This window comes from Bicyclus anynana, chromosome 8 (genome assembly GCF_947172395.1).
Source record: "Bicyclus anynana chromosome 8, ilBicAnyn1.1, whole genome shotgun sequence".
Taxonomy (NCBI): Eukaryota; Metazoa; Arthropoda; class Insecta; order Lepidoptera; family Nymphalidae; genus Bicyclus; species Bicyclus anynana.
In genome coordinates, this window is record NC_069090.1 from 12,602,510 (window position 1) to 12,674,598 (window position 72,089).

Here is a 72,089-nt window from a genome sequence, read left to right on the forward strand (position 1 = left end):
GGTCCGACAAAATACTCTCTACGTACGTTTCACCCCGAAACCGGAGCATCCTCAGGAGATGTTGACTCTACAACGTGCAATTGCAAAGTGTCGTTTTCGACCTTTGCTTCGTCTTTTATAGACCAAAAAGTAGGTGGGGCAAGAGGTGGACGTTGCCAAGATACTCATAATATAAGCGATTTATCTCGCATCGCATTCAAACATTTTTATTAGTGGTGACTTCGATAACTCTATTTGTTCATTTAATAAGGTAATTCCTGACTTATTATCTTTTATTATTTCTAATTGTTCCAAAACGCATAGTCGTAGGCTTTTATTGCAAGTGTGTAAAATGTCATACATATGATTATCTGCCAGCTTATGACCAGTATCTAGGAGATGCTTTGCAAAGTGCGACCTTTGTGGACGGTCATTTCGAACAGCGGATATGTGCTCCTTGTAACGTGTATCAAAATTCCGACCGGTTTGACCAATATATGTTGCATTACATTCAGAACATTGCAATTTATAGACTCCCGATTTATGTTGCTTCTCTAGTTTATCTTTACCATTGCAAATATTTTTAAGAGAGTTATTTGTTCTGAAAGCCACATTTATATCATGCGTTCTAAGTGTTTTTGCAATACGTTCCGACACTGGACCAAAGTATGTTAGACTAGCTTTAAATTTTTTAGGTTTTTGTAATGGAATTCCATAAAGTTCTTTTCTAATCAACACCAATTGTTTCTTATTGATTATTCTATTCACAATATTCGGGTTGTATCCATTTGAAATGGCCATGCGATATATTATATTTAATTCCTTGTTATACTGATCCCTAGTTAGAGGAATGGACATCAGTCTATGAACATAACTATGGAAAGCTGCTAATTTATGTTGCCATGGATGACAAGATGAAGCTGGTATGGTTATATCTGTATAAGTTGGCTTACGATAAATCCCAAAGTGATGTCTATTATTAACTCTAGTGATTGTTACATCAAGGAAATTTAAGGAATTATTCTGTTCTATTTCTAATTTAAACTTAATTTTTGGGTGCAAATTGTTTATTTTATCTACGAAGACATCCAATTGTCTGTCCGTTCCAGTCCAGCATATAATTATATCGTCTACATATCGATAGTAATATAAAATGTGATTATTTTTAACAATATTTTTATGAGACGACGATGAGATATGCTATTTAGCATAAAAACATTTAAACAGACTCGAATCATATCAATAATAAGATTGTTACGGTTGCTTGGGCACTCAAATGTCCCGCAGCGGGAGGGTTGATTTTTTTTTATAAATTTTTAATAGTGTTTTGTATTTTATATTTATATTAACATTGTTAAAAATTAAAAAAAAAACCATTATATAAGTGAGAGGAAAAATAGATTGTTATATAAACAAGGGGCTAAAAAGGGGTCTTTTTAGCCCCTTGTATAACAACTACAATAGTAAGTTTAAGCAAGTAGACAGATATTGTAGGACATTTTGGGGGTAAAATTTTGAATGAGCACACTTTAAAAAAAAATCTTGTATTGAAAATTCAGCACCTTCCATACAATAACCAACTTTGTAAATACAAAAAGTAAACACAAGTTTTATACCAATTTACAGTTTTACACCTTGTTATGTGCACAAATTTTTAAAATGATGGTACACTTCAGCTACATACATTTTTATACAGGACAATTTTTTTTAATCGGGTCATCTTATTGAATGAAAAATAATCATAGCATTCAAAGCTTCTTGTACAAAAGAAATAAATTTTAGTATGAATATTTTTTTGCCTTATAGTATAGGCTAGTACTCGTAACTGACAAAAATTAAAAAAAGCAAAATTACTTTAGCCCCTAGAGGCTGAAATGCTTCTTTAGCCCTGCTGGGGAGTGGTAATATTATGACAGTGTTTTTGAGCAAGAGTAGTGAAAAATACATTTATTATAAGTTGTTAACAAGGACTTTTAGAACGCCAAGTTTATTTATTTGTAGAGACTCTACTACCGGTTCGAAAAGCATTCTCTGCTGAGAAGAGCCGGCAAGAAACTCAGCAGTTAAAGAAACTCAGCACTAATCTACGACTAACTGACTAAAAGATCCCGGCATCCCTAAATATTCCGCATTAAAACTGTAACTACTCCGCTTTGACTCTTCTGCTGCCAGCTTGTTAGCGTTGTCGATTACGTTTCTTGATTCTTCTGACTTGAGAGTTTTCTTCCATTTATCTGCAAAATAATTTTTTATAGTTTTTTAGCCACTTATTTATATTTTCATACCAAAGTGGTAATAAAATGTTTAGTTTTTGAATGATATGTGTTTAAAATTATGATGATGATGATGATGATGATTATGATTATGATGATGATTATGAAGATGATGATGATGATGGTTATGGATATTTTTATTTTCAATGATCCAATGATGTGACAACAATGAAAGATAATATTGCATAGAAAATCACCTTCAAACCTAATAGTTAAATATTTTACTCGTATAATAAAGCAAATTAAATATTGTATGATACATTAAGATAAGATGTACCTACACAAATAAATTTTAAGTCATTTATTAATTTAGTTTAAAATAATGCAAAATGTATCATTATTACCGTATAATACAGAACAGTTCTCCAAATCTCCGTCATATTCTTCTGGCAGTACTTCTTTTGAGATTTCCTTTTGAAGATCCTCAAAAGTGTTGTGAACATGGATTCTTTTAGAAATCTTTTCTTTCACTGTACTTTTCAGTATCATTACTAACTTGTCAACAAAATATGGCGCGTTGATAATATGAACCCCTTTTATTCTGAATCCATAACCTTCCTAAAAACCACACACAATTGATAAATATTATAAATGGGAAAGTAAATCCGTATGTTTAATTCAGATTTGATGATTTTTGATATAGAGATGAGATAAGATAAAACTACTTTTTGCTGCGAAAATTAAAATTGAACAAAATAAAAGTAGGAAATCTGTAAAAGTTTTTATTGTTATTCGTTATCTTAATAAACAAATAAATTATTTATTTTATACTAATGCTATATGCGTATTGCTAATTGGGTCGTCGTTATCAACCCATATTTGGCTTTCACTGCTGAGCTCGAGTCTCCTCCCAGATTGAGAGGGGTTAGGCCAATAGTCCACCACGCTGGCCCAATGCGGATTGGCAGACTTCACACACGCAGAGAATTAAGAAAATTCTCTGGTATGCACGTTTCCTCACGATATTTTCCTTCACCGCTTGAGACACGTGATATTTAATTTCTTAAAATGCACAGAACTGAAAAGTTGGATGTGCATGCCCCGGACTGGATTCGAACTCACACCCTCCAGAATCGTAATTATTTTGATTAATTAGGTAAATTCATTTTTAATATTTACCGTACATAAAACTTCTCCTTTTTTCAACACGAATGGGTTAATCTGTGATATACCTGTCATATTTACTTGGTTAAGGTCAATTATATATCTCTCTCCTAAGGTGTAATCAATTTTCATGCAGTAGTCGACGATCTAAAAATACAAAGCAGATGTAACTTACAGCTGTTACAGCCTTCAATTTGCAGTAACCTATTCCTAACCCTAAAGTAGTCACACATCTGAAAGTAATGGGAGTAGTTGTGCGGACTATAGACTAATAGACTAAATAACAATGTATGGATATAAATTCAGCACACTTTGCGGAGGTCCTATGACAATTTGTTCACGACCTATGCTTGTGCAACTCTGAGCGTATCTCCCAAACGATCACTCAAAAGTACCTCTTCATCATTCAGCCGATGGACGTCCACTGCTGGACATAGGCCTCTTGCATGGACTTCCAAACAATCTGGTCTCAAGCCACCAACATAAAGCAGCTCTCTGCAACCTGCTTGTTAGTAGTACCTAGCCATTAAAAAATTTGGGCTTTAAAGAAATTTTTCGTGTGGATGATGGGGAAATTAGTTTTTAGGAAATGAATTGAGAATAAGGCCAAGACAGCAGCTAAAAAAATATACATCCTAAATAAGATAAACCGGTTATTTACACCAAAACAACTTCACATCCTATATCAGGCGCAAGTTCGAACGTGCATGGAGTACTGCAGTCACCTATCAGATGGATCTGCTAAATACCAACTAGCTGCATAAGACTCGGTTGATCATTGCGCTAGACCAGAGGTTTCCAAACAAGCTTACAGCTCCCAAAATTACCATTTCCCAAAATTCGACAAAAAATATATAAATCTAAGTATAAAAAAAAAATGAAAAAGTGATTCCATCCAACTTTATTTTTAATCATTTAACACCTACTCACAGCACAAGGATCCAATAAATTCTCACTTGTTTTATTTAGAAAGCACCCCATTCAGTATGAAACTAGATAAAATTTCATCTGTCTGTTGGACGCAACGTCGTCTGTCTGTTAGTCTTTTACCGGATATATTTTGGATAGTGTGCACAGGAACTTTATAATCTAGTTCCTCTATCCCCATTCTACCACAGAGTAGTGAGACGTCGTGAAATATTTATTCGTCGATGTCCAGTCAACCTAAACAAAACGTTTTGCATCTGCTTAGATGTGGAATGCCCTTCCGGCCTCTGTATATCCTGACACGTAGAATTTGTGGGCCTTTAAGGCAAGAGTGAATAGGCATCTTCTACGCAAGCATGCTTCTTCTTAGACCTCAGCATTGCTTTTTATCAGGCATGATTGTAGTCAAGGCCAAGTCTATCCAGAATTTAGAACAGATTACAAAATACGTAATTCAAGCGACCACTGCAGGGCTAAAAAAGCAATCCTAATTTTTGTTTTCTTATATCAGTGTGCTGTTTAGGAAAATATCGTTACTTACTAGAAAAACATATCTTAAATAGTGTAAAAATTTGGTATTGTTTCCTTTTTCATTTATTAACTGTACAACAGTAACTCTCGATAAATCGGAAGGGTTGAGTTTTGGTAATGGTACGTAAATCCTAAAAATAAAATTGTTTTTTAGTAGTATCTTGATGCTTACGACCAGTTTCTTCATCGCAAGTAACAGTCAAAGTAACGTCATAAATCAAAAGTGACGGTCTTATTCACTGAAAAATAAAGTCTTCTTTACTACTTACTACTTTTACTGTTACTTTAGCTTTACATGAAGAAACTGGCTGTAATATGTGAAATAAACGAACGCGAGGTTGTTAATGCTATAAGAATTGTTAATCATAATTAACCTTTTTTATGGCATTATAACTTAATCATAGTTAATGGTTCCATTATGAACTCGCATTTAGTTGCTGTGACTTACAGATGACATCATACAAAGATGGTTGTAACTCAATTCGTGAAAGACTAGCAACTACTTTCATGAAAATATTTTTGATCTCATTATTAGTTAAATAAATAATTAAAAAGTTTCCTTCTTAGATAAGATTTTAAACTTGATGGAAATTAATGATGATACAACGCGGATACAAAAAGTTTATTTTTAACTTAAATGTTATATATACTCGTACCTTTGATAAATTTAGGTAATATAACAATGATAATCATTAAAATGATAACATTAATAAAAACAAAAAAGAATTATTCTAGTGCTCTTTTGCTAAATCTTTAAGTTGAATTGAAAGTGTATAAAAATATACTCAAGATAAAGATATACTCAAGTAACAACTAAACCTAAATATTTTTGTTACAATCAAATACATTAGAACCCGTTTAATACGATTTCGCAGGGACCCAACTAAAACCGCGTTTTAGACGGGAAAGCGTATTATACGGGATATGTGTGGGGTCTTGTGAGAAATATAATGACTAATGTACACCGACATAGTTATAAAAAAAATTGTGTCTTTGGTGTAAAGATATTTTGTTTGTAAGATTATGATGTCCTGAATTAAACGCGTGTGACAAGTAGGCGTATTAAACGGGATGACGAATCGTATTAAGCGTTAGGAAATGTATGAAACCATGTCTCAATTTGTAGGTAATGGCGTAAAATGACATTTTATGCGGGAAATTGTATTAAGCGTGATCGTCTTATGCGAGTTCTACTGTATATACATTTTGACGAAAATATTTCGTGTCACGCTATTGTTCTTCTCCCTGCTTCTGTGTATCAGATTTTCTGACACCAAATAAGTGCAATATTCAGATGTCAATATTCAAAAGGCAATGTGATAAATAAGGAAGTTCAGATACTTTTCGTATTTAGGGAAATTGCCAAATTTATTACGTAGTCCGTTATTATACTTTTAGTCTTTGCTGCAAAATCACATTATTAAAAAGGACAAGGTTAATCATGTTAATTGTTATTGATGTTGGGAAAAAAACAACATCATATGAAAAATATACGACGACCTCCGTGGCGCAGTGGTGTGCGCGGTGGATTTACAAAACGGAGGTCCTGGATTCGATCCCCGGCTGGGCAGACTGAGATTTTTTTTAATTTGTCCAGGTGGGAGGCTTCGGCCGTGGCTAGTTACCACCCTACCGGCAAAGACGTACCACCAAGTGATTTAGCGTTCCGGTACGATGCCGTGTAGAAACCGTAAGGGGTGTGGATTTTCATCCTCCACCCAACAAGTTAGCCCGCTTCCATCTTAGACTGCATCATCACTTAACATCAGGTGAGATTGTAGTCAAGGGCTAACTTGTAAAGAATAAAAAAAAAAAAAAAAAAAAAAAAAAAAAAAAAAAAAAAAAAAAAAAAATAACATATCACAATCAATAAAATCAAGTTTATGACTGTGTGCGTATGTGACGCAAAACGTGAACGGTGGAAGGTCGTTCAGTAAACTATTAAAAATCGCTGAATTTTAAGTATGCTCGTTTACCTAGTTTCAAATTATTATCTATTTATATCACTATCATCATTGTCAGCCAATAGATGTCTACTTCTGGACATAGGCCACTTGCATGGACTTCCTGACAAAACGATCTCGAGCTACCAGCATCCAGCGGCTCTCTGCAACCCGCTTGATGTTCCCGGGCCACATTATAAAGGGTTACCAACACTACGCTTTCCAGTGCGGTTTGCCGAACGATATGCCTTGCTCATTACTACTTCGGCATTGCGACTCATTGAGCTATGTCAGTGACAGTTTTTCTGCGGATCTCCTCATTTCTGATTCGATCACGTTGAGTAATTTAGTAGTTAGTCTCAGAATACAGAAAAGTTAGTTTTAGTGTGGCCCGCGTGGTTCCCGTTCCCGTAAGAATGCGGGGATAATATAAAGCCTTCCTCGATAAATGGGCTATCTAACACAGAAATAACTTTTCAAATTTTCGAATCAGTACTTCCTGAGATTAGCGCGTTCAAACTCGCTGATTATAATATTAATATAGATACGTACACGTTTTGTGAAAATTCATCAAATTCATCAATAGATTTATTTAGACTTATCTCAGCAATCATCCCTCTGGTTGTTAGTAATCTATCAATTCTCGATTTAGTTCTCTCCACTGATCCCTTCTCAATGATATACAATCGTTCAATATAATTTAAATCTGAAAAAACACCAATAAATTTTCATAGAAAGGCCAAAGATTATGTAAAGCTTTAAATAAACCGTTTTCTTTGAGTTTTTAATAAGTTTGATGAATGAATTATAACAGTTTAATTGAGTACGTCTATAGTTTAACAACTATATTTTTATTAAGTAGTTCCTAAAGGTTAAAGGTTATAAAAAGACAGAGCGACGTAATAAGTCGAAGGTGGAACTAATTTTCAATACATACAGAGTGATTCGGTCTTTAGAGCGGATTTTTTTTTCGTAGTTCTGTATCATTAATAGAACATAAATCTACAAACAATTCGGTACATTTCATGTTATTATAGGACTCAAAAGGTGATTACAAATATAAGAAAACTAATGTCGAACAAAGGTTATGATTCACAACACTTGTCAGGATAACTTAATTAACAAATCAAACTGTAACCAAAATAAGACCCAAGAAACAAGCTTTTTTTCAAATTTTCGTCAGTCTGTCTGTCTGGGCTCATGTTTGGGACTGTTTTATCTTTTGGACCAATTTTAGTGGCACTTTCAGATAACGATAAAAAAGGGAATTGAGCAACATAGCACTTGGAGTATTTTTGCAAAAATAAAAGAGAAGAGGTCATATGGTTATGACAGTTTGTCCTTCATTTTTAAAGTTAGATATTTTATGAAAATTGGTATATACATAAGTGTTACAAAAACTATAACTTAATTCAATATCTATAGAAAGGATTAAAAAGGGGTTGAAAATATAAATCTTTCATGTTCTCCCATATTGACATGTAGACGAATTCGCGGGCGTCCGCTAGTCATATTCAATATACTATTCAAAAAACTCATTAAACGCTTTCTAATTAACCCTTAACCGGAATCGCTGGGTCCATTTGCACCCATAAAAAACAAAAATCGTTTCATTTCAAAACGCGCGCAGTAAGGTACAGTTTTTTGCATCGATCTAGTCTCGTCTTATATATGCAATATGCAGAACTTGGAGTTTGCTGGAAGCAAAGAAAACGAGCCATCTTGGCTCCAATCGAACCCAGGATTCCATTTACGCAAGTTTTTTTCAAGCGAGTACTTATTTAATTTATGTTGATAAAGATACTTTATTTTTGAAAAAAAGGCTCGTTAAGTTACGGAAATATATATCCAGGAACTACTTCTAGTTGAAAAATTTGAATCACATTACATATCGTATATTTTTATTATTTATGGATAACTGTAACTAAATGAAGGACTTTCTATACAAACTTTCAACCCCTTTCTTTCTGATTTAATTGTTGCAACTAAAAGTATCCTATAACCTTATCTCCGTACTATGATCTCAAATCGTGCCAAGTTTCATTTGAATTCATTCAGTAGTTTCAGCGTGATGTCCGGCCAACAAAAACACGAATAGACAGACAGACAGACAACTCTGTGACGACTAAATTCTAATTATTTTTTTAATATCATCATAATTTACAATGATTTTATATTTATTAAAAATAAATCATTCTACTTCTTGTATTGCTTACCTAAATACTCAGCAGCCTTTGCTAAATGTTCTTCTTTCTTGACCCATTCTTCAATTATATCCAAGTCCTTACTTATTTTGGCCCTGTCTAAATTAAGATGTTTTCGAACTCTTTCCATTTCTTCTAGTGTCACCTCTATCAAAGGATGTTGTGTTGGGGCCTGCATTTTGAACTAGAATATAAAAAATCTCTAATTATTATTTTCGGAAATTTGCATACGTTTGACTTTTTTTTATTAAAATCAAACTTCATATACCTACTGAACTAAATCAACTGTATCGATTTTTATGTATATTTCAGAATACAACAGTTTTTATATAAACAAGGCTTAAATTATAGGTATTTTCTTTAAGACTAACGATACTTTACTAAAAACGTAAAGCATAAAACTGTATTTTATGACACATTTTTAGGGTTCCGCTGCAAAGTAATCAAAAAAATTAGTCGTAAAATCTACTGTGTAAAAATTATGTACTATTATTATTTTACTTAAACCTAACCTAACTTCAGCTCTCTTTAGTAGCATTCTAATGTTAGGTACCCTGAATTTAGTTCTAGTTATAGCTAAAATTCTTTTTGCCAATTTTAGTTCAATTGATAATATAATAATTATGTTACTTAACCCGTGAATATGTTTTATATAACAGAAAATTTTAAAAAAGAGAGGAGGAAAAAAACGTACGCGTCGAATTGAGAGCCTCCTCCTTTTTTTTAAGTTGGTTAGAAAGAAGAAAGAAATTGAAAAAATGTTTAAAAGAATAAAAAGAGTAAGAAATATAACAGAAAGAAAGAATGCCGCATCATTGTCTTATAGAGGATGTAAATAAGATTCTTCTTTTCTCTTCTTCATATCTTTCTGATTCTTAATAGGACCTCAGCAACGTCACTAAACTTATTAAGGATCTTTCAATTGAGTATTAAATTAACCTTAGGGTTAATAATAATTTAGATTATTGATTTAGGATTAGGATGATAGGAGGTTGAGATCTTTGTATTGATACAGTTAAACTATGCTAATGATACGGAACCATATCAGAAAAATGTTGTTATGCATGTACGAGTTTAGTGGTGTTTATGTCAGAGTTATCTCTATATACTTAGTAATATTGGTTTAAGATCCGGCATCAGAAATATATACCCTCATCTGTTATTTATTAGGGATAAGAAATAAATGATAGATAATATTCACAGTGAAACATTGCAAATAATTTGCTTAGTTAAATTACCGGCATTTTTCATACAAAATTTTGGAAATCACTAACTAGATCAAAAACAGAATAGACATAGCTAAAAGCTAACGCATTTAAAGCAACTTAATACAGTTAAATTAATTATAAAATAAGCTTTTATTTGACATGTAAGTGTAAGAGGCTAAATATCTGATAGTGATATAAAAAATAACTAACTTTTTTAACTCTTTGTTATCTGGCAACCTCAGAGTTGCAGTGTGAAAGCAAACAATTTTTACGTTTTCAATTCTGTTGGGTATATTCTTTTAGCTAATGTTTTTTTAAGTTACCAACAAGGGAAGTAGATTAAATAAATTTAATAATTTAACTTGGCAGTCTGCTCGTAGTTGCAGTGTATCAATATGAATATTTTTTATAATTAGTTTCTTATCCTAAATAAATGATAAACAGATGAGGGTATATATTTCATATGCCGGCTCACGTACTATAAGTTATGCAATTTGTTTAATAACATCAAAGTGCATTTGAGTTGCACTTTGAACATTATTATTATATATTGTAACTACTACACAACTATATTTATAAAGTCATATTCTTCTTACACATTTTATATTGTTTTAGCAGATTCTAATTTATAAGGTAAACTGGTGTTTTTTTTATTCTTAACAAGTTAGTCATCATAATTACCATCAGGTGAGATTATAGTCAAGGGGACTACAATCTCACCTGATGGTAGTTATGATGCAAAATAATGCAATCTAAGATGGAAGCGGAACGACTAACTCGTAAGGAGGGTATGGGTTGATGACGACGATTAGCCATTTATATTTTGATAGACGTATAGATGTTATTGAAATTACTTATATATTATTGTCCAAGTTATCGAAATATTTGGGTACGAAATCATCTAACGCGGGCCTTGTTGAAAACCTTCAGTGGTATAATCGTGAAGCTATTATAGGCCTTAACATCCGATATTTAGGCCTCAATAGCTTCACGATTCACTACACAATAATTTCTACTTTTTGTTACAAAAATAACACAGAATATTTTTTAACCGACTTCCAAAAAGGAGGAGGTTCTACGTTCGGCTGTATGTATGTTTTTTTTTTTTTTTTTTTTTTTTTATGTATGTCCAGCGATAATTCCGTCATTTGTGGACCGATTTTGAAAATTCTTTTTTTGTTTTGAAGGGTTTGATTCCAGGGTGGTCCCATTTTTTTCATGTCAGGATCTGATGATGACATCCTGGAGAAATTGAGGGGAACTTTCGAAAATCGTAGAGACGGCTAGTGCGTTTGTTAGTGTTTCCATAAGGTATTTTAAACCACTACAATTTTATGAAGGTCTGATGATGGTCTGATGATGGAGCCGATACACAGACGATGGAACTCGTCAACGATTTACAGCAGGTACCTTTTGTTTGGGCTTAATTTATTTGTATTGATGAGAACTTTCCACCTAGATGGGTTGTGACTGTATTAAGGGTCTGATGATGAAGACGAAGGACAGTGAAGAGAACTCCTCGACGGTTCACAGTAGCTACCTTGTGTTTGGACTTGATAAATTTGTATTGATGAGAACTTTCCACCTAGATGGGTTGTGACTGTATTAGGTGTCTGGTGATGAAGACGAAGGATAGTTAAGGGAACTCCTCGACGGTTCACAGTAGCTATCTTGTGTTTTGACTTGATAATTTTGTGTTGATGAGAACTTTCCACCAGGATAGGTTGTGACTGTATTAGAGATCTGGTGATGAAGATGAAGGAGAGTTAAGGGAACTCTTCGATGGTTCACAGTAGCTACCTTGTGTTTGGAATTGATAAATTTTATATTGATGAGAACTTTCCACCCATATGGATAGTGACTGCATAGGGGGTCTGGTGATGAAGACGGAGGACAGTCAGTTCACACTCAGTAGGTGTGCTAACACTAAAAATTAAAAAATAAAAATTTTAATAAAAAAAATTCAACCGACTTCCAACTCAAAAATTAACCTAAACTAAAAAGTAAAAAATAACATCTTACCTATGTGCTACCTTCTGATCAGTTTGAAGGCGGTGCCAATCCAGTGTCATGTTTTAATTAAAGCCGTTTCTGAAAGAACCACAGAAATTGTGTAATTTAAACGGCTTGAATTAAAACATCACTGGCTTGGCACCGCCTTCAAACTGATCAGAAGGTAGCACATAGGTAAGATGTTATTTTTTACTTTTTAGTTTAGGTTAATTTTTGAGTTGGAAGTCGGTTGAATTTTTTTTATTAAAATTTTTTAATATAAAAGTTAATATCCAGACAAGCGAGCGGAAAATGCTTTATCTTCGTACCAATAAATAAACTGAATATGTAACACAAGAAAGGTCTTCATTTTCAATCTATACGAGGTACAGGGTTATTGTTTACTTTTGTGTAATCAAACCTCCCTTATTCGATGCGCATCCAATCAGCTCCCGATGAAAATAAGAATACGATTGAATACAAAGTCAATTCGTAATGAAGATACGAATTGGTCTCAGTTTAAATAACATACAGTTCTGAAACTAACGTTGTTGAACTTGAACAGTAATATCTATCTGAATATTTAAAAGTGAATAGTCACGAAACGTAAACCATTCGATTGACCATCGAAAACATATTTCACATAGAAATATAAAATTTTGATATGGAGGTAATTTATAGATAATAAACAGATCCGGTCCCCTAAGAATGGATTTTGCGACAGGGCCAGATTAAGATGGTCTAAGGGTTGATGAAGTTGTGGGCGTTTGCTGGTAAGTAATATAACCATCGAAAGAGGTAGTCGCTGATAGAAAATCTGCAGTGAAATGTAACTCTGGAAGAAATCAATGATACTAAACTTTAGTATCATTGATTTTAAATATTACTATTTAAACTGAGTTCAGTATTTCTTATTTATTAAAACAAACTTTACCTTTCTATTAATATTAATGCAGATTTATTTCAGTATGTATCTTTATTTATGTTACATTTCAAATTGTGACGTCTTTGGCAAATTCTTGCAGACCCCTATGTGATCGTGCATTTTAATCAAGCTTCTTAAACAGAAAGAAATATTTATTTTGCGAAGAAGCTCAGTTAGAGCAACTGTTTACTGGAATCAAACTCATGAATTTCAATGAGTCTGCATTCAGAATCCGTACATACTCGCTACTCGTATATTTTCCTTTGTCAGTGACTTTACTCACCGATGCGGACCCTATGCTTGTCTGTGCCTAGGCAATTTATTTAGTACTAATATAGTACTAAATAGTAAAGGAAAAACATCGTGTGGAAACCTGCATAACAGAGAATTTTCTTAATTATCTGTGTGTATGAAGTCTGCCAATCCGCATTGGGCCAGCGTGGTGGACTATTGGCCTAACCCTTCTCATTCTAAGAGGAGACTCGATCTCAGCAGTAAGCCGAGTATGGGTTGATAATGATGATACTTAGTACTAAATAAATTGCCTAGGCACTAAAGTTACATGGTCTAAAATGAAGAGTTATATATAATGCACTAGTGTGGCAATCTATTTAACTCTTCATTTGAATATCGTAAATATTCGGCTGACATATTATATTTCGTTAATTTAGTAGGCCTTGATGTCAATTCAATTCAATTCAATTCATTTATTTTGCTGAGAACACATACATTCTAATGTATTCAGCCATTTCTTGGATACAACAATTTATATTACAAATACTATTAACAAAATATAAAAAAATAAATTCAATAGCAGATGATTAATCAAAAAATAAAAATTAGAACAAGTAAAAATTACCATCTGTGCAGGTACGAGTACTTATGTCAAATAAGAATAATTAATAATATAATAATAATCTTTACAATGTCATAGGATAAACATAATTAATAAATACAAACAAAAAAAAAAAATATTAAAATCAGCTAAGAAACTATAGATTATGTCGTATTATTTACGGGACACCCTGTAAATTTTTCGGGCTGGGAGGAGAAGTCCCTCGGGAACCACTTTTAGCGTATCTATGTAGCAATAGATAAACATAAAACATAGCGTTCCGGTACGATGCCGCGTAGAAACCGTCAGAGGTATGTGTAGACTACTAGTATCTCTATAAAACTGTAGAAAATAATTATTTTAAGTCAGTAACTTGCAAAAAACTTCCGAAACAAATCCTAAATGAAGAGAAACTGACAGAATATGAAGGAAAAGTAACAAAATGGTTAATTGGAAAATGCATCTATAAAGTATGAAATTAAAAATTTCAAACTAGTTCTAGGGTAATATTTTTAGCTTCAGTATCGATTATATAAAGCCCCTTAACAAAAATTGTCAAAATATCTTCAATTTACAGAATGTACAGAATTCTTATTATGAGTATAGATTCTAGATGGCGCTGGCGTCCGTTATGCCACGGTAACGTTTGGTGTACATTTGGTGAACATTTGTAACAACAAATGGACTAAGTAAAATCTCAAATTGCGAATCTTCTTCTTCTTAAGGTGCCTCTCCGACTAGCGAAGGTTGGCAGTCAATTTCTTGAACTCGTCTCTATCCTTCGCGAGGGGAAATAATTGTGCGGCGCTCGCGATCCCGGTCCACTCTCTGATGTTTCTCAGCCAAGACTTCTTCCTGCGACCAACGCCTCTTCTACCAGCAACCTTTCCCATCAAGATGAGCTGTAGAAGCTCGTATCTCTCGTGTCGTAGCATGTGCCCTAGATGTCTTGACGGTCTGCAAAAGTTCACGCTTCTGATTGACGCGTCGCAGAACTTCGGCATTCGTCACTTTGTGAGTCCAACTGATAGCCAGCATGCGTCTAAAAGCCCACATTTCGAACGCTTCTATACGTTTTCTGATGTACTCTTTTACTGCCAAGGCTTCACAACCGTATAGAATCCGTATCCGTATATAAATTGCGAATAATTGTATAGAATTTGACCAGTTTTATTATAAGTATAGATAATAGATAAAAATAAATATATTGTCTGGTTAACACAGACTCGTTATACATTTGACTTGTCAGGTAAAATGTAAATACAGCGGCTGCTTGTGATAGTTCAATATGGCCACTCGTCAGGTGATGGCGCCGAATTGAATATTATGCACAAATTGAATCCACCCTACTTGGGCACCTGTCAAGCGAATTCACCGCTCGCCGCTGAAATATTGGTTTGCTTTGTACGGCGTAAATCGTGTTACCAAATACTACTTTGTATGTGAAACTGTATGATTGATCTGGAAGATATTGGAACTAAGTGTAAATTCCTTGGAAACTGAAATATCATTAATTTTACTAATTGAAAGAGGCATTGTAAGGGGATTACTTTTTGACGTGACAACGTCTTATAATTCGATGGAGCCGACCGATCCGAAAAAAAATGACGTCATGCGACGTTCCCTCGCTCTAGGGTTGCCAACTTTTTTTACAAGAAATAAAGTATATTCTGGTCTATGAAGATTATTAGACAGTATTTAAAAAAAACTAACATTTTCTTTTGAATAATGCAAATATTCTTCAATATTTTCTTTTGACGTGGTCACGTTCTACTATCGTTAGTAAGCCAATTTTACATACAGCCGACTTTTTTTGATTCTATTACAAGCGATCTCACCTGATGTTAATAATTGATAATGCAGTCTAAGATAGAAGTGTCCTAACTTGAAAATTTTTTTTAAGCTTTAATGGTAGTAATGAATTTCAGAAATAAATAGGACGTCAGGTTATTGAAGTATATTAACGCCCGAAATTAATAATGTATTCCAACCAATCCAATCTAAGATTAAAATTAATCTTAGGTTGTTGCCAATCACCCGATCGATCTGTAATCTTCGTGCCATTATTAATACCAATTAATACTGACCCATAAAAAATATTTTTCTTTTTTTTCTTAAATATATCGTTAACAGTTTTCCAAACGTCAAAAACGTTGTCCATTTTGTGACGTCGCGGTGTTACTTGATGTCTCTGGAGGTAAATTAATTAACTAATAATTTTTCCTATTGTTTGCGCTAAAACTTGGTGTTAAAAATATCACACTATCACACTAATATTATAAAGGCGAAAGTTTGTGTGTAAATGTGTAAGTATGTTTGTTCCTCTGTTACGCTGCGACTACTGAAGCGATTTGGCTGAAATTTGGAATGGAAATAGATTTTACTCTGGATTAACACATAGGCTATCACGGAAAAATTCATGGTTCCCGCGGGATTTGTGAAAAACTGAATTCCACGCGGACGAAGTCGCGGGAGTCCGCTAGTATAATATAATTGTTTAGTTTTCCTACCATAGATACTCTAGATAATACTTTTATAGATACACTGGTAAAGGTAAAACTTACTTAAATAACGATAATTATAATTGAAAGATAATTGGCAAGGGGTGAAAACCAACCAAATAGAAGGGATCATTATTAATAGTCTAATTATGTAAATAATGGATAAGTAAAATTAATTTATGATGAGGAAATCTATCTCTATTATCAGTACAGCCTCCGACCTTATATTTTAATTAAAGCAGGTCGTTAAGTTTGGGCGATGTTTTGACGTTACAAAAGCTTATAGGAAATTAATTTACTTGGCAGTGTTCACTTCATTATACCGAAAATGGAATTTTGAACTGCACTGGCGGAGTTGTATGATTATGTATTTATAGGCCTCAGAGTTTCAATCCTGTTTGGAATTGTAGATCAAAAATGCACAGAGTAGGTACCTCTATTTTTTTTAATTTTTTTTAAAATTCTAAATAGACTTGCGCTTGGTGTCATGCCTGGTGGAAAGCAATTATGAGGTCTAGGTTTGAGCGCGCTTGCCTAGAAAATTCCTATTCACTCTTGTCTTGAAGTGCACTAAATATAAGTGTTAGGAAACACAGAAGCTGGTAGGGTATTCCACATTATCGCTTTTCTTACCAGGAACGTCGATACGAAACGTTTTGTGCGAGTCGACTGGACATCGACAACAAAAGGATGCTAATTTTCTGATTAGTCAATGTCCCGCGGTTTTATCTGCGTAGTTCCCGTTTCCGTGAGAATACGGGGATAAAATTTAGCCCACGATACTCTCAAATTAAGTGGCATTCCAGTCGTAAAAGAATTTTTAAAATCGGTTTAGTAAGTCCAGAGATTACCCCCTACAAACTTTAAGTACTCGACCCCAACGTCCATCGTCTCTTCGAACTATGTGCCCCGCCCATTGCCACTTCAGCTTCGCGACTCGTTGAGCTATGTCGGTGACTTTGCAGATCTCCTCATTTCTGATTCGATCACGCAGAGATACTCCTAGCATAGCTCGTTCCATCGCCCGCTGTGTGAATCTGAGCATTTTTCTGAGGCACATGGTTAGCGACCAAGTCTCGGAACCATAGGTCATATGAATATGGTCATATAATAGGAAGTATCAAAATTTTAAAACAAATGACAAATAACAAGTTCACTTACTGGTAAGTGATCCGCCTGTGCAGTTGTGCATCGGGCTGTGTCGATCACAGTATTTAAGAAAGACTGCATGCATCATAAAAATGCTTGGTGCAATTAACGCATCTTTATTCTTCTTACTAATTAGCTATCTCACATAATAAACATAATTATCGACATATAAAATAAATTAAATTGTTTTTTTCATTGTTTTCATTTTAATACTAAAAGCGCGGAACTTCCTGACGCCAATGGCATGCACTTCATAGATGCGATTGGGCACTGCCTACCCTGAGGACTGGTTACAAATTACGAACCTGTGTGCCTAGTGGGAGTTTTCAATATTTTCATACTGTTACTATCACGTTGACGTTTCAGCTGCAACCAGATTATCGTCATCTGGAACTCTCCGTACCGATCGACTAGCACAGATCATTTCAGGTTTGTTCTTTTATAAATGATTAACAGCGTTTTGTATTATATCTTAATAACATTGTTAAAACTTTAAACAAAGGAAAAGTAAATAAATGAGATAAAAAATCCAAGTAAACTAACGTTTTCAAAAATGTTGTCTGTAAAGTCGGTTTACTGACGATAGTTGAACGTGACAACGTCAGAAAATACTGATGGAATAGTTGCATTTTTCAAAAGTAAGAGCAAGATATACTTTATTTCTTGTAAAAAAGTTGGCAACCCTAGAGCGAGGGAACTATGCATGACGTCATTTTTTTTCGAGTTCGCATCTGGCTTCATCGAATTATAAGACGTTGTCACGTCAAAATGACGTGTCCTTTTTTTTGGGGCTCCATCCAATGAATTCGCCACTTCAGATGGTAGGTACAGTTTTTTTTTATTGCGCCGCTGGTCATTGGTCGACCCCCCACTAGGTGGACCGAAGACATCAAGCGGGTTGCAGGGAGCCGCTGGATGCTGGCGGCTCGAGACCGTTTTGTTTGAAAGTCCATGCAAGAGGCCTATGTCCAGCTGTGGACGTCCATCGGCTGATAATGATAATTCATTGGGGTATTGAGATGGCAGGCTGTAGTTCTACTAACCAGCCCCTAAAACCACTACTGAACTGATCGAACAGTGCAGTTTTTTAACAATTAGAATCAGTACTTGGATTGTTGAGTCATTTACCCTACCAGTTATAACTTCAAATTAGTATGTTTTGGTAATTGCTCTGAAGAAAATTTAAGGCGTTGAAATAAAATGGTTGTTCTTCTTCCGAGTTACGAAAATGTAGCATCAAAACCGGGCTGAGAATTTCACTGACAATTTCTTAAAATAAAATAAAATAGCTAAGTATTTTACAGCCTGACCAAGTATTTGAACCCAGGACCTTGTTATCTGAAGCCACCAGCGGTGATGAGTCCATTTCTGATGGGTAACCTTTTAAAAATTACTAACTGACGCCACACGGTTTCACTCACGTAGTTCCCGTTCCCGTAGGACTACGTTGATAATATATAGTCTGAAATAATTTTAAAATTCGGGTCAGTAGTTCCTCAGTTTAGCGCGTTCAATCAAACAAACAAACTCTTCATGTATGAATTTCTATATGAAAAATATGGCTGATATGATGATGATGATGTTGTTAGTAAGTATACGAATAGGTAATATGTTAGTGCTAAACGAATCGTTATTGGGTCTTCAATCAACGTACATGATGATTTTATTAAAATGACGCACAATTGAATCGGGATCGGGTTTATTTCCTCCACAGGTGAGACGGCGGAAAAAGGGCCTTTTAAAATTCATGAGGGAAAATTGTCGACGGCACGACTTTCGATATTTTCTGTAATCGAATAATGAGGTCGGCGGGAGTTTCTTTAAAGAATCGGGATTATATAACAGAATATACCTGCGAGTAATATACTCAGATATGCTATGTATTCTAAGAGTCATATATATTGAAGTACCAAATCTTCTTCTTCAAATCTTGACGACCTCCGTGGCGCAGTGGAAATGACGGAAGTCTTGGGTTCGCTCCCCGGCTGGGGCAGCTAGACCTGGAGCAATTAAGAAAATTGCGCCACGGAGGTCGTCATTAAGTATGAAAGCAAAAAATAGTAAAAAGTAATACATAAGCCCACTTAGTCTGGTGCTTCTAGAAAAAACAAAACAACCAACATCTAAACCTTACCTATGTAAAATGAGTACCAAAATATTTGTATAACATACTACACAAGATGTAATATTATTTTTTGGTATGAGTAAGGGAATTGGGAGTTTTTTTCTGACCGCTTGTCTATTAAGCCCCCTAACTAATTTTGATATAAGGCCCCTACGGAACGCTTCGCTACTGCATGAATTACTGGCTGCATTTCCGCATTGGATATCTAGGCAGAACCTTGCACATTTTTTTTTATTCTTTACAAGTTAGCTCTTACTACAATCTCACCTGATGGTAAGTGATAATGCAATCTAAGATGGAAGCGAGCTAACTTGTTAGGAGCACAATGAAAAATCCACACTCCTTTTGGTTTCTACATGACATTGTACCGGAACGGGAAATCGCTTGGCGGTACGCCTTTACCGGCAGGGTGGTAGCGGCCGAAGCCTCCCACCAGCCAGACCTAGATCAATCAGCCGGGAATTGAACCCATCTTGTAAATCTACCGGGCATACCATTGCACCACGGAGACCGTCAAAACATAGGTACATACCTAACAAAATGCTCGTTGGTTAAGTGGGTAGCCTATGTGGCTTTGGATCACGAGGTACCGGGTTCGAGTCCTGGGTCGGACTAGGAAACTTTGACCTTTTATTTCTTTCAAGAATTTTTCAGAAACTATCAGGGAGTTGAGAAGTTGTTACACTCCCGTGCGCCAGAGAGAATGATAAGGGATGATTTACATTAAGCCTGGCTTTATCTGGGCAGACTGAAGCCGGGAACGACCGAGGTCACGCCACGGATATTTGTGTTTGTGAAGTTAGATTAGATATCATTAAAAATAATCCTATACCCGCCCACTCGTATTGGAGCAGCATGATGGGTTTAAGCTCCATGCATTAATATCAATTAATCCATGCTTTAATATCATTGCTTCTATATCAAGAGAAACTGAGCCCTGTAGAAAGATAATTAAAACCCGACAATCAAAAAATTTTTGCACACATACAAAGAGAAAAATAATAGACTATATTTTTTTTAATTAATTTATAAATCCGGTATTTATTGGTATTAAACTATTTTACGTCTAACTCTTTTAACTTATCTAGTTACGAGTAGTTAACGAACAAAAATGTTCACCAAGTTTCCTCACAGGAAGTGGATTGAAAACATTACTATCGCAAAATTCAGAATACCAAAGTTTGGGGTTAATTAAAATTTCTACGTAAGACATAGGATATGTTAACATTACTATTGTCTCATTTATTTATTAGTCTTTTTTTTAATTTTTAACAATGTTAAAATAAAAATACAATAGAAAACACTATTAAAAATTTATAAGTGCCGTATAATTTTGAGTGCCCAAGCAACCGGTGGTCAGGGCTCCAGAGTGAGGAACCTTCTCACAATACGCGCCGTCTCAAGAATCACTGCCTTTTGTATCCGACTCTTGATCCAACAGTTAAGTGAAGGCTTCAAGCTGCCAGCTTCAAGTGTTGGTCGAAGCTTTTCGCTATTGACGACGAGACCATAGACTGAAACAACTATCGGAACAATAATAGCTGTTAACATAATTATTACGAATTATTATTAATATTAAATAGCTGCACCTGCCTAGTGAGTAGGTTTGTTGAAATTATAACCACTTCTTAACCGATTTTGACAATTTTTTCACAACTAGAAAGCCACGTTATTTGTGAGTGTCAGAAGCTATATTTTATCCCTGTATTCTCAAGTTTATATTATTTAAAAACAGGACAAAATATTTCTTATGGTTTGCAAAAAGTGATTGAGGCATTCGAGGATTTGTTTTTTCTGTATGTATGTTCAAGTAATTCTCTGGATGCATCTACTGAATAGATTTTGGTACGGTTTTCACTGATAAGTCTAGGAGAAATTGTGTACCTATATCGACATAGTTCAACGTATCGCGAAGCTAAAGTGGCAAGGGGCGAGGCACATAGTTCAAAGAGCTGGTGGCCGTTGGGCCGTACCAAGGTGCTGGAATGGCGGCCCCGCACCAGAAAGCGCAGTGTCGGTCGACCCCCCACCAGATGGACTGACGACATCAAGCGAGTCGCAGGTATTCGCTGGATGTAGGCACCTAAGTATCGTGATATTTGGAAGTCCCTGCAGAAGACGTCCATTGCCTGACATGATGATGATGATGAGACTGCTACTGAAAACATCTCGACCTAGAACTTCAAACATGGGCTTCATAATTCAAAGACGCAAAGCCTAACCCAAATTGGTCTAGTAAGCAAATCAATAGCTTCTGCAAACCAATAACTTGAGATCTATAAAGCGAAGATAGAATTTGATTTCCAAATTAGCAGCGATTCAATAAAACAATTGAATTAAGAAACAGAATATTATAAATTAAGCAAATTCCTGAAACACGCCAAAAGCCTTATTGTAAGCCGCTACCTCTCGTGAATAAACACAAGGCCTTAAATATCTCGTTTCTGAGAACCTCGATAAGTTACAAAGTTAATAAGTTTCATAACATTTCTGAAATCGTGTAACTACAAGTAGCAGCGCTACTTATCACTGAAAGTAATCAATCTTCGAAAAGGAAATTAATTTGTAGGTAGCACTTAATAAAAATATTGTCATTTTCTATACTTTTTTTAATTATGTGTACAATTGTACATTCGTTGATGACAAGGTACGATACGATTCAAAATAATATGATAACTAATAGGTAAGTAAGTACATCGTTTTTATCGAATATTAATTTTCAGACGACATCGCTTTTATCTATACCATCGTTTCCCAACCTGTGGTCCGTGGACCCCTGGGGGTCCGCTAGTATGTGTATGGGGGTCCGCAGCGTCATCTCTGGATAAATGCTAATATCTCGTAATCACTAATCTTACTTAAAGCGAGTAAATTTTATTATTTTTAGATGAGACCATGTATTCGCTACGAACACAATAACAGTATAAGTGAGGATTTTCACGTGACTACGTCTTATAAATTGGTTTGCCGGGTGACACTTCAAGAAACTGCGTTACGCTCCGCTCACGTTATGCGCTCACAATGAGAGCGAGTGAATAAAATTTTGTTAATATGAAATTCAGTGCGAGATTCTTTGTTTTATTTTTGTTAATTAATCAAATTAATGTTTTAAATATAATTCTTTGTATAAATAAATGTTTTAAATTGTTACTATTATTTCATCCTTCTTCCTATTATACGAATGAATATTCACATTAAAATTATTTTACCACTCAAAGTCGTTGTCACGTAAAACTTTCGCCCGTATACCGACTTTACAGGCAACCAATTTTTTTTATTTTGAATACCTCTGCCTTCGCACACTACAGGTGAAAGGCTTCAGGCGCGTGAAGAAGATGAATCCAGCTATTATCTGGCTTGGTTGCCGCATTCATAGGGATTTTTTTACTGTTTATTTTATTAAGGGAGTCCGTGAAAACTGTGCTTGATTCCCTAGGAGTCCGTTGGCTGAAAAAGGTTGGGAAACGCTGATCTATACTAATATCTTAAAGAGGAAAGATTTAATAGTCTGGTTATTTATTTGCATTGAATACTGAACTGATTCGAACATTTCTTTGACTGTTTGGAAGCTACACTAGTAGTTCTACGGGAACGGGAACCACGCGGATGAAATTGCTGGGTGTCTGCCAGTAGTATTAAAGAGTATTAATAATAATAAATAGATTTTATGCCCTTTATTCATAGTCTTGGAAGATTAGAAATTTTGAGAAAACCCTACAATGTCTTATCTTTACATTGATAAAAAGAAGGATTCAAAATTTAAAAAAAATCAAAATTTCTTTTTTTTTAATTAAGCTTAGTTTACAAGCACTTTTGAAAAGTCAAATAATTTAATTTAAATTAATGGTGGTAATTATAGTCGAAAACCTAAAATTAAAGTTACAAGGGTTCCAAGCGCCTAGGTTCGAGAAGAGCCCACAACAAACTCAGCCAAGTTTTATTTTTTTTTACCACCATTTTACAAACTTGTCTAAAACTAAGTGCGTACCTACCTACACAGTCGTGCAGTGCAGTTTAACACCAAGCTTTTTATCATTTAGATAATCATTAACATAAGACTTTCCTAGAAGCTTGCGTTTAATAAACACTTTGATTACCTGGATAAGCGGACAAGACGAGTTGTTAGTATAAAACTTATAAAAACTTATCAACCCGAAGCAAAATTGTTATTTACGAGTATGCTGTAATTAAATTATTTTGTATTGTGATTGATTGATTGATTGATTGATTGATTGATTTATTGAAGTTGATTGATTGATGTAAATACTGATTTTGTGATACTTTACCGTAAATCACGTCTGAAATAAAGGTATCTAATAAAGTGTTTTTTAGATAGCATGGGTACGGTGACAGTCGCCTGGACGACGTTCATAATACGTACCTTACTTACCTTACCATTATCATGAATTGCGGCAAACTTTCAAGAGTAAAACGAACTATCACCCGCACCACCCTACATGAAATGAAACGAAACTTTAGTGCCTAAGTAGTAAGCATAGCTGTGCATTAACTCGTTAATCCGTTAATCGTTAATTAACGAAGTTAACATTTTGATTAACGGATTAACTTTTAAGTTAACTTTCAAAAATGTTAACGGACCCGTTAACTTCCGTTAATATGCAGAAGTCCGTTAATCGTTAATCCAATGCCTACTATTTACCGCGCGACGCGATTAACAGATTTAGACAAGTAAGAAATGATGAAAGATTTTTTTCATAATGAAATCAACAAATTACTATATTTATGTTAAAATTATAGACAAAATCAACTATAATCAAATTATGGCACTTTTCCCCAGTGCTCACCCTTATTTTCCAATGGGGATCTCACACAATGATATAAAAATGCAATATTAACCAGTCATATTAACGGATTAACGATTAACGTTAACTTGCGTTAATTCTTCCGGAATGTAACGCTTTAACGTTTAACGAAGCTAACTTTTTTTGTAGCGGATTAACGATTAACGAAGCTAACTATTTGATTAACGGTGCCCAGCTATGGTAGTAAGTAGTATGTAATTTGTATCCAACTCCCGAGTCCCGAGTAATTTGATTGTGACCTACATTAGTACGTGCAAGAGCGTGATAGCATGAAACTATTTATCTTTTATCTCCCTCTGTACCGGGAAATCGTACGGTGACGCTGTTATCGCACACTCGTATCGTATCGCACATTCATTCGTTTCGTTCTAAATTCAAAACGTGTTCGGACTTTATGACGCGCAATCTCACTTTCTTCAGTCGCCAGTACGCATGCGTAAACAGTGTCGGATGGTTGTGTACTCTCTCCAAACATAACCTCAAATTTCACGTTCAACATTCACTACCTAATTATTTAATTTACAATGGCTTATTTTAGCAATTTAGAAAAATGCGGCATAGTATTTCTCTTATTTATTGTGGTATTTTTGTTGAAGTGTGTTATTAAATTGGTGTACACTTATGTCATTGGACCGGCGGTGAATAAAGTGGATTTCAAATCTAAGGGAAAGTGGGCCTGTGAGTACTTGTTGACTTTCTTTTATCTTATGAATTTTTATATTACGATTATCATCTATCTACCCGAATGATTTTTATGTAAATATTTAAATTGGTGTATGCAGAGGTCGAGTGTTATTGACCTTTCATGCGACGCCATGTTGGTAAAACTGAAACATTCAGTTGTCATTTTACTTAGATAGGCACTTTGGGTGACAAACTTAAAATTCTAGTAGGTAATTTGCAAAAAAATTAAAAAAAAAATTTATTAACCTACCTAACTACCTACTTTCTTTAAAAATAAATAATAAAATTATATTTTACTAGCAGACGCCTGCGACTCCGTTCGCGTATGTTTTTGTAAACGTAAAAAAAAACCTGCGGGAACTATGGGCTTATTTTGAGCTAAAAAGTACCTATGCTACAGCCTTTCTTGATGAGTACTGTTTACCAACAAATAAATTAGAAATGAAGGTAGAAAACGCATGTCATTTTATAACTTATTTATTTTATATGATGTAGCATGGTTTGTTTATAAAATGTTATTTAAAATATTTTAACCATATTTTAACCATATTATTAATCTTTTCATTATTTAAGAACAAGTTAATAATTTAATTCAGTTATTATAGTTAATCACTTAATATAGTTATTATCGGGTGTGAAACGACTGGTGATTTATACCCTCATTTTAAATTTGTTTGTTGGTAAACAATACTCAAGAAAGGCTGTAGTATAGTGTCTATGTTCTGCTCCAAGGTCCTATTTATCTACACTAAATTACATCAAAATCGATTCAGTAGCTTAGCCCTGAAAAGGTGACAAACAGACAGACCAAACATGTGCATTTTTATAATAGCATTAGCTGACGTTGAGCGGTTTCACCCGCGTGGTTCCCGTTTCCGTAGGAAAATGGGGATAATAAGTATATATCCTATAGCCTTCCTCGGTAAATGGGCTATCTAACACTGAAAGAATTTTTTAAATCAGACCAGTAGTTCCTGAGATTAGCGCGTTCAATGAAACAAACAAACAAACTCTTCAGCTTTAAAATATTGGTATAGATGAATTTAACGGCCCGTGGCGCAATGAGTAGGTACCTACCTAGTGATCCCTGTTTTCTGCATCCACAGTTGTGGGTTCGATTTCAACAACTGGAAAATATAAGTACCTAGGTACCTACTTACTATGATGATTGACGAATTAAGTAGACATTTGATTTTCGTTCTTCTGATTCATATTTTCAAGGTTAGTAGGTACGTGTTGAAAGTCTTTTATGTGCATTTCCTGTATTTCTTTTGAAAAAAATATTGTAGATTAATACTAATATCACAAGACAGATAATAATAATCTATGGTTCGTGCACTGTAGCTTGGTGCGGGTGACTGTTAATTAGTAAAATGAACTGTCACCCGCTGTATGTACTGTAACGCTGATTCAGTTTTACACACACATTCATCTTGTACACCATCATCATCATCATCATCATTATTAACTCGTATACGGCTCACTGCTGAGCCCGAGTCTCCTCTGAGAATGAGAGGGGTTAGGCCAATAGTCCACCACGCTGGCCCATTGTGGTTTGGCAGACTTCACACTCTCTGGCATGCAGGTTTCCTTACGATGTTTTTCCTTCACCGTTTGACACATGATATTTAAATTCTGAAAATGCACACACCCGCCAGAATCGGAGGCAGAGGTCATATCCACTAGGCTATCACGGCTTGTACACCATACTAAAAGTAAACAGTCTTCGGAGAACAGAATATCTACAAGTTACGTCAATATTATGTACACTTAGCTTGAGGATTAATAAGCACCTTTTCTACTAAAATGTTTAACTAATTATGTAGATCTTACATATCGTAGCTTGTAAGTAAGTAAATAACGACTTTCTCTACACACTACTATCTAGCAGCAGCTACTTAGGTGGTTATTAGTATGTCATTAAAATAATTATATGACAAATTTACAACCTCATTGTTTAATGACCACATTTTAAATCTATAATTGGTAATGTAACTAGATATTTTAATAAAGAGAGAATAAAATAAAAGAAAATAGAAATGTAGACGAGTTAAAGATGGACTAACGTCAGCCTCTGACGATCAAGTAAGTTCACATGCCTGCAGCGCTAACGGCTTGACATCCGATAAAACTGATCGTGTGTTGATCGCGATGTGCAGGACATCACACTGATCGCGTGTCAAACCGTTAGCGCTGCAGACATGTGAGCTTACTTTTTTTTTATTCTTTACAAGTTAGCCCTTGACTACAATCACTCCTGATGGTAAGATATGATGCAGTCTAAGATGGAAGCGGGCTAACTTGTTATGAGGAGGATGAAAATCCACACCCCTTTCGGTTTCTACACGACATCGTACCGGAACGCTAAATCGCTTGGCGGTACGTCTTTGTCGGTAGGGTAGTAACTAGCCACGGCCGAAGCCTCCCACCAGCCAGACCTGGACCAATTAAGAAAACCTTAATCGGCCCAGCCGGGCATCGAACCCAGGACCTCCGTCTTATAAATTCACCGCGCATACCACTGCGCCACGGAGGCCGTCAAAACTTGATCGTCAGTGGCTGACATTATAGTCTGTAATAGCCAGACATACCTCATTATATGAAGGCACAAAGTTTGTCAGCCTATTGCTTCTATTATAGGTAGGGTTGAGGTATTTCCCCACGTTAAAAAAGGGGGTTCTTACCCCACGGTAGCAAACTAGGTATGGAATTTGGATTGAAAAGATTTTTAAAGATTTATCTTTATCCTTTGTATGATATATTTTTCTAACTACGTAGTTATATAACCACCTGTCAGTTTTTACGGGTACATTAAAATTTAATTTATTCATCTAATCTAACGCTAAGAGTTGTTTTTTTTATGTGTTATAATTTATTTTCTTGTTCTCGTGGTTTTGTGCTATTTTTTGTTGTTCGCCCCACAAGTAATGAGGAAGATTAATACGAAATCTATTCGTAGCCACATTTCCTGTTTAAGGCTGAGGTTACATACCTAATGCTGGAATATCTCCTTATAGAATATTATAAAAAGATTGTGTGTCTTCTCAACTGTAGAACCGATTTGGCTGGAATTGAATGAATCTAATCTGGATTAACACATAGGAAAATTTCTAAGTCTGCTAGTTACCTATAATACATATAAACTTTACGTTGTCAATATCTAAGTACGTGTTGTAAGGCAAAAGCTTTTGAAAAGCCTAATTTAAATAAGTAAGTAACTACCTATCTGTGCCAATTTTTCTAATAATCCCTACAGGGTTGATATCCGACTGTTATTAATTATTAATTTGAAGTTTGTTGATTTAGAAAACGTTTCTAAAGGGGATCAGACTGCAACGAGCACTAGTCGTTACACTTCGAACTAAAATGCTAATGTCTATGAAAAACAATTAACAGGTCTCTCCGTTCTTCAGTTTTTTTTTTTAATTTAAGCTAAATCTAGAAATGTACGTTTATCATAATTAGATATGTAAGTAGGTTAAGTAGTATTGCACATTAAGTAATTAGACAAGAAAAATCCTTTTACTGTTCAGTAAGTATATAGATATATCATGTGGCTGAAGCAAAAATCAAAATCTAATTCTGGAAAAAACAGTAATGGGATATTTAAATTTAATTCTTCTTGAAATCCTCGAATTCCTCCTTATGGAATAAAAAATCTTAACAAAAAGGTGATACGTATGTACATGTATGATTTCAACGCAAAAAACATAGGCATCCTGTTTTAGTAAGACATTTTATTTTTTAAATTATGTAGGTATGTAAGATATGTAAGGTGTGATTCTTTACCTACATAGGTATACCAGAAAAAAACAGGGCTGTATCATTTCACTCTGGTTTAGATACTTAATTATGCAGGTTACATACATTTTACAAATAATAATATTATTTACTAAGTAATATAATATTTTAATTACTTTAAGTATAATATAATTTAAAATAATAATTATTTACACTTTTAAGCATGATTTTTTACCTTGGATACAGCTAGTAATATTAAGTCATCTATTGACGGTCAATTATTCTCACGTTTCTGCAGCGCAAACGGCAGCGAAAACGTTTTATAATATAAGTCGAGCCGTCATGCACGCAGCGACCAATACACCATCAGTTATAGTCGTGAGAATAATTGCTGCAGAAACGTGAGAATAATTGATCGACAATGGCGTGCAAAGATTTAGTAGTTTAACGGTGCGCTTAATATGTATTAAAATAAAAATTTATTATTTAGTTAGACGAGCGACATATTTACATAATAATGTAGGCATGTAGTTTATGTTTTATATCGCAAGTACCTACTTTATCATTTTATATAATAAACCCGACGCTCGGTCAATATAAAAGATAAACTTGATCGATAAGATATCAAAAGGGTATTTTCAGTTAGGCTGGAAACTGAGGGATATAATGTATACTTATTCAAAAGTATTGAGCACATCTATACTAATATTATAAAACTGAAGAGTTCAAAAGTATTGAGCACATCTATACTAATATTATAAAACTGAAGAGTTCAAAAGTATTGAGCACATCTATACTAATATTATAAAACTGAAGAGTTCAAAAGTATTGAGCACATCTATACTAATATTATAAAACTGAAGAGTTCAAAAGTATTGAGCACGTCTATACTAATATTATAAAACTGAAGAGTTCAAAAGTATTGAGCACATCTATACTAATATTATAAAACTGAAGAGTTGAAAAGTATTGAGCACATCTATACTAATATTATAAAACTGAAGAGTTCAAAAGTATTGAGCACATCTATACTAATATTATAAAAGAGAAGAGATGTTGTTTGGTTAAACGCGGTAATCTCAGAAACTACTATAGCCCATTTATCGAGGAAGGAGAGGAAGATATATTTTATCCCCGTATTCCGTAGGTACTAGTCACACTATCACATCACACTTCACACTAATAAGTGTAAGTGTGTAAGTGTGTAAGTGTGTAAGTATGTTTGTTCCTCTTTTACGCTGCAGCTACTAAAGCGATTTTGAACTAACCCGGTTTAGTTATCGAATTATTTTACCAATTCGGAGATTCCTAAAATAATCCAGTGAAGACTTGTGATTCCATCACGCAAACATACCATGAGAACTATTCTAAGCTCTGTTACAGATCAATAAGAAAATGACATAATATTATTAGTCTTCACCTCGGCCGATTATATCCTATTATGTATATTGAACTAGTTTGCAACGGATACCAAGGCAAAAACTCGTATGTCCTGGCAAGGTAAAATGATCCAGTAAAGGTCGTAAAAATCTAAATAGCGATACTATGTAGATATACTATTTATCTCGATATTGACCAAGGTCACCAGACAGTAGGAAGTGCTGTTTTATGAAGGTTTGAAAAACCAAATTCGATCTTTGTTATTGTCAATTCGACCTCATTGACTCATGAATGTGCTATAATTTAAATCAGTTCAAATAGGTGCCAAATAAGGATTGTCTACGTGAAAGTCTATTCTACCTACCCTATCCCTATCATACCCCTACCCTAAGTATCCTTTGTCCGTCTCCCGGGTCTAAGCTAACCTACACTCTCTACCAATTTACAGCCAAATCGATCTAGCTGTTCTTGAGGCTGCATTCGGGAAACTTCGCGACATCTTTTCGTCCGAAATTTCTCAGTGCCTGAAGACAAAAGTCGAACAGTGCGTGTTGCCAGGGATGACCTATGGTTCCGAGACTTGGCCGCTCTCTTTGACCGAGACTTGACTTGGCTATGGGCCTCGCCTCATAAGAAGGCTCAGAATCACACGAGTAGGAGTATCTCTGCGTGATCGAATCAGGAATGAGGAGATCCGCAGAAGAACCAAAGTCACTGACATAGCTCAACGAGTTGCGAAGCTGAAGTGGCAATGGGCGGGGCACATAGTTCGAAGAGCCGATGGACGATGAGACGACGAGACAAGATGGATGGGTCCCAAAAATGGCGACCCCGCACCAGTAAGCGAATTTTGGCCGACCCCCCACCAGGTGGACTGGCGACATGAAGCGAGTCGCAGGGATTAGCTGGATGCAGGTGGCTCAGTATCGTGATGTTTGGAAGTCTCTACAAAAGGCCTATGTCCTGCAGTGGACGTCCATTGGCTGATGTGATGATGATGATGATGATGATGATGATGATGATGATGATGATGATGATGATGATGATGATGATGATGATGATGATGATGATGATGATATATGTAGCTATTTTTTTGTGTCTTGCTGATTTTCTTTTAATGACATTCGTTTTCCACTCTCTTATTTTATCTATTAGCAAAAAAATTACTGCCTATTAGTAAGCATTGAATGAAGCGTTATTCGAAAATTATTTTGCGTAAGTTTTAGTTTCATGGTAGTTGCAACCCCTTTGTTATGCCTCTATTGGGATGTTCTTTGAGTTTAATTTGTTCTTTACAAGCGTTTCGAGGACGTCAAAAGTTGAAAAGTTTTCATAAAACTATTAACAACTTACAAGTTTACACTTGGCTCTCTCGCTGGCCAGGCTTCTTGTGAAAACAATTTACTTGTGAAGTATAAAGTAGCGTTATTGTTTACATTTTTGTAGCCCGCGGGATTTAACTTTGTTTTACAGAGCTCGTGCTAATATTATCTCTTTGAGTTTACGCTCCGTTGCGAATAGTTATTTTGTTACAATTTAACATTCTATTGGCATGTACGTTTTTGTTTTTTGTTCTGATTATGTATTTGCTTTACGAGCCTTCTTATATGGATCGCTATCTATCGATCGTGTAAAAAAAGAAAAACCTAAGAAATATTTTAAATTCAGAAATACTCAATACTTTTACAAAAACAACTTAAACCAGTATCTTAAGAGCCAATGATATGCATTGTTTTTTGACGGCCTTCGTGGCGCAGTGGTATGCGCGGTGGATTTACAAGACGGAGGTCCTGGGTTTGATCCCCGGCTGGGCCGATTGAGATTTTCTTAATTGGTCTAGGTCTGGCTGGTGGGAGGCTTCCGCCGTGGCTAGTTACCACCCTACCGGCAAAGACGTACCGCCAAGCGATTTAGCGTTCCGGTACGATGCCGTGTAGAAACCGAAAGGGGTATAGATTTTCATCCTCCTCCTAACAAGTTAGCCCGCTTCCATCTTAGATTGCATCATCACTTACCATCAGGTGAGATTGTAGTCAAGGGCTAACTTGTGAAGGTAAAAAAAAAAGTCTTCCTTTACAGTTTTTTGAAATAAAAGAAATATTTCGAAACGCTAAATATAAAAAAGAAACTTGTGCGTCTCGGGATGCTCGAAGTTATAACTTAAACCTGCTGCCGGTATGCGTGAGAGAAAGGGAAGCCAGACAGAGTGGTGCTGTAACGCATTACGTTACGCAGCTGTTTACTCGTCCTTATGACGTCATCACTTTAAAAATTAAAAACAAACCGTGGTGTTCTGTTAAGAATAGAGTCCTGACTTTATTCTTAACATAACAGGTTCAACTAACGCCTCTCCGATGAGACCTGCATCTTGGGCCTCAATCTCTAAAGTTTAAACCAGCTTTTGACTTAGAGATTTGGACTTGAAGCGATCGGTCTGTGGGCTGAGTGACATCAGTTCTGTCGCCCCTATAACCGTGACTCGAATCCACCTTCGGTTGACGTAAGAAATCATTGAGTTGTGTCGATGTCGATGAGTTCTCTTTTCAGTGTGTATAATAAAAATCAGGAGCCAGGTCAAAAGAATTTAGATATATCATTATCAACCCATATTCGGCTCACTGCTGAGCTTGAGTCTCCTCTCAGAATGAGGGAGATTAAGCCTGACCCAATGCGGATTGGCGAACATCACACTCGCAGATAATTGAGAAAATTCTCTGGTATGCAGGTTTCCTCAAGATGTTTTCCTTTACTTTTTGAGACACGTGAAATTTAATTTTATAAAATGCACACAACGGAAAAGTTGGAGGTGCATACCCCGGATTCGAACCCACACTCTCCAGAATCTGAGACAGAGGTCATATTCACTGGGCTATCACAGCTCATTTAGATATAGCTAGTATGATTTGAATAAATATCACTTGTCTTAAACGGTGAAGGAATAACATCGTGAGGAAACCTGCACATCTGTGAATTTTCTTAATTCTCTAGATGTGTTCAGTCTGCCAATTGGACTATTGGCCTAATCCCTCTCATTCTGAGAGGAGTTTCGTGCTCAACGGTGAGTTGAATATGGGTTGGATGGATGGATGGATAGTATGATTAGAATTATTAACACTCATGTTATATGGCGTACGGATGTTAAATGCTCTGTTACAAGCGTACCCCTACCATAAAGGGATAATTATTCACTTCCAACAGTTCAAGTGCTTTTAGTGCCATTAAAATTCCACTAAATTACTTAGAAGGGGGAGGTATTTGAGAAATTTTCATTATGCTAGCATACTTTAATTTTTGTTTTAATAGAGCGAACCGACTAAAATTCACTTAACTGAGTTATTAACATGCTTTTTCATAAAAACTTTCTACAATTTTATTTAATCTCGGCAGATGTTTTTACTGCATGATGAGCTTTCAAATGAGGCTTTGAAGGAAAGCTTTGAAAGCCAGAAATATCTTCAGCCACCAGATACCTTGACAACCTTTGAAAAACATAAATAAACATGCTTCAATCAACTATATAGGTAACAATAAACTATAGGTTGCCACGAAGTTAATGTCTGGTATGATTTTCATATGTAAAATGACGTCATTTCAGCCGATGGACGTCCACTGCAGGGCATAGGCCTTCCAAGGAATCCTTTTTGTAGTGACTTCTAAAACATCATGATACTGAGCAGCGAAACCCTGCGACTCACTTGATGTCGTCAGTCCACCTGGTGGGGGGTCGACCAACACTGCGCTTTCTAGTGCGGGGTCGCCAATCCAGCACTTTGGGACCCCAGCCAACCCCCCAAATTCGTTGCTGAATGAAAAGCCCAGCTTGGATTACAGTAAAGTTTCATCAAAATCAGTTGTTTTTGCATGAAAGAGTAATCGAACATCAAACCACCCTGACAAACTTTCTAGTTTAATTTAAGCACAAGAAGCTTCCTGTTTTATTTATTTTACCTTGACGTACAATTTAGTAAATAAACATTTTTATTTTGTTTTTGGCATTGAAATAATATATCTTATATAATTTACTAAACAAAAGTATTTTTATATAAATCATTAGTCCTAAGTATTTTGGAGTATTGCAGTACTGTTTGGCGTCCACATTATTCTACACATATGCTTAGGATTGAGCGGGTACAAAAGCGATTCCTTGGACATCTTTCGTTTTCAGTCGGTAAAGCTAAAATGTTAAGAAGCTATGATGACCGTCTCAACTTTTTTAACATGGATTCTTTAGAAACTCGAAGGAAAAAGCTTGACCTTGTATTTCTGTATAAAATATTAAATCATAAAATAGACTGTTCCTCTCTCTTAAATTCTTTTAACTTAAAAATTCCTAAAAAACGAAGACGAAATGTTTTTCTGGCTTTTCCACATCGATCTACAGTTATTGGGGCTAACTCACCAATCCCAAGGTTGTGCAAATTATATAATCAGCTGAGTGCCACTGATATTTATATTGGCTCTTTAGCCAAATTCCGTAAATCGGTAAATTTAGAATTAAGTAATAAGTAATCTGATTTCTGTTGTATAGTTCAAATAATTTATATATATATTGTTTTTTTAACCATTCTGTATTTTCGATTAAGTATCCTAATAGTTTAGTATAGTTGTTTTAGGTATAGAAATTAAATTGTATTAAATTAGTAAATTGTGTATTTCCGCACCAGTCATGATTTAAAATATTAATATTGTAAATAAATTTTAAATTTTAGTTTTAGACAGTTGCATGCGGTGTTTACCTATAAATAGATTTGCATTTTAACTTTCTGCTCCTTGCATTTATGTTTAATAATTGTATTATTTGTATGTCTGTTGGTAGACCAAATAAAGAGAAAAAAAAAATAATAATAATTTAGCGTCATTTTAATACGATATTGATTGTTAAGTTCAATAACAATATTCTGTCATTCAAACATATATTTTAGTTGTATTGAAATAAAGTTGAATTTAGTTTCCGTTGCCACCACAACTTTGTACTGAAAAGGCAAGTTCAAGGGGAACAAGTCTTTAACCCATGCGTTCACAAGGTTTGCGATGACGTCAGCGACTAGTAGAAAGGTTAAGTAGAAAGTTCAATCAGTGTTATACTATGGGTTGTGTATATAATGTGATTTACGATCATTTTAATGAGATGTTTATGCATTATTACTTACTAGCGGACGCCCGCGACTTCGCGTGAAAATCGATGTAAACTTTCAACCTCTATTTCACACCCTTTAGAACCGATTTTGAAAAATCTTTCGCCGATAGAAAGCTAAGTTATTTGCAAGTGTCATAGGCAATTTTTTTTCTCCGTGTTCTTTCGGGAACAGGAACTATGTGGGTGAAACCGCGGGGCGTCTGTTAGCGGCATTTTTTCGTCTTTTAGAAATTTTGTATTATCTCCGAAACTATACGACTTATTGACATACTGTAAAAGGCAAATCTTATATCTATAATATAATTTATATTTCTTGGTTATTAAGTAGCAAATTTTGATAAGGATTTAAGTTTAGTTGTATAAATATTGACGTAAACCTTAGTACATGATTAAAAAAAATATTAAAGGACAAAAAGTACTATATCTGCTAAAACATAGAAGATACATATATGCTGTCGCAACACTTTTTGTAGAAAATGATGTGTTCTGCAAAGTTATAGTACATTATTTTATTCTAACATCAATAGTTTTTGCAGCGCACGCCATGTAAACATAATTTTTGTACACCTTGGGTTACATTATTGGAGTTTCAGGAAGAATCCCTAATTTTTTTGAAAATATAATATAGCCTATATAGCCTTCCTCGATAAATGGGCTATCAATATAGCCCATTTATTGAGGAAGGCTATACTAACTACTAACACTAATACTCCCATCCGCTCGTGTTGTCTCCTGCTTAGCCAAATTTGGTAAGATCCTACTAGAACAACTTTGGATACCCGTTCTAATACATATAGAACTTGCTAGCGAGGCCAAGGTCTTAAAGCAAGTTATAGAGAGATTATGAATCACCGAGAACTCACGTAATTCTCAAACCACATTCTCATGTTATAACATGAAGACTGCGTCTAGTCGCATCTGCAGTGGAGATACCCGCGTTATCAATTGAGAATTATGCAAATTCCAGTTGTAACGTAAATTGTTGATTCTGCTCTATCCGGCAAATATACGATTATTCTCGGCGTTGAATTTGTAACAGGAATTGCATAAGATGTTGGAAATTCTACTAATATTATACACGCGAAAGAGTTTTTTTTAACCTAATGAATTATTGCCATAATTATGTTTTTTTACACGCTTATTAGCTTCACTATGTATGTAAGAAAAACTTGGAATCTCAATTTGACCCACTTCCCAGTCTTCGATTAGGATGAAATTTTGCACACGCTCTGAGTTCTGATGACAATATATGACTAGCTAAGAAACGTCATTACAAATCCAATATGGCGGTCTCGCCAATATGGCGGACTGGCTGTTTGAAATCCACCCCATGATATGGGTATGAAATTAAAGGATTTGCTGTCAGGAATACGAAAAAAATAGTCACGTGACTTAAATCCAAGATGGAGGACAGGGTGTTTGAAATCCACCCCCGTGATATGGGTATCAAACGTGCTTTTTTAGTTTTTTAAACTATTCGTGTTATTTATTGTAATATGAACAATACTCCCAGTACCCTCCAATTACTTAGTTGGAAAGTTGGAGTTCTAACAAATTAGATTGAATCATCACTTACCATCAGCTGATATTGTAGTCAAGGACAAGGGTTAACTTGTAAAGAATAAAATTACAAAAAAAAAAAAAGAATAAAATAAGACATCTTATTCTACAGCCTGTGCCCTCATACGTGAACATAATAACAAAGTCACCAGCTTTTGACACCATAATAACACTTACATACACGTATGTGTCGCTAAGTCACACGACTGTGTTAATTTTTGCTATTTATTTTGCACTTACACATCTTTCGTATTATCTCAAATTGTTTACACATATCGGAAGGTGCAAATAGATGTTATAGCATATTATTTTTGTCTTTATAAAAAAGTAGCAGACGCCGCACGGTTTCTCCCTCGTGGTTCCTGTTCCCGTAGGAATACGGGGATAATTATAGCCTACTAGCGGACGCCCGCGACTTCGTTCGCGTGGAATTTAGTTTTTCACAAATCCTTCGGGAACCATGGATTTTTCCGGGATAAAAAGTAGTCTATTTTATTAGTTAATCCAGGCTATAATATATCTTAATACCAAATTTCAGCTAATTCGGTTTAGTAGTTGAGACGTGAAAGAGTAACAAACATTCATATCATCAAAATCATCAGTTTTCGCAAATCTCGGGAAACCATGTATTTTTTCGGGATAAAAAGTAGCCTATGTGTTAATCCAGAGTCTATTTCCAAAAATCTATTTCCATTCCAAATTTCAGTAATAGCGGCGTTATAGAATAACAAACATACATACAAACTTTCGCGTTTATAATATTAGTAGGATAATATTGAACTATAGTAGATTGTTAACCGAGGGTGGAAAGAATCAATTTCCGAGGTATTTAGAAGCACCGTCTATTAAGACTCTTTACAGCTGACGGCAGTTCTATTTTTAATGTTCCTTCCGGCCCTATGGTGGGAAGTAATTTATATGAGATTTTCCCTCTATGGAGGGAAGCAGCTTCCACCCAATAGTCATATAAAGCAACACTACTTTCCCAGTATGTGAAATGAAAAATACATTTTACTTTCGTCTTTCTTACCTACTTTATTACATACGGGAATCGTACGGATTTTTCCGGGATGAAAAGTAGCCTCTGTTTTAATCCAGAGTAAAATCTATTTCCATTACAAGCCAAATCGCTTCAGTCGCAACGCAAAGGAGGAACAAACATACACACTTACACACACACACACACACACAAACTTTCGCCTTTATAATGTGACTAGCAGACGTTCGCATGAAATTCAGTTTTTTCACATGTTGGACTAGAACCATGGATTTTTCAATAAAAAAGTAAAATATTGTATTCTGTTTGTTTCAGTGGTCACTGGGAGTACTGATGGCATAGGAAAAGCATACGCGAGAGAGGTAAAAAATGAATTACCTACTTATTTCATTATAATTTGTGTGTATTTATAGCGGACTTATTTAGCTAGACACTGTGTGTTGTCCCTCGAATCTATATTATGCATCTATTTATTTATTTTGTATATTTAATCATTATGCACCTCACCCCCCACTGTATTTTGTCCAATAATAATCATAGTTAAGTCCAATAATTCAAAAACAAATAAAACGAAGGGCTCTTTTTAACGCAGCTCACGCAGTTGCATTATGCTAACCTTGATACAGGTCAATGAAGTTCATTGATTTCGGGTTTAAGGAAAAAACATCCAAAAAAGCACACTGAATTCCACGCACACGAAATCGAAAACAAATACCAACTTATAAGTACTTAATTGATTGAGTGTATTTTTTTTTTTTGGTTTTGTTGTATTACTTGTATGTTAGTTGTAAAGATTTTTAGTGACAGAACTCGGCCGTGGAATTACTACCGCCATGTTTCTCTCTCCCGCCAAGCAGGTTGATAAGCGTATTGGATAAAAGAAACTACATGGTTAATTGTATCTGAAGAATGAAGCGACGAACATATTTCCGGTTAAAATACAGGCATATGGGGCTTAGCATATTCTATACACATCTAACTTACATACATATAACAGTCATTGGTTAACGCATTGTAATGGTACATTGAAGAGGGTTTTCCACTTAAAATAAGGTGTGCCTTGTGTTTTTTCTATAACCGTTAATATAAAAAGAAAATACCCATGTTTGCTTATTTAAAAGACTTCTCAAGATCGTTTACTTTAAATAGCAAACAAAGTCAACGGAGCGTAACTTCTAAAACTTCTGTGCTTGTTTTATATAAAAGTGGATTCTGCATTTATTACCTACTCGTGAAAAGACTGCGTGGTTCGGTATTTTTGTTTTGTTTGATTAAACGCGCTAATCTCGGGAACTACTGGTCCGATCTGAAAAATTATTTCAGTGTTAGATAGCCAATTTTTCGAGGAAGGCTATAGGTTATATATTATCCAGGTATCCCTATGGGAACGGGACCCACGCGGGTGAAACCGCGCGTGGGTCCCGTTCCCATAGGGATAGGGGAACCGTCAGCTAGTATTTTTATAAGCATCATTTACTTTTTCTATATAAATATTTATTAGTACAGGTTTGACTGCCTTACGACTTCATTATTGATGAGGGTTTTATAGCAATTATAGCCTTGGCTAAAAGCCTTACACAGTAGAAATCTATCTAAACGCGATTGTATGGAATATAGAAACTATCTTCGATGAAATAGTGTTTTGCGTTATTCAATAAAATATGAAAATTTTACTCGAGTCTCTTTCTGCATTTCCTTCTATAATTCTTGAAGAATCTACAAAAGATATCTCAAAAGCGGTGTTTATAATATATGCGATTGTTCTTCAAAAGATTTATTAGATTAAATAATGTTTTAAAAACTTTGAAATGATCGATCGTCTGTACAGCGCGTGACAACTGAAATGATTTGTTTACGTTTGGATTTCATATTAATTAATGGGACAGCGGTGTCTAGATAAAACTAAGTCCATGATATTATACACTTGAGGCACCTGGCACGTGTATATGCCAGGAATGGGACCGGAAGCATATCCGTAAGTAGTTCCGCAATTTAGCGATACGTATCGCAGCTTTATTCGTAGGCACGTTGATAAAAATAATAAATTCATTACTTTAATTACGAAATTATTTAACCAGTTAGTTAATATTTAAATTAATCGACGCATTTGTGTTGGTCCAGTGGGTAGCCTACGCGGCTTCGTATCTCAAGGTATTGGATTTGAATCCTGTGTTGGGCAAATAATGAGCTTTTCTTTCTTCCACGAAGTTTTAATCTATTGCATAGCTTTTATCGCGGGCTTTGAGCGCAGCGACAGAATCAAAAAATTTCGTTACGAAAATAAACCTAACACCCAAGCCGTGCATCAAGTTAACACATTTAGACGTTTATTATATCGACTCAACTGGACAAGTGGTGTGAAACTAATTATATAGCTCCAGCTCAACGTTAAGAGATTTTTATTTTTATTTATTTATTTATTCTTTTTTTAAAGAAAAAAAAATCTGCATGAATAAAATAAATAAATAATTATAATTGCATATTAAAAATATAATGCAATAGCTTTACCATCGGCAATCCCCGATTACCACACGTATTATTTAAGTTTCAAAAAATTGCGTGTGGTTTAATTTGGTATTCTGGTTTTGGTTTTAACCTATCTATATTGAACTTGGAATTGAACCTCCCTGACCTCTCAAAAGATTGAAGAATGTATCAACACTGTATTTTTTGTATGTATCAACACAGGTTACTGCTTACTTAATATAATATTTCTTTGAGAATTTTATTTAAATAATTTTTTTGTTGCAGTTAGCATCTCGAGGCTGTGATATTGTTCTAGTCAGTCGATCGTTAGACAAATTGAAATCTACTGCGGTTGAAATTGGTAAGCACCTAAACACCTTTAGGGTTAGATACATTATTTATAAAATTTAATTAAGTACTTTTAGAGAGCCGTGATAGTCAAGTGGATATGACCTCTGCCTCTGATTTCCGTTGGGTGTGAGTTTGAGTCCCGTCCGGAGCATGCACCTCCAACTTTCATTAAAAAAATACACAGAAATTAAATATCACGTGTCTCAAACGGTGAATGAAAAACGTCGTGAGGCCTGCATACCAGAGATGTTTCTTAATTCTCTGCGTGTGTGAAGTCTGCCAATCCGCATTGGGCCAGCGTGGTAGACTATTGGCATAACCCCTCTCATTCTGAGAGGAGACTCGAGCTCAGCACTAAACCAAATATGGGTTGATAATGATGAAGTACCTTTAGAGTTATTGGTAAACACTTTTAGGGTTAACCACTAGTCCGATCCGAATCCTTGAACAAATTCTACTATACCAATAAAGCCATACGACTATGTCGTCTAGAAATCAATTAGTATGCTACTTTAAAATTAGCACCCAACCATTTTAGATTTAGTTTTTTTTAAGATCTTGTATGTTCAATAGGTATCACTTCATACTAGGTTTTATCACAGTCAAGTGCTAATTTGACATTGAAAAAAAATTTAAAATAATCTTGTATGTAGCTTGGTAAGTTCGTTCGTAACACTCCCGATGATCCGCGAGGGCCGGGAACGGAGTAGCGATGCCCCGCGCGCACGACGTCTTACCCGCGCAGTCCTTTCTCCCCCGTCACCCGCATATCATGGAAGTGTCATCAACGAACTTGCCAGCTACAGCTATAGCTCAATTTTCCTTTTCTGATAATGAAATTATTTCTCAGAGAACGAATTCAAAGTGAACACAAAGATTGTTCAAGCGGACTTTTGCGAAGGCGAAAGCGTTTACGATAATATATCGAAGGAAATAGCCGATATAGAAATCGGGACGATCGTGAACAATGTCGGTGTTTCCTACACCTACCCTGAGTACTTCCTGGATATACCTGATTGGTGAGTACACGAGTTATTAGCGCATACGATAATATATCGAAGGAAATCGCTGACATAGAAATCGGGACGATCGTCAACAATGTCGGTGTTTTCTACACCTACCCTGAGTACTTCTTGGATATACCTGATTGGTGAGTACACGAGTTATTAGCGCATACGATAATACATCGAAGGAAATCGCTGATATAGAAATCGGGACGATCGTCAACAATGTCGGTGTTTCCTACACCTACCCTGAGTACTTCCTGGTGAGTCACACGACTATAATAACACGACTTAATAGCTCATACGATAATATATCGAAGGAAATCACCGGTATAGAAATCGGGACTAAACTTAATGTTAACCCGTTTAACTTGGACTTTTAACTCATAATACTAGTTAAACAGAAACAGAGCCAACTTTATTTATAGTTTATTTATTTTTTAGTTTTTTTATATATTAGTTTTATAAATCTTGATTTTGTCTTCATAGTGCAGTCGAGCTTTTGATTTTATTCTTATAATATTTTTATTTTATTTTATTTTACATTAGTATAAAACATAATTTATGTTTACCAGTCCAGAATTGCACTTAACAGGTTAATGAAATGTCTCGTCATTTATTTATCAAGTAATAAACGACATTTTAATAACTATTTATTTACGTAATAATTATAATTACAGTAACTACTCGTACGTAATTATTGTGTAATTGGTTTAAGTAGGTACTAATTCAGTGAATTCATTACTCCAGCTTTTAATAACGACTAAAAACCAATACTTATGAGGTAGGTTAGGATGCAGTGGCGATCACACCATAGGTGCAAGAATGCCATGCCTACCATGAGGACTCATTATGAACCCTGCATTAATTGAGAAAGAATTGCCCATTTTGTACAATTTGTTCACATAGTACATACCCTAGTTAAAAACCCTATGCACGCCACTTTTAGGATGGTTAGTTTAAAATATTCCCAATGTAGGTACTAACTGTTGTACTAAATAGTCAATCTAACAAGTATCTACTGAATGTCTGTAATTATACCAATGACACTCTTATAAAAAGAGCTTATTTTAATAAAATAGCTTAAAACAATAACACTTATAAATACACATAATCATCGTCATTATCAACCCATATTCGGCTCACTGCTGAGCTCGAGTCTCCTCTCAGAATGAGAGGGATTAGGCCAATAGTCCACCACGCTGGCCCAATGCGGATTGGCAGACTTCACACACGCAGAGAATTGAGAAAATTGTCTGATAGCAGGTTTCCTCACGATTTTTTCCTTCACCGTTTGAAACACGTGATATTTAATTACTTAAAATGCACACAACTGAAAAGTTGGAGATGCATGCCCCGGACCGGATTCGAACCCACACCCTCCGGAATCGGAGGCAGAGGTCATATCTACTGGGCTATCACGTCTTCAAATACACATAATAAACTTATAATAGCGCATAATAAAAAAAATATTGTTTTTGTTGAATACTTTGATTGGTTGGCATTAGTTAGATGGGCCAAAGTACTAAGAAGATATTAAGTAATAATCGAAGTAGGTATGGAAATATTATGCCATAAATCAATCTGACGATGTCTTATATGAAAACATGATTACCATATAGGTAATTTTACAACGTTGAGGGCCGAGGTCTTTGGACTTCCTCGTTGCTATAAAAATTTTACCACTATGAAAAGGAAGTGCCTTATAAATTATTCCACTTTCCCATTTTCGATGTAATTCCTTTAAAATATGTAAAGGTCAACAATTAATTTAAGTGCAATGCCCCGTCACACTGTTATCTTGAACTTTGGATATTTAAAAATTGCATTTAATCATGTTTTCTACACAAAAATATTGTATACTACCCAAAGCAATAACCAATATTTGTTTTGAAAAGTACTTTAGAGGTAACCGATATACAGTTGCAAACTTCGTTGAAGCGGATATGAAATCAACTGCTACGTTATTGCAGTTTTGAAGTGATGACTTGTGGGTGGTTAAACCTCTTCGTAACGTAACGCGTTACAGCGCTACTCTGTCTGGCTTTCCCTTCCTCACGCATACGGCAGCAGGTTTAAGTTGGCTCTCCATTTTAGCATCCCGAGATGCACACGTTTTTTTGAAGTGACAACTTCCTATGGGAGGGTAAACAGCGTCGTAACGTAACGCGTTACAGCGCCACTCTGTCTGGCTTCCCTTTCTCTCACGCATACGGCAGCAGGTTTAAGTTGGCTTTCCATTTGAGCATGCCGAGATGCACACGTTTTTTTGAAGTGACAATTTCCTATGGGAGGGCAACAGCGTCGTAACGTAACGCGTTACAGCGCCACTCTGTCTGGCTTCCTTTTCTCTCTCGCATACGACAGCAGGTTTAAGTTGTCACTTCTGTCGATCTTTTTTTATTACAGGAAGAGTTATTATTAATATACTTTAGTCATTGATTTCTAATTAAAAGTTAATATTGTCTAAAAGCTACTGATACAAGCTGAACGTATGTCAGACCATGCACCAAGTACAATAAGCAACTGTGCAGTTTAAATCATGGTGGAAATTATGGGTAGCTGGTTTTAAACAGTCCTCTTGCTTCGATGTAATACTTCGATAGAGACTCTCAGAGTTTAATCTTTGACGGTCTTGTTCAAAGGATTGCCACGATGCTTAATGTCTGGAGGTAGAAACATAGTTTTTCATATTATGCCGAAGAAAATATCAAAAGTACGCTACTTACTAGGACCATTTGAAATATGCTGCCTATTAAACCATTCATGTTCCAAACTATAGTTACTGTACTTAACAGTAATACTGAGCTATTGTGGTAATGCTGGAAAATTTTAGCTTTTAGTGAATCACAAATGCCTCTGACATCACAGTCTTTTTCTTTAAAAGATTTTCATTAATTTTCAGCTACTTTTATCTTAAGCTTAGGTTAAATTATAATGTAGATGACGTGTTTAATGTGTTATTCTTTGACAGGGAGCAGTCAATCAACAACATGATCAAAGCGAACATTGTGTCAACAACTCGTATGACCGGTCTGGTGTTGCCAGGGATGGTGCAGCGAGGAAAAGGAGTCGTGATCAATATTGGATCTGGGGCTTCTTCCATACCCAGCCCTCTACTTACTATTTATGCTGCTACCAAGGTTCGTGTAAAATAAAATTGCTCATAAAAATCTCTTAGTAATGAGCTGGTTCTTGCAACACGGCTCGATCCAAAACGCGACGCGGCGGCGCGCGCGGCCGCTCGCATCGTGCGTTGAGAGAGGGGCTAATAGTAGGTTAAAAGTATTATTTCTGAGATGAAAATCATCAAAGCGATATAAACCAAAATATGTTTATCCCATTGAAGTAGATCTTTTAGCAATCGTTTTATTTTCAGGCTTTCGTAGAGAAATTCACGGAAGGCCTTGAGATGGAGTACAGTAAAACGGGGATAATCATACAATGTGTTCTACCAGGCTTTGTCTGCTCCAAATTATCTGGCCTACACCGTAGTTCATTAATGGCTCCCACTGCGAAGGCATACGTCAAGTCAGCGATTAGCCTCGTGGGCACCAGTTCCAGGACCGCTGGTTACTTTCCTCACGCTATGTTCTTTTATTTCATCAACTCATTCTACGCCATGGCTAGTAAATTCAGCGTATGGCTAGTCACCAGGTCCATGGAGACCACTCGAAGGAAGGCACTGAAAAAGTACAAAAAACAATAATGTCATAATTAGCTTTACTAGTCTAACTTGGGCATTATTAACTGGTACAGATCGTTTCATATAGCATGGTGCGAGTGACGGTTCGTTTTGCTCTTGAAAGTTAGCCACGTTTTGCGATAATAGTACATATTATGGACGTCATAAGGCAACTGTTACCGTACCCATGATATCTGAAAAACACTTTTAGAACTAACATAATATGTTACTGATAAATTTTCGTGTCGATATTTATTTATCTAATTTTTGTTGCATGATAATTTTACCAAAGATGTAAATATTTGTTTTTAAAAATGTGTAAAAAAGCAATAATATGTTTAAAGGACACGTCTAAGGCCACATATGAATGTTGTAAATTGCTTCCTCATTTTTATATATTATTTATGCGCTAATTCCTTATTCTTATAATAACTTAACTTGTGCTTAAAAAGAACATTAGTCGTTGTTTTTTAAACCTGAGTAATATTTAATTCCTCTGCAAGTAAGCGGATGTATTGTAACAGCTAGTTACGATAATATTGGATTAAAACCAGACATCTTAAAATTTAATTTATTAAACCGAAATCAGCATCTTTTTAATAAATAATGAAGGAACTAAGTTGTTTTAAAAGCTAGGGGACAAATAAATTTTAACTAAATGTGCATTGTTATTGAGTAATAAACTGTATTGGTGAAGTAGAAAACAAATCTATACTAATATTATAAAGCTGAAGAGTTTGTTTGTTTGTTTGATTGAACGCGCTAATCTCAGGAACTACTGGTCCGATTTGAAAAATTATTTCAGTGTTAGATATCCCATTTATCGAGAAAGGCTATAGGCTATATATTATCCCCATATTCCTACGGGAACGGGAACCACGCGGGTGAAACCGCGCGTAAATTCTATAAGTACATTATTCAGTAGATGAAAAACGCGTCTGTAGTCAGTAAACTGAACTATAATGCGACATGCGACATGAACATAAATAAAATAAGAATTCTACTAATATTATAAATGCAAAAGTTTGTATGGATGTTTGGATGTTTGTTACTCTTTAACGCCGCTACTACTGAAGCGATTTGGCTAAAATTTGGAATGGAAATAGATTTTACTCTGGATTAACACATAGGCTACTTTTTATCCCGAAAAAATTGATGGTTTCCCGAGGTTTGCAAAAACTGATAATTTCGATGATTTGAATGTTTGTTACTTTTTCACGCCTCGATTACTTAACCGAATTAGCTGAAATTTGGTATTAAAATAAATTATAGCCTGGATTAACCGATAAGCTACTTTTTATCCCGAAAAATCCATGGTTCCCGAGGGATTTGTGAAAAACTAAATTTCACACGGGCGAAGTCGCGGGCGTCTGCTAGTATACAATAAAAAATGCAAGAGAATTCACTATTATAATATCGAGCAAGTTATTTAAAGTTTCTGCCACTGATTAAAGTTTTCACATGGTTTGGCAAATGTGTATTACATTACAGGGGCCATTAATTGTAATGAAATCATCAAAATATTTGAGTTTAATTAAATTAGTTCACATGTAGTGATAAATTAAATAAGTAAGGGGTATGAATGTGATTTGAAACTATGCTTTGTGTTCTATTTTAATTAATTGTATATTAAACTAGCCCGCGGTTTCACCCGCGTGGAATAATTTAGTTCTGTTTCCGTCAGAATACGATAAAATATAACTAACTAGCTAACGCCGCACGGTTTCACACGCGTGGTTCCCGTTTTCGTAGGAATATGGGGATAATATATAACCTATAGACTTCCTCGATAAATGGGCTATCTAACACTGAAAGAATTTTTCAAATCGGGCCAGTATTTCCTGAGATCAGCGCGTTCAATCAAACAAACAAACAAACAAACTCTTTAGCTTTATAATATTAGTATAGATGACACTCACAAATAAAGTGGCCTTCAAATTGCAAAAGAATTTTCAAAATCGGTTCAGTAGATTCAGAGATTACCCCCTACAATACTACAAACTTTACCCCTTCTTATAATAACTAATATTAATCTATTAGTGTCGATACGAATATATTTTGACTTAGACGTAAATTGGAATTGGAAAAAATGTTAATTAAATTATTCTTGATTAATTTATTATCATAAAGTTCCACATGCGTAATTCTTGAGTTTATGTTCGATTCTTCTCAGCAGATCTTGCCTTCCAAACCGGTGGCAAAGTCACTAGTCACTATAAAAAGACAAACCAGACGTTTCAAAAGACTATTTGAAACAAATACTTACTTTAAATATGTTTGCTGATTATATATAATTGATACATAGCCGCTAAAAATTGGAATTTTATTGTCAAAGTAATTTTAAGTCTTGCTTTTTAATTAAAACAAATTTCCCCATGTACATTGGATTATTTTAGTATTTTAGGGCTGTGTTCAATTAGTCTTTAGGGCTTTCATTCAAATGAGTAAGTAGTTATTATACGTGCTTGCCTTTAGTGAATAAGATGCTTCTTAGTTTTCCGCGATTGGGGGTTGTGTTACATTTCCTTCTCTATGTTAATAAATTGGTTTAAAAAAAAATACTTTGTTTTATTAACCTTTTCTATGGTGATGGTTTAAATAGCTTGTGTGATGGACCTACTTATTTTATACGATCAGAAAAATTTACAGCATTACAAGTTGTGCTAACAAATAAATGATTTCTATTCTATTCAATAGGTAAGTATGGTAATAACTATGGAGTGTGGATCATGAATGGCTTAGCAGACTCTCAGCATTTGTCAAATGCCGAAGGTCAAGTCATCACCGGCTCATTTACTACTAATTTCATTAAGCTATTTTAGTAGGTTACTTTCTTTCAGCCTTTGATGATGAACGTCTAGTCATCGTCGGCTCTTTTACTACTACGTTCGTTAAGTTATTTTCATAGGTTACTTTCTTTCAGCATTTGTATCATGATGTCCAGTCATCACGGGCTCTTTTACTACTAGAGTTGTAAGCCATTTTAATAGGTTACTTTTTTCAGCCTATGATGATGAACGTCTAGTCATCACCGGCTCTTTTACTACTAATTACATTAAGTTATTTTAATATGTTACTTTCATTTAGTCTTTATTAAATGAATAATGGCCAATCATCACAGGCTCATTTACTACAAATTACGTTAAGCCATATAAATAGCTTACTTTCTTTCAGCGTACCATGAATAACGTCCAGTCATCACAGGCTCTTTGATTTACTACTAGTTTCGTTAAAATATGTTAGTAGATTAAAAAATCTTGTGCACTTAAATAATGTGCCAACTTTAGCAATGGAAAACTAAATGATAAAGTAAGGTTTGTTTTCTTAAAATTGTTGTAATTTATGGCTGTTTGTCAATAACACCCAGTGATAAATTATACACATTATGTGGTCGCCGTGTAAAGTTACCTTGTAATGTAAATACAAATAAGAAATGTCTATTAAAATGGCTGGACTTCAACCTAATATAACATTATCTATTTTAAACACTGTAAATATGTAAAAGTATATACTATGAACTTAACCTCTGTAGATTTTTTCGTATGATATATGTATATTTATATTTACACATTACACACACTAACTCACAGGCTAACTAGCCGTCAAATAAGCGTATCCTATATAATATAGGTACTCAGATAGCTAAATCGACTCCTTTATCTGTACCGTGAGGATTTTGTTTTGGATAAAATATCTTTGAGGCAATTAAAATTTTTTATACCTTTAATGTAAAATTTAAAGAGTAAAAATGTATTTATGCCAGTCTTAATAATTAGCTAGGCTGAGGTACTTTAGAATTTTATGAGAAATTGTAATAATTATAATTTCCCATAAAATTATAAGCCGTATCCATAGACCACAAACGATTTATATTTACGTAGAAACTTGTGATTTGTTATTTTAATTCCACTTTATTGTAATTAAAATAACAAATCACCATTTGAACCAGTTTTTAGTAGTCCGTATTAATTTTAAAATTAAACATTCTGACATTTGTGTGATGAAAATTATACTCCGCTAGTTTCTTACAACACTTTATTCCACCTTTTACAATTACTTATTAAATAATAATATATCTACTGTTCCACTGTTTCACCAAAACCACCTCTCAACACCACACTTCCCCGAATAATCATCTTTTTTCTCCCTTCTAACACTGCTCACGCCACCAACCCCTCCAATTCCTCGTTTTGCCGCCAAACGTTCCTATTGGTCTTACAATAAATGGCGCCTTTTGTAACAGCCAATCACATCGGACCTGTCATTTTCGTTTCACAGACTACAGATTTTATCCACAGAATAAAAATATAGAGAACAAAGACTACTTTTTTTATAAAAATCATGACATTCGGCCATCCGCCTTTGTGCAACCTCCCGGTGCACAAAATAGGTAGAAACTATTATTAATCTGTGAAACGTAATAATTACGAGAATGCGAATCATAGAACATGTATTAAGCTAATTGCTATTACTTGAAATCCTACATATATAATTTTACTTAATTAATAACGGTACAGCAGCGTAATACACAATGAATATGTTATCTATACCTATACTAAATGTTATCTTGCAAAAAAAACAACTATATCGTAGTACATCCATTAAACACTAATTAACATAATTAAAACCTGATAAATCATGACATTCGTAAAATAGAATACATTTTTTTTTACATTTAAATCCTACTCATTTACTTAAATTTGTTATAAAATAATTCCTGCCTAAAACAATTACGTAACAGATAAATTAAATCACCTACCTCAAACACTGAATAAAATAAATTTTTATTAGCGAAATTTAGGAAACCAAAGCCTCTCCTAAATGTTCTATGTCAACATGGTTAATCTTACATATTTGATACTGGGCATCACATGGAACCACAAGACATAACCAAAATTCATTTACCTTTATAAACATTTTTTTTTCATTTCCGGTTTTTTAAAATATTTACAATTCGATTTTAATCCGGGTCTAATGATTGCAAACATTAAAGCCAATTCTCCAATTATATATATATATACAGTCAAAGAGGATTCAACATCTACACTGGTCAACTTAGAGTTCCGACTTATTATCTGTATTTTATCTCAATATTGAATTTGCTTATCTGAAGCCACCATCTATCAATTCGTGGCACAAGGTCACGTTTTGTCAAAGTTGTACGTAAGGCGTGTCAGTCAGTCACTACTTTAATATTGCTACTTTGGCGAGGAAAAGGTAACAATTGACATGTGATGGAATCGTGACCAACCCTCGAACATTTTTGGCAATTTATTAGAGGTTTAGGACAATTACGGAACGAATGACCCCTAGTACGGCAATTAAAGCATAAAATGACATTATTACCATCATGAGAGGTTAAATTAGCTTGACGATTAGACTGGGTTCCTTCATTACGCATTTTAACAAATGCAGTCGTTTCATTATTAAGTTGCTGAGAATTTAGGAAAAACAGTAAATCCTCAGGTTCCTTACAACTTAATGCTTGCGCACCGTTTCGAATTGTTTTGTCAAAAATACCATGAATAATACAATCTACTGCCTTTTTACCGCCGATATCGCAGCGATTTAAAAGAGCTAATTTTTCATAAAAGTAGATTTTTAAACTTTCGTTAACTTTGTGAAGTGCGTGCAAGCATTTCCTCTAAAAGCCGACCGTAATTTTGTTCAACTGGAAAAGCTTTGCGAAGCTTTTCTTGCCACTCATCCCAACTATAATTGACAGAAGGCAAAGCATCAAACCATTTTTTTGCAAGACCTACCAGTTTTTGGAGTGCAAAATGTACGGTTTGCTTTTGGTTCCAATCATAAATATTAGCACATTCATTAACCTTTTTTATCCATCTATCTACACTTTGCAATCTACTACATGGGTCGAAATCTGGAATTACATTAACGTGATTGTTCTGTAAAATTCTGTCCTTATTGGAGCTGTTCTGCATGGTCATAATAAATTTGAGTACCTCGTCTGTCGTAAAATGGGATGCCAATGTTGGGCGCTGCTCCGGCTGCAATGCCGATGGGCCCGGTGACTCTACAGGCCCTGACATCTCGGGTGGGATTCCTGACTCGCTTGGCTGGACCTCATCGATGACCCATTGCGCCTGCGGGAATTCTTTACGCCCTTTGCAAGCACGCTTTCCTTTGCGTTTGGTCCTGCACCGTACTATCGCATGACCGGTGCCTTCCATGTTCTCGATAAAAACAAAAACAAAAACCAATGTTAATAGAGCGCACAATTTTTAATTTGTGGCGCGGAGACAATGAAGTATCTAAAATTGACATCTACTTGTTTACTTATAATATTTTTATTATATATATGTTTGTATTAAAGTTATCTAAACGAATCAGCGTAACTAATCGCAGTAAAGTAAAAATTCTAAGTAAAAATTCTTTTTTTTTTTTGCTTTGAAATTCACTAATTATACAGATACATAATTTCCTTGTAACCAATACCTAAAAGTCCTGTCAAATTCATTAGTGTACCGATTTGATACAGCATTACGCATTTAATATATAATAAAATAACTAATCATGGTTCACATAACCACAAAACACAACAACACAACACTGCATCAATAATTATGGTACACATGACCACAGTTTTTGTCACCTTTATTGCACAATAAACGTGGCGTCACCTAAAAAAAGCTCATCTGCAGCATACATAACTGCGTTATTAAACGTGGCTTCACCTAACTAAAGCTTATCCGCAGCACACATAACTGCGTTATTAAACTTGGCTTCACTTAACCAAAGCTTATCCGCAGCACACATAACTGCGTTATTAAACTTGGCTTCACTTAACCAAAGCTTATCCGCAGCACACATAACTGCATTATTAAACGTGGTTCACTTATCCGCAGCACACATAACTGCATTTTTAAACGTGATTCACCTAACAAAACTTATCCGCAGCACACATAACTGCATTATTAAACGTTGTTCACTTATCCGCAGCACACATAACTGCATTATTAAATGTTGTTCACTTATCCGCAGCACACATAACTGCATTATTAAACGTTGTTCACTTATCCGCAGCACACATAACTGCATTATCAAACGTTCACTTATCCGCAGCACACATAACTGCATTATTAAACGTTCAGTTATCCGCAGCACACATAACTGCATTTTTAAACGTGATTCACCTGATCAAAACTTATCCGCAGCACACATAACTGCATTATTAAACGTTGTTCACGTAACCAAAACTTATACGCAGCACACATAACTGCATTATTAAACGTGGCTTACATAGCCATTGAAACTAAATCTTAATAATATGAGTGACTAGGTATAGACTTCGTTAAAATGGAAACTTGATTATATTTTTACACAGTCTCTAAAGATTACTAACAGCAAACGTCAACTCAACCATTTAAGTACGTCTTATGATTACGGTTCTTAATTAAAAATTATTAAATCAATTTATTGGAAAGTAGTTTACCAAATGAAATTTTTCTATAATATTGGTTAATTGAGGGTAGGTACGGTATCAACCTAGAGTTAATAACTAATAAAGTCGTACAAATAAACGTGAATCAAAATCTTGATAATTAATAAAAGCGATAACTTCGTCGAAACAATTGTTGGCAACAATTGTCTAAATTGATAATTTGCGGGTAGCAATTAATATTATTCCCATCTATAATTAATAAAACTAAACTGGCTGTATGTTATCATAGATTATCCCAATTTGGCTAGAACTAATAAAAAAAATTAATTTAATGCCGTTATAACTGTTTCATTGCCAAAGCTAGGCATTTTCACACTATAAGCCATTTGCCCATTATACCTAGCTAATGATCAAGAAATGGATTACGTACCTTCAATTGTGGGCCTGCGTGGATTACGTGTCACTTCTGAATTGTGATGAAAATTATACTCCGCTAGTTTCTTACAACACTTTATTCCACCTTTTACAATTACTTATTAAATAATAATATATCTACTGTTCCACTGTTTCACCAAAACCACCTCTCAACACCACACTTCCCCGAATAATCATCTTTTTTCTCCCTTCTAACACTGCTCACGCCACCAACCCCTCCAATTCCTCGTTTTGCCGCCAAACGTTCCTATTGGTCTTACAATAAATGGCGCCTTTTGTAACAGCCAATCACATCGGACCTGTCATTTTCGTTTCACAGACTACAGATTTTATCCACAGAATAAAAATATAGAGAACAAAGACTACTTTTTTTATAAAAATCATGACATTTGTATGTAGTAGTTAAAATAAAAATAATAAAAAATTTAAAAACCCCTCGAAGGTCATGTAATTAACTAGAACAACGACCTATAATTCAGAAATTATTTCCATCATAAAAAAGAACCGCGATATCTTTTCATCCGAAATTCCTCAGTGCCTGAAGGCAAAAGTCTTCGAACATTGCGTGTTGCCAGTGATGACCTATGGTTCCGAGACTTGGTCGCTAACTATGGGCCTCATAAGAAAACTCAGTGAAACAGTGGGGGATGGAACGAGCTATGCTAGGAGTATCTCAGCGTGATCGAATCAGAAATGAGGAGATCCCACCAGGTGGACTGACGACATCAAGCGAGTCGCAGGTATTCGCTGGATGCAGATGGCTCAGTATCGTGATATATGGAAGTTCCTACAAAAGGCCTATGTCCTGCAGTGGACGTCCATCGGCTGACATGATGATGAAAAGAAAAGTTTGAATGGTGACGCAGCGTGTTAGCGGGATCAAAGAAAATTATTTACTTACTAGCTTTCAAATCGCATCTTTTTCCATCAGACGCACACAGACAGACATTGTCGTCAAACTTATAACACCCCTGTTTTTGTTGCGTCGTCGGTTAAAAATGCCTTACAACAATTTAGAAAAGTGCTGATACTCACACTACAGGACCGATATAGCGAAGAACCAGCGCCAGGAAACTGGCTTACAAATGAAACAAACCACATTGAAATCGGTCCATCCGTTTGAGTACTACGATGCCACAGACAGACATCAACTTACTTAAACTTATAACACCCCTCTTTTTGCTTCGGGAGTTAAAAAGGCCATGTTTTACAGTGAACTTCCATCCTGATGATGATGAACGTTAGTTTTGAAAAAAATCAAAGGGTGACGAAATTTTTCTTCGTTTTTTTTTATATTGTAAACAATATTATTTTTGTTAAATTTTATAATATAAGTAGAACATAGTGCATGTAAAACAGTTCACGATTGACCGATTTTTTTATGGTAATGCTACCTACGCACATTAAAAAATTCCTCCACCTGGTGACGTCATTGTCTACAAGTTATATTTCCAGGTATTTCTTATAGGTGTTGTTATTGTAGAGAATGTTGATATAAAAGCCTCAATAGTTCAACGGTGAAGGTGCCGGACTCATCACCGAAAGGTTCGACCGGTTGGAATATTGGTCGTATTCAAAATGTATGGCAAATATTCTTAATTAAAAAACCGGACAAGTGCGAGTTAAACTCGCGTGGCGAGGGTATTCCGAACGATGTAATCTATAGGCAATTGTAATTATAAAATATTAGCCATTAGGGCTCATATAGAATTCCTAAATAGCAATTGGAATTGTAATACATATAAAGGGTAAACCTAATCTAGTACCGTTTGAGTATACTTAACTTTGGCACAACTGAATTTACGTTAACACTGTGATTTGTTAATTTTCTTTACAAGCATTAGTAGACTTTATAAAAATCGATCAAGCCGTTTCAGAGGAGTATGGCAACTAACACTGGCACGAGAATTTTCTATAAAAGATTTAAAATTGTAATCAGACACTTTTATTTATGTATATGACGGAAAAAAATTAACTAACTGCGTGTATATAAGTTGGGTGTAGCTTATGGTTTATTGCAATTATTTTTGTAAGTAGGTACAATATAAATACATACTTTATTTATTTTTTTACTTTATATATTTTAGTAAGTAGGTATATTTTGTTTATTTTGCAGGAAAGAAAAAATGGAAGCTTGACCTGTGAATTTTGACCACGGATACAATAGTGTGTTGTAATAAGTAGATTTTACGGGAAACAAAAATGGATAGAGTCACTTTTCGATAAAGAATGTCATTCCACATTTTTTAGATTTCGAAGCATTAACAGTTGTAGAAAGAGAATTGTATAACTTGGCTACAGACCCAAGACTTTAAGGAAAGGGGACATGGATGGAACTTATCAGACCCACCCCCCGTGAACCCAGGCGGGGGTATGCACCACCAATTTAATTCGGTTGAGATTTTTACTAATAATTTCTTGGTTTAAAGGAAAACTCAATATTTTATAGACCAACCCAAGACCAAATCAAAATCAAATTCAAATCCACGACCTCGTGATCGGAAGCCACAAAGACTGTTAATTTTCTAAATGAAAAAAAAAACTTATTTATTTAACGTAGGTATAGGTATTACATATTACTTTATTTTTAACCGACTTCCAAAAGGAAGGAGGTTCTACGTTCGGCTGTATGTATGTTTTTTCTACAACACGTCGAAACTTGACTGTATAACTATAGGATAACAAAGGGAAAATTTGTGAATTTTCTTTGGAATTCTGCTCTTTTTATTTACTTATCTTCTAATAAAAGTACAAATAACAAATAAAGAGGAATAAATGTTTGTTTGATTGTTTTTTTTTTTCTTTTTTAACCATTCGTCTAAAGGGAACGAAATTGCTTTACCCGTCTAAGCTCCTACCATAGGTAAGTGGTGGCTAATCATGTAGTTTGAACTGTGGTGACTATACGTAGCAGGTTTCCATCCAGACTCTCAACCATTCAAGAGAGAGACAAATATTATCTTAGCAGTGGATTGACCGTGTGGGTGCTGGGTCCATAGTATGGTAGAGTAAATAACTCTAAATAGAGCCCGGGATTTTTACCAATGGTGATCCTAATTTGGAGATAGATGAAATTTTCAATCTGTTACCATCAAAGTCGAGACGCGTTTACTTAAATACTTACCTACGAAAAATTTAATAAGTGGAGAAAACAACATCGAATGGATTCACTTACGAAAGGAGTTTTTTAAACTATTATCTCCCACGTTTACCTCACATACTCATTACTCATCTTCACAGTAGTCGGAAATTATGTTACCGGGTAAAAACATCTCTCTTAATATCCATTGTAGACTTTGTACATTTAATTTTCAATTACAATAAATCATTGAATATTATACTTAACTATTTTATTTTCTAGCAATCGTAGTGAAAAGCAAAGTGTAACACGTGGGGCTAAACCCATTATAAACTCGTTTTCTATTTAGCCTAAAAATACCTCGTATATAATGGGTCTTTTTAGCCCCTTGTATAACAATCTACTATTTATACTATAATAGTAGTAGCAATAATAATATATATAATGACACCTGCCACCCGTCGGGAATGACATGTTTTTTTCCACTCAACTAAATATAATTTTAATAATTTAAAGAAATACAATAAATAATTCAAATAAAATAGAAATTATCATCAATATAACAAGTGAATAATACAATGAACCCAAATAAGATAAAACATGCGACGTGGAGGCGGCAGAACGAGCGCACAAATCAAGAACTATGAATCGTCGTCATCATCGCCGTCGTCGCCGGAGGAATTTAAAACCCCGCCAACATCTGCGGGGGATGTGACACCCACTCCGGTTCGGAGGACTCATCGGGGTGTCACCACACGGCGGCGGCAACAACAACAGCAACAATACCAGCAGCAGAGTGACGACGATATACTACCGGAGAGCTTGGGGCAAGTGGAGCTGCGGGCTCCAGTGAGTGCTCCCGCTACCGGTGGTATAGTGCGCCGCATGAGATGGTCTCGTCCACTCAATGAGAGCGTCATGCGTGCGTACTATGGGGCAACAGAGGGGGGAACTAACCTTACTGCGTACCGGTCAAGGATGTTGTCTATGTTTCAGACTCTTGAGCCAACAGTGATCGTGACTGCGCAGCGACTATCGGATCAGGTGCGAGCAATCCAGCGACGTCATCTGCTGGATGAAGCTAACCTTGAACGACTGCGCTCTACTTCAGTACAAATCGATACCATCCGTAGCTTACCTCAGCAAACATTGCAAACCAACATCCCAGAGGTGCTACAGGATGGTATCGATATGCAAGTAAGTAGCCAGAATTATGAGCAATTGAGGAGAACTTTGGAGGATTCTATTATGACATATAGGTACATGCCTCTTAATTTAAGACCAAAATTGCCTCGTTTGCCTGTACATAGACGAAATATGGCGTTAGTGGGGGTTCTAGATCAGATTTTAGGTGAATATCTCGTAACATCTGAGGACCTAAGTGATACGCATTCGATTCTATTCTGTGGAGCCGTTGCGGCGTGTCGTATTGCGGGTGTCAAATTCCCTGAACCACGCACGGCTCCGCAGAGGACGGGTCAAGCACCAGCTTGGCGGACCAGAATCGAAAGGCGTATCACACTGACTAGAACTCTCATAGCTAAGCTAATCTGCTTCAAGGAGGGCAACAATCGTCCTAGAGTTATGCGATTTGTGACTCAGGCTTTTGCTGGGACTGACACACGTCCGTTCCAGTACTTGGCTTGTGTCACCGAACGCATTGACTTCTTAAAGCAGAAAGTCTATGCATGGGCACAACGCATTAGGCGTTATAAAGAGCGTATTGGCCGGTATAATCAGAATAGGATCTTCCAAAGTGACCAACGGAAAGTGTACAGGAACTGGGAACGATCCAGTGTCTGTGTGACAGATGGGGAACCTCCGACTTCTGATGCTATGTCAGATTTCTGGCGTAGCATCTGGTCGGCCCCCGTAGGCCACACTGAAGGCGATTGGATGAGTACTGTCAAGGAAGAGTGTGCAATGGTGGAAAAAATGATTCCGATATCCATTACTACAGAAAATGTAAGTTGTGCAATTCGTCCGGCGTCAAACTGGAAATGCCCAGGACCGGACGGATTGCACAACTTCTGGTTAAAATGGTTTCGTAGCGCCCATTCTATCTTGGCAGTGCAATTTCAAAATGCCATTGACACTGGATCGCTACCGGCATTTTTAACAACTGGTGTCACGTTCCTGCTACACAAATCCGGAAGTACCACAGACCCCAAAAACTACCGACCGATAACATGCTTACCCACCATCTATAAGCTCCTTACATCCATTCTGTCATCAAAATTAACGATGCATATAAATGCAAATCATATTTTGGCCCCAACACAGAATGGATGTAAGGCCCGGTCTCGTGGTACAAAGGAACTTCTCCTCATAGACACTGCTATTTGCCAACAGGTTCGGCGAAACAGAAAAAATCTCACGGCTGCTTGGATAGACTACAAGAAGGCCTATGATTCGGTGCCTCATTCATGGCTCATGGAGGTCATGCGGTTGTACAAGGTCGATACAACACTATGCTCTTTTCTTGAGTCATGTATGGGACAGTGGATGACAGTTCTTCGTCACCCAGGCGCTTCTGAGTGTTCTGAATCGAATGAACTGATAGGGATTAGGCGAGGTATTTTCCAGGGCGATAGTTTGAGCCCTTTATGGTTTTGTCTAGCCCTTAATCCTCTCAGTACTTTACTGCGGGATTCAGGGCTAGGCTTTCGCCTTCGCAGGGGTGGTGAGCTCATATCTCACTTGCTTTACATGGATGACCTCAAGCTGTATGCATCAAAGCGTACAGACCTAGTGTCATTGCTGAAGATTACTCAAACCTTTAGCAATGACATAAGGATGGAATTTGGTGTAGACAAGTGTGCGGTCATCAATGTAGAGCGAGGAAGGATAGTGAGCTCCGAGAATATAGTTATTTCAGAAACTGTCATTCTCAGATCACTCCTTGAAGGCGAGACCTATAAATACCTTGGAATGACAGAAGCACTTTGTATTGAGGCAGGGAATATGAAACAGGTAGTGAAGGAACGCTTCTTTGGCCGCCTGAAAAAAGTCCTAAAAAGTCTTTTATCAGGCGGTAACAAGGTGCGTGCCTTTAATAGCTGGGTCATGCCCTTACTCATATACACTTTTGGCATTCTAAAGTGGACTCAAACCGAACTGGATTCCCTGGACTATAAAGTCCGCAAACTGCTGACGTCATACCGGATGCATCACCCCCGTTCATCTGTAATGAGATTGTACCTCCCACGCAAGTGTGGAGGACGTGGCTTCTTAAACGCCAGGAACCTCCATAATCGTGAGGTGTGCAATCTCAGAGATCATTTTCTCAAGATGAATGTGAGTATGTATCAGGATGTCGTTGCAGTGGATAAGGGACTTACCCCGCTATCCCTAGGCAAAGAGAACTGGCGCAAGCCTATAGTAATGAGTAACTCAGATCGTGTGGCAATATGGAAGAGCAAGGAGTTGCATGGACGATTCTACAAGGCCCTTACTGGGCCGGATGTAGATCAAATAACATCTGTATCTTGGTTGCAATTCGGTGACCTCTTTGGGGAAACCGAGGGTTTTGTCTGTGCAATTATGGACGAAGTTATAAAGACGAGAAACTACCGGAAACACATTATGAAAGATGGCACTCTAGACATCTGTCGAGCGTGTCATCGTCCTGGGGAGTCCCTCAGGCATATTGTGTCCGGGTGTTCTCACCTTGCTAACGGCGAATACTTGCACAGACATAATCAAGTAGCCAAGATAATCCACCAACAGCTTGCTCTTCAATATGGCCTTATCGATTTTGAGATGCCTTACTATAGGTACGACCCAGCGTCAGTTCTTGAAAATAGCAGTGCATTGCTCTACTGGGACCGAACGATTATCACTGACAGGTATATTGTAGCCAATAGACCTGATATAGTGCTAGTCGATCGGTCAGTGCGTCGTGCAATAATTGTTGATATTACTGTTCCACATGACGATAATCTGGTTAAAGCCGAAAAGGAAAAAGTATCAAAATACTTGGACCTTGCTCACGAGATTACCGCCATGTGGAATGTTGAGTCAACTATTATTGTTCCGATAGTTGTTTCAGTCAATGGTCTTATAGCGAAAAGCTTCGACCAACATCTTAAGAAGCTTTCGCTTAACTGTTGGATCAAGAGTCGGATACAAAAGGCAGTGATTCTTGAGACGGCGCGTATTGTGAGGAGGTTCCTCACTCTGGAGCCCTGACCACCGGTTGCTTGGACACTCAAATGTCCCGCAGCGGGAGGGTGAATTTTTTTTTATAAATTTTTAATAATGTTGTGTATTTTATTATACTTATATTGTTAAAAATTTAAAAAAAAGAAGTAATAAATAAATGAGAGAAAAAAAATATATATATAATAATAGTAATAAATAAATAACCAGGCTATAATAAATAAATAAATAATAAATAAGTAGTAGCATAAATTGACAAACTTTCAGCCTTTAAAAGTTAGGTAAGTGTGGCCATCGTAGGCTTACGTTCTATATTTTATGATCCTTTTGAGACCTGTGTAAAGAATAATAATTTTTTATCTAATTGCAATTAAAAAAAAGCTTTTTCTCATGCTATATCTAAACTATCGACAAAAACCAAACGTCGAAGACTTTTTCAAAGTAGATGGACTGCTAGAAAGAAGCAAAATGTACCTATTGTAAAAAAATTGCAAAAATACTAATAGAAAAATGTTCCAACACACTGGAATACCTATTATTTGATAACAAATAACACAGTTACGCACAACATTGTGTGTGTGTGTGTGTGTGTGTTTTTTTTTTTGTATGATATATTTCTCTTCTCTTGGTCGCACGTAGCCTACTTATACCCTGAAATAACTTTATAATATAAGCTGTGAAATCACTGTGCGCTGCCTTAGTTAAATTTTCATAGCGAACCACTTTGTGGGTAGCCGCACAATATTTTGAAAATCCCGCAACATGTAATTGCAATCCGCAACTGGCCACATTGTCAACAAACCAAATACAGAATTGTTTTGTTTTAATGTGTATAGAACTGTAAAAAGTTTAAATATAAATTAAATCATTATATTTACAAGTTTCTTACTTGATTTTGTAATTTATAGAAAGCTAGATGTGCTCCGCGGTTTCACCTGCGTAAATCCACTTACTGTGAGATCGGGTTTTTATGCTATTCCAGGCATGGCAAATGTATCTCTATGCAAAATTTCACTCAATTTATCTCATCGTCAGCCGATAGACTTCCACTGCTGGACAGAGGCCTCTTGCATGGACTTCCAAACACAACGGTCTCGAAGTATCCAGCGGCTCCCTGCAACCCGCTTGATATCCTATGGCTATAAACAACAAATATATTGCATGCACTTTTTTAGCTCTCACTTACATCTTCCTTGTAATAAGGAAAAAGTACTTTAAATTACAAACAACGTAAATAATTGTAAAGGATTTTATTACAAATTAAACAGTGTACAAATTTTAATTAGTAACATTATTTCAAAAAAATCCATACTTGTTTCTTTGCAGCGCAAGCAGTCAAAAAAAAAAGAATTGTAATTACTTAGTCTACGAATTATATCTTAATTTTGCGTATTTATTCAAAATGTTGTCACATGGCCAGAAATGCCTACCAATTAGACGAAATAAGCTGAATATTTGAAGTGCATATGAACATAAAAATATTTTTCTTAGATTTATTACCTGCAATCGTAACAATAAAAGGTATAGAGAGACTTTTATGTATATGGTACCTTGACATCACATTTTATGTTTCTCATAAGGTTACAGTCATCTATATTCTATACTATAACAAAGAGTTTGTGAGGTTTTATAGAGTAATCCTTGCATATTGACCCGACTTATGATGATGAAGCTTTTGAGTTAACATTTAAGATACCAAAAAAAGGTATATTTATATCCAGCTTATTTCGTTTAATTTCCAGGTTAAACCTTTAGGTTGAACTTTATGCCACCAGTTACAAATTGGTCTACCTACTATGAAAATTTATTTCATTGATTTATATGATTTCAGAGCTATCTATCACCCATGGAATAAAAGACCGGCGAGCATTATTCAAATCAATTTCAACAGTAGAACCGTTAAATCTACGAGCGTCCTTTCACTAAATTACTTATCACCACGAATACAAGTACCAGGATGATTATAGATCCGAACATCACCAAGAACTGGCTGATGTTAAAAACCAATTCGCACTTTCACTGCCATTGTCCTGTTTGTCAATTCTTTGCTTCTTGGCAACTCTGTGTTTCATCTGAATTCTTTATGTCAGTTCAAAGTATTTGCACATTCAACTCCCAACTAATAGCAGGGTGACAAATGAGAACGCTATCATCATTACTTGTATAACATCGTTTTCTTGACTCGCTCCTTTTGCACCCATTATCCTCTGCGACTAACCATGCGGCATACCATCAGGTAAATCAACACCAGGATTACGATTGAACCAACACACACCAACAGTTGTTGCAAATTAAATTCTAAGGCACATGTTCTGCTGGTTTGTTTACTACCCATGCTATTTTTTCTATTATACGGCCATTGTATCTAAATGCATCACTTTATATTTAGGTATTTTTTTTGCATTTTGCTATTTTTTTGATCACAACATTTACGAGTATTCATGTGACTGCAACGTCGAAGTCAGAAAGAGACTTTTGTGACGTTTAATCAATTGTCGGAAGTTTTTTTTACGCAGTGGTAATAATTAAAAGAGGTTTTATTAGTTAACCTTTATCTGCTGACATGAGATCCTACATACCTAGCGGATATAGTGAAATATGCTTTGACAATATTTTTTTCCGTAAATATTACGTTATACTTTAAAGGCGATAGTTAACATTAAGGCCCACTAAAATAACGCAATATATGTTAGCCGAAGTTTTACGGTATTTAAGATATATTGATTTTTCCCTTCAGTGCAGTTGAGTCATACCATGTGCTGAAACCTTACTTAAGCGTTGTTTTATACCTGCTAAATATTTTTGAGTAGTTGTTTCAAAGGATCAGCCTGGCTGTCCAGCGCGGAAATGCAGCCAGTATTCTTGCCACCATTCCACGTGGGCATGATTTGTATAGTTATTAGGATAAGTTAGCTTAAGTTCCTTATTGTATTCTTTCTACAATAAAAGAAAATTATTTCTAGGTAGGTACTGCAAAGTAAGATTTTGCCAAAATAGGGACCAATAATATGTACTAGGCAAAGTTGTAAATCTAACTTAAAAACATGTTCATTTAATAAGAATTCTATAGACGTAAAACATTAGTTCGGTTGATTATGTAAAAATAAATTAAAATTTGTTCCTAACACTTAAATAACAAAAGAATTTACATTGAATCATAAGATAAGCAGTTAAAATAACAAAAACAACATGGTACCACAGCTCTCAATAACTCATAGCACCTGGTCTATGTAGTAATTTGTACGGAGAATAGGAATCATTCAATTTCCAATTAAAGAAATATTTCGTAGGCGGGAAAATTAATGCATCAGCAAATTAATGATACAAATCTCAAGTACAATTCCAATTGGCTCAGCCTCTGGAAACAGAGCTTAAGTAAGTAATAAATCATTTTATAAGCTAATGGATTTTACAACCTGTGACTGTACGAATGACATTTGTTTACTTGTAATTGGATCATCATCGTCACCGTTAGGTGAGGGGCTATGGAGATTAAACCCACCATTCTCCAATGCGGGTTGGTGGGCTTTGCGTGATAATGTCAAATTCTTTAACGTACACTATCAGATGCTATTGATAATAATCCTATCCTACTTCCTACTAATATTATAAACGCGAAAGTTTGTATGGATGTTAGATGTTTGTTACTCTTTAACGCCGCTACTACTGAAGCGATTTGGCTAAAATTTGGAATGGAAATGGATTTTTCTCTGGATTAACACATAGGCTACTTTTTATCCCGAAAAAATCCATGGTTTTAATGATATGAATGTTTGTTACTCTTTCACGTCTCGACTACTTAACTGAATTAGCTAAAATTTGCTATTGAGATATATTATAGCATGGATTATCACATAAGCTAATTTTTATCCCGGAAAAATCCATTGTTCCCTAGGGATTTTTGAAAAACTAAACTCCACGCGGACGAAGTCGCGGGCGTCCGCTAGTGTATTGATAATATTAGGTCCTTCTACTTAAAGTGCTCTCCAAGGTTCATCAGGGTTGTCCGAAATTCTTAAATTTGTACTAAAATTATCTAAAAAAGTATTCAATTTATTCATATTCAGGCAATATATTATTCATTATATAACATAATAAAGTAATTATACGAGTCAAACTCTATTATACAAGTAAGATAAGGATACCCAGTTTGGGCGTAGCCTGTTTTCAAGTGAGTGATAGGGAGATCGAATTTTTGGTTTGGTTTTCTTTGTCATGTATCTATATAGTCATCCACCGCGAAGTAACACTTTTCAACCAGAAAGTCCCTTGATATCTTTTAGAATACAATGTCTTCCTCATTTCGTATAAGTGGTTTGTACGTGGTAGTAAGTAAGTAAGAACTGAACTGGCCCTTGCAGATTTAAAAATATATCAATTTGAATCACATAGTGTTCACAGTAACCGGACACATAAATACTGATCTGGAACAAAGTAAATTTAACTTTACTGAGATTTAACACACGAGATGCAAACTGAATTGGATTTCAATATTAATTAGGTATTGCAACCGCCGCGGTAGCAAGTTCTATATCATTTTAGTCCCTGAAGCTTCAAAATTCGTTTCATCAAAATGAGGTGATCAAACCTGATAAAGAATGATTTTAAAAGAGCAACTGTTGAGTTTATTGCTCTTCACAGCAGAATCTGCCATAAAATTTGTAGTAGAGTCTCTTCAAGTAGACTTAGTCTACATCATCATCATCATCATCATCATCATCATCATCATCATCATCATCATCATTAACCGAAGCCGATGGATGTCTACTGCTGGACATAGACCTCTTACATGGACCTCCAAACAAAACGGTCTCGAGCCGCGAGTAGGTATCCAGTTCCCTGCAACCCACTTGATGTCCTCGATCCGCCTAGTGGAGGGTCGACCAACACTGGACTTTCCGGTGCGGGGTCCCCATTCCAGCACCTTGGGACCCCAACGTCCATCGGCTCTTCGAACTCTGTGGCCTGCCCATTGCCACTTCTGCTTCGCGACTCGCTGATCTATATCAGTGACTTTGGTTCTTCTGCGGATCTCCTCATTTCTGATTCGATCACGCAGATAAAGCCCAAGCATAGCTCATAAAAAATTAATGCTAAATATCAGAAGGTGTTCATGATAATAAAAAACCGACGGGGAAGCACTAACTTCCCAAATTAGGTAACTTCTTATAAGAAGAAAATAAAGCGCAACGCCCAAGATCTTGTAATCCGAAATCTGAATACATATTTGTTGGTTACCAATTTTTAGTGGAAGACGACCCTAATAATTGTATTTGACGTGTGCAAATTAGGCCTATTTTGCGGCTGTGACCTCAGAATTTCGAGTCAACGTCACAAGCAAATTACTGCTCACTTCAAAGACGTCCTAATTAAAACCAGTAAGTATCCAAATAGCCCTTTAGCGCAAACGTTTGCTTAGGGAAATCACTAATGAGTAACAGCGAGGGGATTGTTTACACTAACTTAATAAAGACTGAATACCTGCCTGAAGCATACCTCAATCAAAGAAGGGTTTTGTAATGGACTAGCCTGTGATGACCAGATATTTGTCATTTTATGGTACCTACTTAAGATAGGAGCTTGAACAGTAAATTTAACCTTTTTGTTATGTTAAGCATTTATCGCCTATAACTAACAGTAATACACTGCAGGACATAGGCATTTTGTAAGGACCTCCAAACATCACGACACTGAGCCACCGGTATCAAGCGAGTCCCTGCGACTCGCTTGATGTCGTCAGTCCACCTGGTGGGGGATCGACCAACACTGCATGAATGAAAGTGTAATTCGCTGAATAAAGCACAGCCTCCCCATGGAGTATCCGAATAGCCAATCTGAGTCAAAAAGCTGTTTCACGAACACATACTTAACTCGTAAATTCCTGATTTAATTTACTACGCGTACAGTTCGATATCTCGTTCATTTACAGCATTTAATCATACAATTAAGTACCTACTTGTAGATAGTGATTTCTTTTCAAAACTGAACTTTTGCGATCAGACGGAGGAAACTTTTACGATCTCTTGAAATATTTTTCATTATCAACCCATATTCGGCTCACTGCTGAGCTCGAGTTTCCTCTGAGAATGAGAGGGGTTAGGCCAATAGTCCACCAGGCTGGCCCAATGGCCAAATTGGCAGACTTCACACACGCAGATAATAAGAAATTTCTCTGATGAGAGACGTGATAGCCCAGTGGATATGATCTCTGCCTCCAATTCTGGAGGGTGTGGGTTCGAATCCGGTCCGCACCATCAACGCGGTTTTATGCACCACCAACTTTTCAGTTGTGTGCATTTTAAGAAATTAAATATAACGTGTCTCAAACGGTGAAGGAAAACATCGTGAGGAGACCTGCATATCTGAGAATTTTCATATTTGTTGTTTTTTTTTAATACAAATTGTTCCAATCATTTGCTATACAATTGGTTAAAAATATTGTTTTATAGTTTTTTACACCATAATATATTTTATTATATCATTCTCTTATAAGTGCAAAGCTTAACAAAGTTTATCAAACACGAACTTCATTTATCAATTATACTTTTAAATACTAGTCTCAGCGAGGCGGCCATTTTTCTCTCGCGTCCGAAAATATTCGAAATTGGTCCGACCGAAAATAAAACAATTGTTGTTTTCTATTGCAGAAATATTTATTCCGTCGGGATATTTCAACTTCGGTTATTGCTTTTCACCATCAATACATTTTCCCGGCTCCATTTTATTTAACAAACAACAATTTTCCGAATTCTTTTACTCAGGCTCGATGTGCTATGTCGAACGAACCTAGGACTTCTTATTATTGAAGACAGTTTGATTTTACTCTGATATTTTTTAAGAGAGCCGTGATAGCACATCTGCCTCTGATTCCGGAGGGTGTGGGTTCGAATCCGGTCCGGGACATGCACCTCCAACTTTTTAGTTATGTGCATTTTAAGAAATTAAATATCACGTGTCTTAAACGGTGAAGGAAAAACACAAAAAACAACAAACCTGCATACTTGAAGATTTTCTTAACTCTCTGCGTGGCGCAATTGGCAATTCATTCTGAGAAGAGACTAGAGCTCAGCAGTGAGCCGAATATTGATGATGATGATGATTTTTTTTAAGTGCAAGCAAGCCTTTATTATACATGAAAATGGTTTTGCGTGATTTTATTAACAACAAACAACAATTTTCCAAAGTATTTTGATTCAAGCCTCGATGTGTGTCGGACAAACTTAAGACTTAACCATTGCTATTATTATTTTGATCGTTTGATCACACCTACTACTGAAATAAATAATACCGATGAATAGGAAATAAATATTATTTAAAAAATCATCAAGTTACTCTCAAAATGGTGCAGAAACTATTGTCAGAACCTTAGGTAATTAATTTCTTGCAAGTATAAATATTTACGCATCTTTCTCGTCACTAGGGTATTAATAATTACCTGAATAATACCTAATACCTGAATGACATTACTAATTAAGCACGTACTCTGATCCAATACCAAAAAACCTGCAGATGAATAGAAGCTGATTCTAATTGGCACATTGTTAAAACCACGCGCCTCGCTTTTGGATATGTGTATTCGATTCTCGGTTTATTTACATACATGAATATGCAGGGCGCGACACCGCTGGGTCACTATTGTGTGAATGCGGTTATATTAAGAATCAAAAGCCGATTGTTCTTCTATAAGTTGATTGCATACTACCGCAATGGTCGCAGAATATGCGCTTTGTGTATACTCTATGGTTAAAATGCACGTGTAATTTTTGAGGTTATAGTGCATTTTATTTTAAATTAACATTAAAGTACTGATCATTTATTTATCAAGATGTTTTGTTGTATGAAGGGAATATGAAAAAACCACATTTCATGTTCCCTTCATACCACCACATTTACCACATTTCATGCATTATTCGCCTATTTCAATAGCCTTCTATAAGGCTAGGCGTCTCCGTTTATAGTTTTGAACCACACGATACTATAATGCGGTAAGGCTCGTGATAGGGAACATTTGTTTCTGTATCGATCACTATCAGATGTTAATGGTAATGACCGGAACCCACGGCTTCACGTTGGTGAGACACGGGCAAGTTACACTTCTAACATCCAAATTTCAGGCTGCTACCGAGAATTTCTCGGAAGAAAGAAAATCTCGACATTTTATAGTTTAACCCAAGATTCGAACACGAAATGCGAAGTCGTATCCAGATGTAACCCTGTGATCAGTAGCTATATATACCTACGAATACTCATTGGACCAACGAGGCAAGAAGCTTCTTGATTTTTTCACTGCAAGGAATTCCGTTTTGTGCGTCTCGCGTGGCAATCTTCGAACACATATAGAGTGTGGACTCGACCCAGTTGCTGCAGAGTTTTTTTTATCGATATCAAGCCAATTTTGCTTGGTCATATAGAACATCGAGTGTCATTTTGCGCCAAACTCTGTTGATATTACTTAGTATTTGTAACATGGAGATAAATAGTTCTTCTATATCATTTGAAGTATGAGTATGATAAGGTTTTTTGCGTTCTCGTCATGCAATCTGTGGGCTTCAAGTGTACTGTATAACACTGAAATGATATGAAAGGCGGTGATAACGACAAATATATTTCACTGAGATTTTTGTGGGCTTAGGTTTACTACGAACCCTTGATAACAGCTGTAATTTTCATGATAATGTTTGCTAGCTCGTATTATTATAAGTAGGTATTCAATTAAAATTAATTTATATTTGCAATCCCTTGTGTAATCATTATTAATATTTTGTAAACAGTTATTATTACCGTATAAATCCTATAGAATTGAAGGCCTCCGTGGCGCAGTGGTATGCGCGGTGGATTTAGAAGACGGAGGTCCTGGGTTCGATCCCCGGCTGGGCAAATTGAGATTTTCTTAATTTGTCCAGGTCTGGCTGGCGGGAGGCTTCGGCCGTGGCTAGTTACCACCCTACCGGCAAAGACGTATCACCAAGCGTTTTAGCGTTCCGGTACGATGCCGTGTAGAAACCGAAAGGGGTGTGGATTTTCATCCTCCTCTTAACCAGTTAGCCCGCTTCCATCTTAGACTGCATCAACACTTACCATCAGGTGAGATTGTAGTCAAGGGCTAACTTGTAAAAAATAAAAAAAATAAAAAAGGTAGGTACATTTATAACTAACGAATGTTCTGTTTATAATACAGCCCATTATTTTTACATTGATATACAATTTATACATCAATATATTTCTACTTTAAGGTAATTTATATTGTAATATCAGTTGTTGAGAGGGTCCGTACAAAAGGTTAGACAGTAAACCCACTAGACGTAATTAATTTCTAGTTTCAATTGTTAATTCACTCGGTAGGGATGACACGGGTTTTGCGCGATACACGGCATAAATGGATCATCAATCATTCTTTCTCTCTCTTATTTACAAAATGGCTGATCACTGATGTTGCGTCGTGTGTATTTTGGTATATAAATATTATAAACGCGAAAGTTTGTATGGATGTTTGGATGTTTGTTACTCTTTAACGCCGCAACTATTGAACCGATTTGGCTGAAATTTGGAATGGAAATAGATTTTACTCTGGTTTAACACACCTTATCCCGAAAAAATCCTTGGATTCACGAGATTTACGAAAATCTTATGATTAATGGTATGAGTGTCTGTTACTTTTTCACGCCTCGGCTACTGAACCGAATCGCTTGAAATTTAAAATAGAGATACATTATAGTCCGGATTAAAACATAGGCTACTTTTTATCCCGAAAAAATCCATGGATCCCGAGGGATTTGTGAATAAGTAAACTCCACGCGGACGAAGTCGCGGGCGTCCGCTAATTTTGGTATACAAGGCTAAAGTGGTTGCTATCTTCTTGAGGTACAGGAACTAACTAAACTAATATATAGGTTTTAGTATTTAATAGAAACTTTATTTTAATTGTTAAATGAAATTAATTAATTTATTCAGTGTGATACAAGAGTACAAGTGTGGCATATAAACCCGTTTACCAACATAACACTGCTTATCAAACAAACACAAACAGATAATTAAAAAAACATGTTTTGCTCACTTCTTCAGTTTCACACACAAACAAGTGTCAGTACCTTACAATTATGAGACGAATATCTTAGCATTCCATGGATTCACCGTGCAGGTTTCGTGGTAGAGAGAAAAACACCAAGCAAAGTCCAGGACTTGTGACTACTGGATGTAGGATTAAAGATTCCTTGACGATCGATCAACACTCCCCGTTCTCTGCTCGTGTTGTTCTCCCTGCCTAGCCAAATTTGGTAAGATCCCATTAGAGCAGCTTTCTATACTCATTCTAATATAGAACTAGCTGCATTTCTAGAGAGGCCAAGGTCTTTAACCAAGTTATAGAGAGATTTTGCTGGTAATCTTCTCGCGCCTTTGGCGTACAGACTAACTACATAACCATTTTTAGTTAGTTCATTTGTTAGGTCATAATATTTATTCACTTTTATACTGTAATCCTTTGTAATGTTAGTCTCCCACGGCACAATAAGCTCTAGAAGAACTATTCGCTTAGTTTGTTTGAACCTAAAACAAACTGTTTTCCGAAAATAAGAAATCTATACTAAATTCACATTTCTTTACATTGAAACATAATACTTTGGTTCTACAAGCTACTTTCCGCAACAGACTTTGTAGCCTGTGTTACACGAAGAGTTTTGGATACTTTTATATTCTCCGCTTTTCGCTCTAAAGCCAAAAGCTCACAGCTACTATTGTAAAAGAAATGCACCTTCGCACAAAGGAGTTCCTAAGCGATATTTTCTAGCGGGAAACCGTCTACATCTGACCTTATTAAATTTTCATGCTAAATGCAATCTGGCTTCCCCGACAATAGGGATGTGGAGCATGCTAAATCACGGGAATCTACCTACCTTGTTTAACATTTTTAAGCGATTGCATAGACCGACCGAATCAAGAAATTCCGTAACGAAAATAAACCTAACACCCAAGCCGTGCATCAAGTTAACACATTTCGACGTTGTCATATCGACTCAACTGGACAAGTGGTGTGAATCTAAGGGGCAAACTTATTAAACCAGAGTTTCCAGCTCAAAGTACAAACATTTTTTATTTATTTATTCTTTTATTTTTTATTATTTTCTGAAGAAAGAAAAATACTGCATAAATAAAATGTATAAATAATTATAATTTCATAACTTGATAAAAAATGATATGCAGTAGCTTCAACGCGATTTTTTTTATTAAATGTCAGATCAGTCCTTATAATCGCCACGGTTGCTTTGGTAAGTACCTGAATAGGATAGTGGGGAAGGAACCCACTCCGTAAAAATCCATGGTTTCCGCGGGATTTGTAAGAAATTGAATTCCACGTGGACGAAGTCGCGGGCGTCCGCTAATTGATTCACCTTGATTTATTTTAAGTTAAAGTTCGTTCTCCGCCATCTCTAGACACACGTGAGGTGTCAACACAAACGAATGCAGACTTTATTAGTACACTTAGCACAAT

The 72,089-nt window shown here is 35.7% G+C and overlaps 2 protein-coding genes across 2 annotated transcripts; one reads left to right on the top strand and one right to left on the bottom strand.

Moving 5' to 3' along the window:
- Window positions 1–1,548: 1,548 nt before the first annotated feature.
- Window positions 1,549–9,241, bottom strand: LOC112053127 (alpha-tocopherol transfer protein-like). Its single transcript, XM_024092427.2, has 6 exons — window positions 8,974–9,241; window positions 7,310–7,463; window positions 4,825–4,945; window positions 3,372–3,503; window positions 2,597–2,810; window positions 1,549–2,213 (listed from the first exon to the last, which is right to left on the bottom strand). The coding sequence occupies exons 1-6, from the start codon at window positions 9,137–9,139 to the stop codon at window positions 2,059–2,061; spliced, it is 942 nt and encodes a 313-aa protein (XP_023948195.2). The 5' UTR covers window positions 9,140–9,241; the 3' UTR covers window positions 1,549–2,058.
- Window positions 9,242–24,890: 15,649 nt separating this feature from the next.
- LOC112053126 (very-long-chain 3-oxoacyl-CoA reductase-B) lies at window positions 24,891–55,721 on the top strand. Its single transcript, XM_052883080.1, has 7 exons — window positions 24,891–25,197; window positions 38,334–38,380; window positions 40,770–40,845; window positions 41,686–41,854; window positions 44,814–44,982; window positions 45,219–45,532; window positions 55,478–55,721. Exons 1-7 carry the CDS (start codon window positions 25,044–25,046, stop codon window positions 55,497–55,499), a joined length of 951 nt encoding a protein of 316 aa, XP_052739040.1. The 5' UTR covers window positions 24,891–25,043; the 3' UTR covers window positions 55,500–55,721.
- The last annotated feature ends 16,368 nt before the right edge of the window (window positions 55,722–72,089 follow it).

Coding starts and splice junctions, on each gene's coding strand:
- LOC112053126 (XM_052883080.1), top strand. CDS start 25,044: ATGGCTTATTTTAGCAATTTAGAAAAATGCGGCATAGTATTTCTCTTA. Junction 40,846..41,685: donor ATCTACTGCGGTTGAAATTG/GTAAGCACCTAA, acceptor ATTATTTCTCAG/AGAACGAATTCAAAGTGAAC. Junction 44,983..45,218: donor CTATTTATGCTGCTACCAAG/GTTCGTGTAAAA, acceptor TTTTATTTTCAG/GCTTTCGTAGAGAAATTCAC.
- LOC112053127 (XM_024092427.2), bottom strand. CDS start 9,139: ATGCAGGCCCCAACACAACATCCTTTGATAGAGGTGACACTAGAAGAA. Junction 7,464..8,973: donor AAAGGCTGCTGAGTATTTAG/GTAAGCAATACA, acceptor GTGTTTTTTCAG/ATTTAAATTATATTGAACGA. Junction 2,214..2,596: donor GAACTGTTCTGTATTATACG/GTAATAATGATA, acceptor ATTATTTTGCAG/ATAAATGGAAGAAAACTCTC.